This window comes from Phaseolus vulgaris, chromosome 11 (genome assembly GCF_051622355.1).
Source record: "Phaseolus vulgaris cultivar YP4 chromosome 11, ASM5162235v1, whole genome shotgun sequence".
Lineage (NCBI taxonomy): Eukaryota > Viridiplantae > Streptophyta > Magnoliopsida > Fabales > Fabaceae > Phaseolus > Phaseolus vulgaris.
The window spans coordinates 14,410,864-14,482,952 of NC_143508.1; the positions used below are offsets into that span (position 1 = coordinate 14,410,864).

Consider the following 72,089-nt stretch of genomic DNA (forward strand, 5'->3'; position numbering starts at 1 on the left):
TAGCTTTTAGCTTTAGTTCAAAAGACAAATCATTCACAAAAGGAACAGAAAATCTTGTCTAAGAAAAATCAATTCTTTATTTTTCACTTCAGTAACTAAAAGTAATGTGGCATGTCACATTATTTTTTTAATTAAAGAAAATTATGAAAAATCTTAATGTGTAGACTGACAAAATCCAATAGTTTAAAGTTAAAAAAATATGTTATTAAAATAATAATAATATTAATGTATATTTTGCAAATGTTAACAACCAAAAAAATGTCATTTGGATGAGCCGTACAAATATAAAAATTCACTTTTTAAGTACGAGGAGGGCTTGAATATAGTTTTTCGTTAGGTCGTGGAATAGGGAAGAGAAGTTATTTTAAAAGATTTTTATACACTCGTGTTAATGAGAGTTTACGATAATAACAGTAAATAAAATGTAAAGTGGAATATTGTTGATATTTTTAGGTTTTGAAAATATTTGAGATATATTATATGAATAAGGTTGTGATCTATTTTATTTATGCAATTTATATATTGAGTAAAATATACTAAAATATTAAATATTAAAATATATTTATTTTAACTTTTGAAAATTAAATGATAAATGAATATATTATTATTTTTTCATAAAAGACATTATAAAAAATTAAGTTTAAAAAAACATAATTTAAATAAAAAATATTAAAGCAAATATTCTTCATAGATATTTCTTTCTTAACATTGATATGTATATATAGAAATTTTGTCTCAATAATAATTAAACAATATAAAATATACTCAATTTATTGAGTAATACTTCATTATTAATTTTTATTTTTAGTTATTGGATAAATTTCGATAATTAAATTATTAAGTAATGAATAATTATATTTCATTTCAATATAACTATAATAATAAACTATGAATTTAGAAGTGGGTAGGTAGAAGCTCACTTACTCTAAATTTGATGATGTTGTTATTAGGAAAGAGATTGTCGACATTGGAAAAGAATTATTTCTTAGAGTCATTGTGGCTCTTTTTTCATAAAGGAAAATATGTATTTTATGAATTATAAATAAATATCATACTTAAAAAAATTATTCTTTATTTAAGAGACTTACTTACTTTAAGAGTCATGGTAGAAAGAGTTAAGAAAAAGTTCGGCAAAGGGATTTTGCAAAAAACTCTTAGTCCAAGAGATTAAAGAAATAGTTTTGTCAAGTTTTGTCAAGGACAACTTCGTTAGGGGCAGGTGAAAAGATAAGTTCCCCCTAATTCTTGATCCCGAATTCTCATGAGAACTTAGGAAGGTTGCATATTGTGTCTTTGTATATATGTAGAGAGATTATATTATTGAGGAGTTTTTAGGTTCTTTAACATGTGTAGTGATGATTATGTCAGGTTCATAATGGCCTAGACACGTTTTGATGATGATAGGGTGTATAGAAACTTCCGCTAAATGGTACCAACTTCATTTATGTGTAGGAGTACTTCTTTAAAGAACTTAATGTCTTTTTTTCCTTTTTCTAAGTTTGAGTGTTGGATGTTGACCACCATGAACGTGATCACTAGTCGACTTCACCAAAATAATTAGACTTTTTTTAAAGCATTCCAAATTATTTGTTAGTATCTTTCCATTATGCTAACTATAAATAAACTAATGTTCTTTTATAAACTAAAGTACAAATCTGAAGTTAGTTGAGTATCTTCAAGTGGTGTCCAATATGGTCCATTCTTCACCATATATACCTCGTACTTCAAGAAATTTAAACACAAATCTTTAAGATCAAATGTTTATTTGAGGATATATAAAAATCTTTGTTATTTTATTTTTGAAAACACTCCTTAGTTTCACTTCTACAAATTGAGACCAAATAAATTCAAATTTAGGGCTCAATACTTACACAATTTTGAGAAGTGGATAGATATTGAGATAATTAAAAGTCTTCCTTGTCCAATAAGCAACAAAGTTTTTAGTGTGCCCTATGTCAAGAATATTATAGCTTGATTTTTGGATAATATTTTTTTCTTCATGTTGAAGGATTTATGTTTATAATTTGTTATACCTTATCTTATTTTTTTGGTGTGCATATATCATAAGTAAAGGGTTTGATCATAAGCAATTACGCGTCAAGTTTGTGGCTCCTACCTTGAATGATAACTCTTTTTTATTTTAAAAGGGCTCTTAAAGGGGAATAAGGATGAGGCTTGCTCCTTCAACCCATTAATTGAAGCACATCTAAATTTCCTTAAGTCAAGATCGTTATTCCTAAATCTCTTTACTAGATAACTCAAGTTTTGACCTTAAATGCATCTCAGTCAATGACTAGGTCTTCTAAATCACTACCATATATTTTGACCATCTTTGCTTATTAGAAGCAAAGAAGGTCTCTCACTTAGGTGGTCCATGTATCTACTTCCGTACCCAATACAAACTCCTTGTGGCATGTAAATATGAAAGTCAGTATAGTTAAGGCTAAGGGAATTTTTTTGCCTTTTTTATGTCGACTTGTTGAAGACTGTGAACCTTACCAAATGCTTCAAATCTTGAAAGTTATGTTAGTAAGGTGTATGTCGATTACTTATTTTTGAAAAGTGAAAACTACCAAAAAAAGATCAACTATTGAGAAAAGTAAAGAGTTAGAGAAGGTTATTATTGATAATGACATTGGTGTATCACCCAAAACTAAAGAGAACAAGTTGTTAATAGAACAATCATCTTTAGAAAAAAAAAAGGATAGAAGAAGTGGAAACAAAAAATAAAGACCTCTTAGTCAAGATGGAGATGCTAAAAAATAGCTAAAGTAGGTAAGGAAAAGGTTAAGACAGATCAAGCTGAAGTATAAGGTAAGTGTAAGGTTTGAGAAGAGAGTGCAACAAAGTTTTAAGAGAAAGTTGAGGAATGCAAGGGTTGACTTGAAGGTTGAGATAGCCAAGTTGAATTTTGTGGACATGGAGAGTTATAAGGAAGATTTAAAAAAAAATTATGTGTCAAGTTGTGTTGTTTAGTGGATGTCTAGCGCTTCACTTACTTCCAAAATGTTTTCAATGACATGCTAGTTGATGAATAATTATGACTCTTGTAACTTGAAGAATATAAGAAGTAATGTTAATATAAATATTATTAACGAAATTTTCTATTTTTCTTATATTCATTACTTAATCCGACATTACTATTCACTGATAATATTTCTCTAACTTAAATTTGTTGAATTTTGTTAACTTTGCAATTATTTTAACTTAGAGCTGAAATTTTTTATTTTATAATAATCTCAACGAATAATTGTTATTTGTCTTTTAAGAGATTAAAATAAAATTTTAAGTTCATAATTACTAATAAGAGTTTCCTTTCAATTCTTAATTTCACAAATTTTATTTTCATACTGTAACAATAAATATTTTTTTCATCTTCAAATAAGCTTATTATTCAATTCCAATAAGTCTTTCCAAAACATAACAGTTATCCCCTATATATATAAACAGTCATCCCTTATATTATGCTTTTAATCTACTCTCATCTTATAAAAGTAAACATTCACACATTTTTAATGCTTTTAGATTAAATTTGTATATTACAATGTTTTTAGATTAAATTAATATTTAGTGATAAATTTTGAGTTTTCAATTCATTATTTTTTAATTAAAAAACTAAATTAAAATCCATTCGCATACCAAATCAATAAAAACTAAAGGGTAATTTATTCCTGCACCATATCATTTATGATATGCACCCAACATAAAATTTCAAATCCAATATTGTTTTTGATTTCATTTTTGCTTACGAATGCACAAATTCATAAGTGATTTTTATAAATTTTGAATTTTAAAATTTGAAAGGTCATTTTCATATTTTATTTAAACTTCCGGATGGTAATATTCATAAGGGAGTTATGAGTTCTGGATTTTTATATCTAGAATGGTGTGCTGCAAATGGTGTTGAAAATTGAGATCCATAACTCATTTATGTTTGTTTATGAATCTTGACATCCGGAAGATCATTTACATTGTCCAAATAAGCTTTCGGATGGTGAAATCCAGAAGTGACATATTAGTTCCGGATTTGTATATCCAGAACTTTTTGAGTTAACTTACATATATGAATATCTAGAAAACAAAAATTTTAAATCATTAAGGATAAAACGGACATTTCACATCAGTATGTTGGATAGTTTGAATTGATATGGTGTAGAAAGAATCAACCAAACTAAGATAATAATAATAAAATGTGAAGTTGAATATATATAACATATATATTATATATTATTGAGTGATAATAATGAAGTTTAATAATAGAACTTATATTAGGTTCTTAAATGATATTTTATTACCGGTTTTCAAACATCTATAATTTTAAATTATTGAGTAATAAATAACTGTAATTACTTTTAGAATTCGTAATATTCCAGTTTTTTTTCTACATCGTCATTTGTACAATTTGTCAAATTTAGTTATATAGTTCTTCTCTTAAAGCTTTCTTTTTTATCTTTCTTCGTGTATAATAAAATTTCTTTCAAAGTTTCTTACCTCGAAGTTGGTTTAGTAATTCATTTATCTGAACTTCCTTATAATAGTTCTTGTAAATATGCATGATGGACTACGTGACATATGTGGTTTAAAAAATAAATTATAAAATAATATATAATAAAAAAATAATGAAATAAAATATAATATTAGTTGGTTATAAAATTTTAAAAAAGTTAGTTTCTATATTTTAAGCACATTGATGGAATGTGCTGATTATTATTTTTAAGGGAGAGAAATTGGTCATTGAGATACACTTTCTTCTTTATTAGAAAGTCTCTAGAAGTGTTAAAAGGGTCAAGAAGGAGAAAACTAATGTTGTGATTGTCTATTATCAACATATTGAAGAACAAATCTATATGGATCAAGGTAACATATATCAATCTATGAGACTATGAAAATCATATAGTATTAAGAATGTATGATTTTTCATTATTTTTGTCAATTATTTTCACCAATTAATAACCCTACTTTTATTGATGAGAAAATTGATAATTTTATCAATTATATATTTACGCTGCTTAATGACTAAACCTTTAATGGTTTTGCTTTATGTCTCCTTTATTATTTTCGTCAAATTAATAAATTATTGCATTTGAAAAGTAAATTATTCTTCTTTATGATGATTCAAAGTTGATTTGATTGCATAGACATAAAAGTAATAAATTGTTAGTATAGTATGAACAAGTTATATATAATAGCACTAAATATTAAAGTACAATTATAAAAGTATAATATTATCAAAATTATGATAGTGGGAGGAAAGTAACACAAACAACTCCACAATAAGAAACATTGTCCTTGAAATGACATAAAGTAGTTTTGAGGGTTAAAATAAAAATTATAAAATAAGAAAAGTAAATCACAGTCCTTCAATAAAATTATGTACATTAAGAATAATTTGGTAGTCACCAAAGTGACCAAATTAGAATGTTTTGATAAATGTAAAATTTAATAAAATTCAATTACCCATGATTATGTGATGCTATTAATGAGATGATATAATGATTTATACATATCTATATTTTGTAATGGGTGAATTGAAGTTCATTGATTATAAGATGTTTAAGGATCACCCAAAGGTTGATTAATTGTTTATAATTATGAATATGATAATAATTAATTAATATATTTAGTATATCCAAAGATTGCAAACATGTCTAATTGGAGTATATCTAATTACCATTTACGTAAGAATATATATATATATATATATATATGTGTGTGTGTGTATTATGTTTATTAGCATCAATTATGTTTATTAAAATGCATTGTTGGATCACCCAGAGGAGAACTTGAATGAACATTTATTGTTTATATGAATGTTATTTGAATTTGTATTATATGTTTATATTCATAACTCAAAGCATTAAATTGTGAACATTATATGTTATATGCAGCATTTGGTTTTGTCTCTCTCTTCATTCGCAAGTTAATGGACTTAATTTTCCTAAATGGTCTGAACAAGTTTAGTTTCACTTAGGTGTCCTAGATCTTGATTTGTCACTCTTAACTAATAAGCCCGCTGGTATTATTGAGACTAGTAGTGCTAAACAAAGATATTTCCATAAGGTTTGGGAAAGATTAAATAGACTAAGTGATGGAAACCGTCTAGCATCACACAACCATACAATAAGGAGGATGAAGACTTAAAAGTTGTTTATTGATTTAATTGCAAATATGGATCTAAATTGAGCTTTTGTTTATTTTTGTAGGCCCAATCAAGAGGAAAACTCTAGGGTGAAGGAATGTACAAACATATTCAAAAAGTCATCCAAGTCATCAAAACATAAAGTAGAGTTTTGGTCAGAAGAACACAAGAAGACTGAGTTTCTACTGACTAGTCAACATTATTTTTGGGCCAAGCTTTAGCTTAAATAAATTGTATAAAGTTTTTTAGGATTTTATGGTCCATGTATTGGACCTAGTAGCATTAAATAATTGGACCAAATATTTGGGCCAAGTAGTATAGGTTTTTGGGCTTGTATTTGGGCCAATAGTAAAATATGACTAGTTAGAGTTAAAAGTGACTAGTTAGGGTAACAATTGGGCTTCTTTGAGCCCAATGTAACCCTAAAACGTCTAGGGCATATTGGAGAACGAAAATACCTTGGCATGGAGCACATGGATGTCCACATGGCAACATAGGAGTGGAGAGGATTTAACATGGAAGGTGTGAGCTAAACATGGAAAGCATGACTCCACATGACACCTCCTCAGTGGAGAGTTTTATTTTGAATTTTAAACTTTTGGCTCCAAAATGTTCAACACTCTCTCTTATAAATTGAGGTGCTTGACTCTCATTTTGTAAGATTAATCAATGAGTGAATTGCTGCCAAATTTGTGTCAATTACACTCTTGTCTCCTACCCTCCATAGGATAAACGTTTGATCTTCAATTTTCCACTAGACCAAGTCATTAGGCCTCACCTATCACTCTCCATACCTATCCTTCACCTTCAAGGAATCCACAAGCTCTAAGTGAGCTTCTAGTCCGCTACAATCCATGAAGCTTCCGTCAATCCACCAAAGAAATCTCAACGGATGAAGGCACTCTTCCATCATTTGGTATCATGAGTTATGGTTCTTCAAGAGCTAAGTGTGCCTTCTTCTTTTCATTTTAATTTTTGTGTTTGATTCTAGATTCTGTGTTGTTTGTAATCTCCATATTGTCTTGTTATTTTTTAATTTTTAATTTGATTTGGTGTGCTGTTTGGAAATTCCAATCGGTGCATTGTGCTTAATTGTTCTTGAGCAATCCTTGTGTAATTTTGTGTAGGATTCCATATAGTTTTATGTTGTTGTTTTAACTTTGCTTTATTTCAGACTTTCTTGCAATTTTAATTGGTTCATATTGTGTTGATTTGAGTCATTTTTGTTGAATCAAGTGTGTTCAAGCTTTGAAAAATCCAAATCCTTTGTGTTTGATGAAAGGCTAGATGAACTTATTGTTGCTGAGGTGTTTTAGAATAGGATCTGGGGTAGATTATTTGTGTAAATCCACTCTTGATTGAATCCAAAGCTTAAGTATTCTCAAACCTTTTTAATTAAAAGTGTTTTTCAAACTAAGTGAAAAACAACCTGTTGTTTTGTCGAAACAACCGATTGTTTTATACTTAGGTGTTTAGAGAAAGGTTGAAAACTGTTTTTGGTGGTTGACTTGCTGTCAAACCAAAACAACTGATTGATTCGAGCATTCAATCAATTGTTTGTTTTGGAACCATAACAGAAAACTGTTTTGTGCTTTGATTGAGCTTTAAATGATTTTATAACTGAATGCGCTCCAGTTTTAAATGCTTTGACTAGTCTTTGAAAGCAATAAATAGTTTGTTCAGATTATGTAACAAACAAGAACTGAGATTTAATCATAGAAAAATAGATTTGAGTTTTTCACTGATTTTGCTTTTCAAGAGTTGAAGATTGCTTTGAGATTGCTTTGATCAAGAGAGTGTGGAATAGGATTTTCATTTGTATTGATTTCAGATCATTCTGTAACAAGTGTAATCCTTCTGTACTTTGTGTAAACTCTGTGTGTGAAGCCGAGAAGTGTTGTGTGCTCTTGAGGTTGTCAAGATCAACATTCTTGGTGGTGTTTGTGCTGAGCCAAAGGGGTGTGTTTTGAGGGGATCAAGGTCACTTCTTTGGTGGTGTTGTAAGTAATCTAGGTTTGGTTACTTAGTGGATTCCCCAGTAGTTTCTAGGAAGACTGGATGTAGCTCTTGGTTTAAGAGTGAACCAGTATAAACCTGTGTGTGCAATCTCTCTATCCCTTAAACTCTTTAATTTCAATTTATATTTGTTAACTGGTATAAACAACCGATTGTTTCTGCGAAACAACCGATTGTTTTTCTGGTGTTGTGCTAAATTACTTTGTGTTTTAGCAAACTGAATTCTGAATCAAGTTTTTCTCGAAGGAATTTCATTCTAGACTAAAAAGATTGTGAAAATCCTCTTTAAACCATTCACCCCCCTCTAGTTTAAAGTCATACATTCTAACAATTGGTATCAAGAGCTTGGTACTTGAAAGATACTCAAGTTTGATCCGAAAAATCTTTTCCAATGGCTGGAAAACTATCTTTCGAGGAAGGTGCTTCAATCAACAAAACCTTTATTCTGTGGTTTGAACTATAAGTATTGGGAGGCTAGAATGAAAATCTTTGTTGAATCCATTGATCAAGGAATTTGGGATTCAATCGAAAATGGCCCTTTCATTCCAAAGCTTAAAAAGAATGGATCTTTTATTGCAAAACCTTGGTCCCAATGGACCAATGAAGAATGTAAGATGGTCAAGTTTGATTGTACTGCTCAAAACATAATAGCTTCTGCACTGGATACTAATGAGTTTTTCAGGATATCAAAATGCAAATATGCCAAAGAGATGTGAGACATACTCAAAGCTACTCATGGGAACATCAATGAATCAAAGGAAGTAAGGACAAGAAGTCAAGCACGAAGGAAAAGAAGGCAAAACAGAAAAAGCCTCAACCTCTGCTTCATGGCCAAAAAGGAAGATGATTCAAGCAGTGTAAGTTCCTCTAACTCTTCCAATTATGAAAATTACAGTCAATTGCTTCAAGCTTTTCAAGAAACACATGAAGAAGCTAACCGATTGGCCCTCTTGAACAACCGGTTAAAGGGAATGAATAGCTGGCTTGAAAACATAGTCAAAACACTGGAAGAGGAATTGGAAAATTCAAAAACAGATTTTGAAAACCTTGAAATAGTTTACAAAAATTCTTTTTGCAAGTGTGATACTCTTATTTGTGAAAATTGTGAAAATCTTGAAAAGAAAGTTCATTATCTTGTTAAAACTGTGGATAAGCTTTCAAAAGGTCAATCCAACTTTGAGAATGTCTTGGCATTTCAAAACTGTGTTTTTGGAAAAGCTGGACTGGGTTTTAACCCATAGAACAAGCAAGATAGATTTTCAAAGTCATTTTCGAAACTGCCAGAAAAACAACCGATTGATCTGTCGAAACAACCGGTTGTTACATGCTTCTATTGCATGGAAAGAGGCCATTCTGTCAAATTCCGTAAAATCAGAAAATATGTTGTTCCTAGGGGCTTTATGAAGTGGATTCCCAAATGTTGTAAAGGTTCAAATGATGAATGTAAACCAAATGGACCCACATTCATAAGAGGGGACCAAATCTTTTTACTTGAAAATCTTCTTTGTAGGAAATCTTGAAGGAGAGCATGCAGCAATGGTACCTGGACAGTGGGTGCTCAAGCACATAACTGGGACAAATCAAAGTTTCTAAGCATATCCTTTAAGTAAGAAGGGCACGTTACCTATGGGGACAACAACAAGGGGAGGATTCTTGGAAGAGGATCCATAGGAGACAAAGATATCTTGGTCATCCATGATGTTCTCTATGTAGAAGGTTTAAAGCACAATCTGCTGAGCATTAGTCAATTGTGTGACAAAGGATATCAAGTTATCTTCAAAACAAACTCCTGCGAAATCTGTCTTCCCAACACAAAAGAGGTAATGTTGATTGCTAAGAGAATCAATAATGTTTATCTTTTAGATATCTCTTATCCTTGTTCAATTGGTTGTCTTCTATCCAAGCATGATAAGTTTTGGCTTTGGCATAGAAGAATTGCTCACATTCACATCAATCACTTGAACAAGTTAATTTCTAAAGAGCTTGTGATTGGGCTGTCCAAACTCAAGTTTGAGAAGGACCATAATTGTGAAGTTTGCCAAAACGGAAAACAAGTGAAAAACTCTTTTAAAATAAAAAATGTTGTTTCTTCTTTAAAACCTCTTGAGCTACTTCACATGGATCTTTTTGGAGCTTCAAGAACCATGAGCCTTGGTGGCAACTATTATGCTATTGTTATTGTGGATGATTTTTCTAGGTTCACTTGGACTCTCTTATTGGAATAAAAAAAGTGATGCCTTCTCTACATTCAAGAAGCTTGCTAGAAGATTGCAAAATACAAAGAACAGCAACATAGGCTCAATAAGAAGTGATCATGGAGGTGAATTTCAAAATGAAAAGTTTAGCAAGTTCTGTGAAAAGATGGGAATTATGCATAATTTTTCAGCTCCAAGAACTCCACAACAGAATGGTGTAGTGGAAAGGAAGAACAAATCCCTTGAAGAATTAGCTAGAACAATGCTAAGTGAATCTTCTCTTTCCAAGTATTTTTGGGCTGATGCTGTTAGCACTTCATGTTATCTGATGAATAGGGTGCTAATAAGGCCAATTCTGAAGAAGACTCCCTATGAGTTCTTCAATGGAAGGAAACCAAACATCAACCATCTCAGAGTTTTCGATTGCAACTGCTTTGTCCTAAACAATGGAAAGGAAAACCTAGGAAAATTTGATGAAAAAACTGATCATGGTATCTTCATAGGCTATTCTCTAAATAGTCATGTTGTCTTTGATGAAGTGGATCACAAAAGCATTCAAATCTCAAAGAACAGTGCTGAAAAGGATGAAGAGAACATTGGAGAACAAATCTACACACTTATTTTCTTATATATTTATTAACAAATACATATATTAACATATGTACATTTATGAACAAACCTGTATGCACACCTATTTTCTTAATATATTTATTAACAAATATTTATAGTTATGTACAAATGTTGATATATAAATAATAAATTACTACACATAACTTTATAAATATATGGTCTTTGCGCATTATAAAAAAATAATTATACATAGTGATTTTTAAAAATAATACCTTCTTAACCTGTATGCACACCTACTTTCTTATATATTTATTAACAAATACATATATTAACCTATGTACATTTATGAACAAACCTGTATACACACCTATTTTCTTATATATTTATTAACAAATACATATATTAATCTATGTACATTTATTAACAAATATAGGTAAAGCTATCAATATTTAGTTAACATAACAAATAAAATTTTAATTACATATTAATTTTTGGTTATAATGCCCAACATCTTATATATGTATCTGTATTTTTTAATTTTTTATTAATCTATGTATCCACATTTTATACATATATATAAAAAATACATAACTTTATAATAAAATTAAAAAATATATTTAAACTAATATTTAAAAAATACAATTCACATAAAGTATTAATTATTTATTTGAATATTAATATTAAATATAAATATATATAATAAAAATAAAATATACAGATACAATAATACCTTTAGATATTAATAGTTATTATTCATAACTTTAGTTTTTAATAGATGATTGTTTAAGAAATTGGTGTACATTTGTTTGAGTTGAAAGTAAAAGAGTGGTACTAGACAGCAGAAAGCATAAGCTTCACTGCCATCTCCCATAGATCAAAATGGCAGCAAAGAAAGCATGGAGAATCGTTCCGAGACCCCTTCTAGAAACCATCCTCAACAACCATGCGCAGCACCACCGTGTCCCCCAACCCCTCCTCCTTCACGGCCCCAGAGGCGTCGGCAAAACCACCCTCATTCTTAAACGTATCTCTCTCTCTCTCTCTCATTTCTCTCCCTCTAAGAACCATTTCACGTTTCCCTCTTCTTCTTCGCAGGTTTACTCCCCGACTGGAATAGAGGCCCTCATCTCACGGGTTACGTTGACTTCGCCGACCCAATGAAAGACGACCCGGGCCGATCACACGGCCCGTGGGCTTCCTGCTCCACCTGCCCTCCGCCCCGCCTCTCGGACTGTCGCAAAATCCTCGAGCATTGCCTGGAGTCCATGACCGAGAAGGGTGTCCGTGCAGGGACCATCAGCTCCCAACAAATATTCACTACCCTAAACAAATGGCACGGTCTCTCCACCGCCCTCCGCCAGGTGCTGCAGAGCAAGTGGCGTGCTTCGGGCAGGGCTTCGCCTGCCGCGCTATGGGACCGGGCCGTATTGGCTATGTCCGGGCAATGCACGGCCGCGGAAGTTGGTCGGATTTTGGGATATGGAGAGAAGGAGAAAAATGATTTGTCCTTTGAGGAGGCTTCTTACATGAAGGAATCGGTTGTAGCACTGAAGCTCGCGAAGAAGGTAATCGAGTTTCAGCAAGGGTGGAGGGCCAATGCCATTTCACATATGAATCACACCGGTGTGTTCTCCAGGACTTTGACACATTCTTGTACTGATTGGCCTTGCTTGTTGTTAGAGTTGTTGTCACAAGCTGCTGAAATTGATCATTTTCAGGTACTTGATGTTTTGCAAAATACTCAATTTAATCAAGGTTTGAAATTGCACTCTTGAATGCCATTATCTTCACTTCTGGCAATTGTGGGCTGGTTTAGCCTCAATTGCTGTTGCTGTGACCTCCAAAACCATGATGTTGCAATTGCAGTTGTGGTTTTGGAACATAATTATAAACCTTGAATTAAATTGTTGAATATAATAAAGATGCATTTCGTACTTGTATACATCCAGAAACGATTTTTTTTTGTATGTTGTATGCTTATTTATCTATGCCATGATGTTCACGTTGGATTGTTTTTATTTTTTTATTTTTTTTGCATAGTGTGTTAGTGACATGAGATGTTCAAACTGATGATATATTCAAGTAACTGCAGCCAAAGCTGGTTATTAACAATATTGAAGTTCTAAAGCAAGCCACGGTAAACAACAAGTTATCAGTCAGTGGACCCCTATATCATGATAGTCTCATTTGGAGAATGATTGCTTTGGGTGCAAACGAGCGCTGTCTGCCTGTTATCCTGGTGACATCTGATAGGTGATTTTCTTATGTTAAACTTTGTTCCCTTTCTTCTCACATTTTGTCGCAGTTTACCATACAAAGTTCTTATAACATGCTGGATTTTGATTTTTTTTTTTGCTAATTTTGTTTATATTTTTTTACTTTGGAATCTTGTGGTTGTCAAATCACATAATTACTTTTTTCGAATTGAAGGCACTACAATCTTTTTAATAGATATATCAACTTTTGACTATGGGGAAACTATTTATATTTGTTGAAAGGATTAGTGACAAAACATGGTAATTGAATCGGGATACAAGTTCTGTATCAAAGAGCTTATATTTTGAATTGTGTCGTGAATTGTAAGATTCATGAACATTAAAAATGCAAGTATACAGTTAATAACAATCACACAGTCAAAAAGAGTGGTTGTATCTGTATGTATTTAATGTATTTATGCTGCACAATTTGAGCAATACAACCTCCAAAAATAACTGCTGTTGCTGCATAAAATTCCTATAACATGCAACTAAACAAATTTTGCATTATAGCCATTCAAAAAATAATTGTTGTTTCTGCTATGTGTAGGGTACAGACACAGGTATTCTTATTTATAATAAAGAAGAAATACAATAATAAGGAAAAAAATCATATATCTAACGTAATCACTCATATATGTAACAATATCAAATGATAAAGGCCACCGCTAGATGCCAACACTAGAATAACTAGAACCAATTCTAGTATTTTTTGTATCAGTTCATTACTTTTGTAGAAACCATATTTTGTGACGATTTCAAGTAGTCAATTATGATTGTGTTACTTTAGTAAGTCTAACATTGAACCGTATATTCAAGAACTAAATGTTTCATGTTGGGTCTAGGTTGATTTTCATGTTATACACATTCACGTATTCTGAATTCTTTGTTCTTATGTATTTGTGCTAATTTAATATTTGGTGTTGCCCTTTCTACATTTATTTTACCTTGGTATTCTTTCTACTAATTCTAATACCTTGTTATTTGCCCTAGTTACTACTCATATGAAGCTTTCTTGGAGTTTGGATATAAGGAGATATTTATCTCACGCGAGGTACTTGAACAACTGCTTTTTCCTCCTTTGCTCTTTCTTTCTACACACACCAATATACACAAATCATTATGAGAATTTGTCTATGACATTAAGTTAAGATACATGAACGAACATGCTCATTACTCCTTCAAATCAAGCATGTAAAAAAAAATATAAGATTAGTCTAGAACTGTATTTTATAGATGTCTACCTTCCTTTCCATGGAAAAATGTGATTGGTAACATGGTAAGATACACTATGCTACCTTTTGAGGTTAAGTTTCATAGGAAGAAAAGTTGACGATAAACACAAAATGAATCAATGTTATCTACAATGGCCAAAGTGGCTGCTATTGTGGTGGTGAGGCATGAAAAAATGTTTACGTGTTGCAATTTTGAATTGTGGTTGGAGCATTTGTGACTAGGGGTGTTGCAAGGCATAGTTGTGATTGCGTTCTTAGGGTGATTTAGGGTTTGTCATTGAGTTCTGCTTGAAATCTTGAAAGTACCATCACTTTTTAATTTTTTGTGATGGCATATTTTGGTTTCCACAATGTTTAAATGTTATTTAGCTTCTAAAAAAGCTTAATCCTACCATGACCCTAATAAAAAATCACAAGGATAGAAAAAGGCAAAGGCGTGTCTTTTTGTTGGTGTTTCTCAAATCATCTTGATAAGAATGATGACTTTTGTTAGAGTAGTTTATATTATCTTCTAAGCAAAAACTATTTTGTACTAGATCTAGCTGTGACCTAGAATCCTAGGGGCAAACTCATATTTTTTTCTTTCTCTTTTCTTAAGCTTCTATTGTAAGTGACTCATATATATATATATATATATATATGAATTTGAATAAGTAGAGAGATTGAAGTTAAGATCTTGAAGTGAAGATCACTCAAGCTATTTTCCTCATATAAAAGTTGGTATCAGAGTGGATTGATCTCGCTTTGCCCGTATTGTTCGGTGCCACAGCATTTGCGGTATGGGTGTTGGAATTTCCCATATTGCTTATCTCAATTTTTGCGGTGTTGTTATATTCTAGCTGGAAACTTTACTTAATGCTAATTGGTTTTGAGATAAAATCTAACAAGGAGTTACATAGTGAATGTATTAGAGAGAAAGTTATGCTAGCATCTATTGTAGAAAAGTTGGTAGAAGTCCTCTAGAAGCCCTAAAAAAGAGTGTAGATGGGAAGTATCTTATCAACTAGACATATTGTTGGAGATCCCACGTCAACTAGATATATGACCAAATAATAGTATATAAGTAGGTTAGGTTCAATTATGATGTGAGTTGATTTGGAAAATGCACACATTGAGTTTTTGGTTTTTCTTGGATTAGAGTTTTGATTGGTGAATACTTAGTGAGGATTGTCACTACTGGTCACAAATTTAACCAAGTGGTTAAGTAAATGTGAAGGTTCTCTTCAAAGAGTAAAAAGAAAAGACACCCAAGAAATGATAGAAAACGGAATTACACATTAAAATTGAGAGAGAATTGGCGAAAATGGAAGAGAATTGAAAGAAATAAGAGAAAATGGATCTTATGCGGTTGTAGCATCCATGATGGAGTGATGGAAGGAATCCCGCCACTTGGGGGAGGAAAGCTCCAAGATAAGACTCAGAGGAAATATTCACTCAAAAAATCACTCGAACAATGTTTCTTTACTCAAAATCTAGTGTGTTTTACAAGAGAGCAAGGCACTCTATTTATAGCCTAAGGTGTTGTGTGGATTAGCAATGGGAGGGAAATTCAAATTCAAACTAAGCCTAACAATGCCCCTAATTAGGCGCCATTAATTGTGGATCTAGAAGAGCACATGCTTCTCACATTTAAGCATGTGCTTAGTGTGAGAAGTGTGACTTTGGCGACACATGGGGAGATCTTTCTAGAAGTTAGGTAAGCCCAATTTATGCTATTTAAATCCTATTCTACCGAAATACAAACCAGGGAAAAAAGTTGGTGCTCAAGTCCAATAATTTGTGCTCTGCTCCTGGTAATCCTTTGAGGCATAATGGGCTCTGAGTCACTGGCTATGGACGAGTCTGACCTAGCCCTGTGTTCTGTGTCATGTTTTTGGTCATCCTTTGTTGGGAAAGAAAATAAGGACAATATATGGAGGGTGTATAATAGGAGGAAATTTAAAAATAAAGGATAAGGGGGTTAGTTAGTTACGGGAGGTCTTTAAATAAACACGAACCCGATAAGGGAGGGGGTAGCTGATTGTATGTGTAAAGTGGTGACAGGATAATACTTGTGTGAAAGGAACTGTTTTCCTTTGTAAGTGTTATGAGTGTTTTGTGACAGTGCTGGAATAAAAACAAAGTTATTCATTTTTTTAACTTTGTTCTTTGTGAGAATCTTTATCTTTCTTTCTGGGAACCTAACATTTTGGTCTGACTTGCCGGATACAAAAAAATAGAGGGAGGAAGAGAGGATGGAACAGAGGAAAACGACATTGGAGAAGTTGACCAGCGAACATGGAAGATGGATTTCGGAAATGAGAGCAAACATTATTGGGTTGAAGGAAAGCATGTTGGACCTGAAAGGAATAAAAGAAATGTTGCGGGACATCATGAAAGGGGACAAAATGTCTGAGGGGGGAGAGTTCGGTGAATGGCGATGAAAGGAAGGAAGAACGTTCAAGACAGGGTAACAAGTCTGATGCAGAGGATGCAGGGGAGCTGAAACTGTGGTCTTGGAGGGTGGACTTACCAATCTTTGAGGGTGTGGATCCAATGGGGTGGCTAGCCAGAGCAAAATAATTCTTTGAGGTGCAAAATGTCTCAGCCAACGAAAGATTAAAACTCTCACACCTTTCTTAAACATGTTTTTGATGGTAGCTTGTGTACTAAATACTCTCTTAATTATATTTCTAGGACTACGACTTTTGCCCAATGCTTCATTGCTTTTTTTTTTCTCACGAGCTTCTGCCATTTCCTCCTCCATATTAAGGCTTCATTTCTTGTTTAAATTTTGTTGCAAACCAAGAACAATTTCCCACATTTTCTTCTTCACTTGATTAGTAACATCCTTGCAAGCTCCAACATTATTTTGAGTACCAACTCAGTGATGTTTTCAACCAATAAACTCCCCCTGTTATTACCTTTTGATAGTATTTGCATTGAAGTTTCCTAGTATCCTTAACAACTGAGATACAATGCTTCCAAGCTATATCACTCCTATTTCCTGGAGCAATTTTTGGAGTCACGGATGTATAGGAGTTTGAAGTTGGATTTGAAGTCATTTTAACGATTGGGAGTGCAGATTGGGTGCAGTGGAAAAAATAGAAGGAGAAAAATGGATTGGACTGCACTTTGGATGTAGTGCAGTTTGGTTTACTATAAAGGACAAATAGAGTGGTGTGGTGTTGTGAAAAAAAGTAGAGGGAGAAAGTGTAATTGGACTGCACCTTGGTTTATTATAAACTGAAGAGCAGAGTGGTGCGGTGCGGTGGAAAAAAAAACGAAGGGAGAAAGATGGATTGGAATGAGAGTGAGTGGAGTTTGCAAGTGAAATTAAATAGCTGATGAAAGAGCGGAAATTTCTTTGTTTTGGGGAGGGTAAAGCGATGTTGAGAGCAGTAGTCGTTCGTGGCAGCATGGTGCCTAGTTTCTTGATTATTTTAGGAAGTGGCAATTTTTCACTTTTGGAAGAGAGGAGTCACAGTTTTTTTCCGTTATGCAATTGGGCTTTGGAAGCAAAATAACTGGGCTTTTGGGTTACAAATTGGGTCATGCATCCCAACCCAATAAAAACACTGGAAGCTTACCTAAGAGCTGCCACGAAGACGTGTCACATGCATGGTGCAGTGAGGAGTGTCGAGGTGCCATTGCTAGTAACATTGCCATCGTGAGAGGTGTTGCTGCGAGTAACATCGACGCTATGAGAAGCGCCGCTACGAGGTATGTTGAGTCTACGAAAGGCGTCGTTGCTGTGAAGAACATCGCTGCGAAGTGATGAGCTCGAGACAGACACTGCCACAAGAGGGTCTGCATTACGTGAGTCGCCACTCACACGAGTTGTGATGGCGCGAGATCGGAGAGGGAGAAGAAGATCGTAGACTCATTATCTTACAATTTGAATTGTGCTTTTGACTATCATGATTATATTGCTTCTTCCTACAATTTAGTTGTGAAGGTGATTTTGAGATATGCTGTCCTTATAGTTGTGTATAAGTTCTTTTTCATTTGTTATTTTGTATTGTTTAGTACATATTATTCATGAACAACTTTTGCCTGGCAGACCTTTGGATGGACGCCACAAGAAGCCAAAATGCACATGGTCACGGACTACTTTAGTCTTTCAGAAGTATGAATATTTCATAACAATTAAATAATTTTTATATTATTGCTTAAATTCTTATTTTAGTTCCAAGTAATCATTGCAAGCTTTAATTAATATTTCTTAAATTCAGTGGAAAGTGATTGCTGAGGTACTTGGACCAAATCCTCGACATCTATTTGAACTTTATGCACTTAAACAAAGCAATTATCCTCCGCTGTAAGCGTTTCTTTTTTAGTTATTTTATATACAGTTATAAAAAAACTATTATAAGCAATATTACTCTTTTGACCATTATCTGCAGGTGTTTTATATTAGCATAGGTTCTGTACCATTGTTACACATCAATGGAACTGTATGTCTTACTAGTTCATGCTTTTGCTTAACTGTAGACGAACAGAAGACAAGGCTAGTAGTACCTTCGAGGACATTGTAGATGCATATATAGCGTATTTGCAAGTAAGTTCAAAATTGGGCATGAAATATATCATCTTTCAAAATTGGTTTAATTGGAATGCCTACTTGGATATTTACCCATTGTATACATTCACAGAATAAAGCTCTTTTGATTATAACAACTTCAAATACATATCTGTGAAAAATGGAACCACTGCCTTTTATTTTTAATTTGCCAAACAAATGTGATATGATACATTCTTGGGATTATTCAAGAAAACCTCATAAAATGCAGGGTATATTTTGTAAATTGCATTAATTTTGCCACAATTACAGTAATGCAATAGCATAGGACATTTTCTCCTATGAAGAGATAAATTTCAGTTTCCATCATTTTTGACAAAAGTTGACAAGATGGGTGGATATATAAAATATTCTTTCCTTTCTGTCACTTTTTTCATGTATAAAAGCAGAATAGAAAGTGAATTTTAATTTTATAATCAAAAGGGTTTAAGTACCTAAGAGAAGATATAAAATGAATTGCCAAAAAGCAATGGGTTTTAGAACAAATAACTAACCAACCCTTTCTTTTTTATAAAACTCATGTTAGGCATCACTATGAATTTTGACATCTCATGGTTGACAACTCAAAATCCACCAATCAACTGCCATCACATGAAACATAACATAAAAGAGAAAAGAAAGGAGTATAAAACATGGGGGGACCAAACCAAAACACATATAAGAAAACAGAACACAACATAAATACAGAATAAAGGAAATTGGTATCTGTTATGGAAAAAATCCAAACTAACACAAGGAGGCATCACAAAGTACATCACTAGTGAAAGGCATGAGTGCATAAAAAATCAGCAATTAAGCGATCAAGCTTACTGAGATAGGTTTTTATATCACGGTCTTCCAGCTTTAGTGAAATATGGTTGTAGACAACATTATAAAGGCTATGATTGTCATTGAAGTAAACTCTCTCAGGTTTGTTCCAAACATCATAATAGGTCGTAAAAGCTTGGTATTGGGGTTGCAATTTGACATCATTGGAGAACCAGAGAATGCTACGCAAAGAGACATCAATTTGGTTCCCTCAAGCTTGATCAATGCTGGGAATGTCTTTGGTGTGTTTCGTCAAGTGGTTGTGACAAACTTGACCTTGGAACCACAACTGGACAACAGCAGCCCAAGAGCTGTAGTTACTTGTCCCAATTAGTTTTTCACATGGAATTAGCGGAACAGTAGTAAAAGTCATTCTAGAAGTGATATTTAAGTTCGAGCTGCCAAAAGCCATGGAAAATGAACCCAAAAGGGGCTCTTGGGTGTGATGAATGAAGCAGAGGGAGTGTTGTCAAGTAGGTTATGTTGTAAAAAGGGAAAAACTGCAATTTGTTACGGGCTTGTAAAACACATGTTAGGAAGAAATTGTGTGTGAGCACGTGAAGCGATAAAACAGAGCGACAAACAAAGGGTGGTAGTCGTCCAGAGAAGGTGGTTATGGTCACAACGACCACCAAAGGAAAAGAACACTCGGGGATGGAGGAAAAGGGCACTCAGGGGTTGGGGATATTCACCCGAGAGAAAAAAAGGAAAAGAAAAAAAGATAGGGGCCTTTTGTGGATTGAGAAACCTAAACTACCATATAAAGAAAATGTTAGCTGAATGTTGTGTGTGAAATGCAGACCACAATATGTATTTATAGCACTTTACATAATCAAATACAATAAGTTCTTACCTAATAATCAAGAATCAATGATCCTAATTTCCTAGAATCTGTAATAGCTAATGACTAATAAATCTATAATAGCTAATGACTAATAAATCTATAATAACTAATGAGTAATTACATTCTAACAGATAAAACAGAGAATGATCAGCATCACTTTGTATCATTCCAACTGCTGGATGAGAGTTCGAAAATGCCCAAGCCATGGACATTGAGGCCATATAAGGACCTATGTAGGTGAAATAGCATATTAGATGACTTCCCCTAGCAACAAATCCAAGAGGTTGTCATATAGAGCAAACAAGGGAGTTAAATGCTTAGAGAGCATGATAATTGTCGATGAGGAAAATGGTCATTGCATAGCAAGGCAATGCTAGTTGGGGTGGTTGTTGATTGTAAAAAATGTTAGTGGTGAACTGTAATGCTAACAACAAACAATAATTCCGACGATAAAGGATTACTACTACGGTGGACAATACTTTGATATTAAGAGATACACTTGTGAATGGTGATGGCAATGATGAACAGGGAATTAGAACGAAATATTTCAATGATATTTCCTAATGAAATCATATCATATCTCCTTATGTAATGTGATCAATTCATATCTCTAAAACTTTTTGTGAGCAAGAATGTTGTCTCTAGTTATGCTCGTTGTAACCTTCCTTGGGATTATTATTGTGCATTCTTGCTCTCTTTCCTCTTCATTCATGCACTTATCATTATTCATGCTCAAGTCCAAGTTCAACTATCTGATATGATCACCAAGCTGAACTTTTCTGCACTAAGAGACAAACTCAATGCTTGGTTTGTCTCAATTTCACCGTACTCTGAGCTTGAAGGGGAATAATAGAGTATACTTGTACATGTCAATGGCTGAGTCAGCTCTTACGCAGAGTTAGTTAGCGCTGTCATTTTGTTATGACAGCTGGATTTTGTTTGGTTAGCTAGTTGTCATTGTGTTATGATGACCATATTTAGTTGGCTTAGGTCTAGCCTGTTGCAAGGTTATTCTTCTGTATAAATAACTGAGCTCAATGGCTACTCCTCTGTGTGTAATCAATCCATTTTTACAGTTTAATAAAATTTCATGTTATCTTTTCACACATAAATTATTTACAAATAATAAAAAATTAAATTAGGAAAAATATGATGAATTAAAATAAAAAGACAGAATATTTGTAGTTTTTCCTGTTATTCTGGTGGAGGTTGAATTTGTGGACTGCAATTTTTTTGAAAATCTAAGGTGTGATGTGATATATTATTTTCTTTTTGTTTTTAATTAACTTCAATTACTTTGTTGGTCTTCTCTCTTCTGTATTCGTGATTAATGACATGTTATTATTCAACTTCATTCAGATTACTGTTGTGAATCCTGCTATGGATAGAGCTTTGGAGTTCTTGCAAAAGTTTGCAATTGATGTACACAATGGAAAGATTTCAGAAGACAGATTACGTTTTGGTGCAGCTTGGAGGCATCCCCCACAAATCGATGACCCTAAGTTGCACAAGCAATGGGCAAAGCTTCAATTAATAGATTTTGTTCAGTCTTTGGCTAATACAGAATTTGCAGTAAGCTTTCTTTTCTTTTATCAGTTTGTATAGTTTTTTTGAAAATGAAGACACTGGAGCAAAGTTATATAAAACATAAAAAATGCATACAAAAACACAATGCATGGAATGCAAAATTATGGGATAATGTCCCTATTTTTTCAGTTTTTGTTTGTTGAAGGTGAGTTTTAGGCTTTACTACGCTACTTGTTACATGTAACAAATGTTAAAAGTGGGTTCTTACATACCTAAAAGTTATTATAATTATTGTCATGTTTTATAATGGCTGTTGGCAGTACTCATGATGGACTATTAGAGTTTTTTTTTATATTTTTGTATATTAGAGTTTTAAGGAGTGTCAAAGTATTATTTTCCTTTGCTTAATATAGAAAAGGACTTTTTATGTTATCTATTTATTACTATGCAAAGATGTGATTGGAATATGTTATGTAATGTTGGTCATTGTCTTCGAGCAGGTCAATTACCGAAGTGATTATAGTGAAGAAATCTTTGATGATCCATCTACGATTGCTATGTTACAGGTATGTTATTCTAGAAAAAGCCATTGGCCTTTCAGAATCTTCCTTGTCAAATTTTATATTACTAGCTCATTCAATTCGAAGTTTTGAGATGTAGATGATCATTAGTAGTTATTTTTGAAAAATGTTTATTTCAATAATTTTATTTCTTGTTTTTGTGATAGGTTGTTTATTATGGTAAAAATTTAAGTTGAAAATTAAAACCATCAAATACAAGTGTTGGTGAATTATTGAACCTTTTAATACTGAACATCTACAATAACAAATTAACCTAAATTCTTTGAAATATATTGTCAAACTATAAGAAAAGGATAACCATTGAGTTGAAATCGTGTTTGTGGCAATATTGGTGATTTGTTTATATTGGTAAAAAGAGATCAATACAATAATTAAAAGCTATTTTATATCATATAATAAAAAAGATATGATCATAGAATAATATAGATATTGTTGAATGTAACGAGCTTAGCCCATAGTTTATATTATTCTGTTATTATGTTATTAATTCTGTTCTTATTTTCATCCATAAATAAAGATCCCTATGTGTGTATTTTACACAAGGGATATCAATCCTATATTTATTTTCTTCATTCTTAACAGATACGATCTTTGATATATTCATTTATAATGATATGATCCTAATATTGTAATTATAACACTTCCCCTCAAGCTAGAGCATATAAGTCATATGTACTCAACTTGCATACTACACTGCAAAATGTTAGGATGAGTCATAGCGAGATAGTTCAGGTTACCTACTAACTGTTTGTATCTCAGGATCTGAGTACGACTCTACTTTTATGTGGTACAAGTTTGATACTTGGGTTTACAAGTGTACATCCCTATTTCTTCTAAAATATCCAGAGCATATTTCCTTTGTGATATGATCAAACCACCAGTGGAGTTAGCAACTTTAATACCTAGGAAGTACCGTAGTTTACCAAGGTCTTCTATCAGGAACGGTTGAGTAAGATATCTTTTTAGAGATGATAAAGATGACACACCTTATCAGACATCCCCCTTTGAGCAACAAATCTAAGAGGTTGTTCTATGTATACTTCCTTATCAAGTTAACACAGTCGAGTGAGTAATGGCTGCCATGTAGAAAAGAAGGATGACAAATGTCATTGTAGCAATAGGAAAGGTTATTATAATCTTGTCTATAGATCTTTATAAAACTTATGGCAACTAGACCAACTTTATATCGATCAATGTTCCCATTAGATCCAATTTTAAGAGTATACAACCATTAACACCTAACAAATGTTTTTCTAGCTAGAACAAAAACCAACTCCCAAGTGCCACTACTTTCGAGAGCACATATCTCATCAATCATAGCTTGTTGCCACTATGGATGGATAAAACTTAACTGGGAGACTTATAAATCGAAATAGAAGAGAAAGAGGCCAAACAAGTATAATGTGTATTAAAGGAAAGAATAGGGTAAATCCCTTGTGTATATTGAACACATAGGGTTATGTTTATATAGGAAAAAGAAACATATGGGCTAAGCCCATTACATAAATATGAGATATCTAACAATATCTATAATATCTCATAATATCAAATAATATCTAATAATATCTAATTATATCTAATAATATCTAACACTCCCCCTCAAGCTGGTGCATATAGATCATATGTACCCAGCTTGTTACAAATGTAATCAATCCTAGGTCCTCGTAAGTTTAGTAAAAATATCTGCTAATTGATTATTTGAATTAACAAACTCAGTCTTGATATCTCCTGATATAATCTTTTCTCGAATGAAATGACAATCAATCTCAATATGTTTTGTCCTTTCATGAAAAACTGGATTTGAGCTAATATGAAGAACAGCCTGATTATCACATATCAGTGTCATTTGAGTAACCTCTCCAAATTGCAATTCTTTAAGTAACTGTTTAAGCCAAATAAGCTCACAAGTAGCCGAGGCCATAGCTCTATATTCTGCTTCTGCACTAGATCTTGCCACAACACTTTGTTTCTTGCTCTTCCAAGAGATCAAGTTATCACCAATGGAGACACAATAACCAGAAGTTGACCTTCTATCAGATGGAGATCCTGCCCAATCAGCATCTGAATAACAAACGACTTTAGTATGGTTATTATGACCATATAACAAACCTTTTCCAGGAGAGCCTTTAATGTACTTCACTATACGAATGACTGCATTCCAATGATCTTCACATGGAGAATTAAGAAATTGACTCACCACACTGACTGCAAAGGAAATATCAGGACGAGTAACAGTGAGATAGTTCTATCTTCCAACTAATCTCCTGTACTTCTCAGGATCTGAAAGAGGCTCCCCCTGATTGGGTAGAAGCTTGACGTTGGGATCCATGGGAGTATCAACAGATTTCGAATTCATCAACCCAATTTCCTCCAAAATATCTAATGCGTATTTTCTTTGAGAGATAACAATACCAGTATTGGATTGTGCTACCTCAATCCCCAAGAAATATCTGAGTTTGCCAAGATCTTTGGTCTGAAAGTGTTGACAAAGGTGTTGTTTTACTTGTGAGATGCCATGGTGATCACTGCCTGTAAGAACAATGTCATCAACATATACTACAAGATAGATACACCCAGCACTCGAGTGACGATAAAAAACTGAATGATCGCCTTCACTGCGAGTCATACCAAATTGTTGAACAACATTGCTAAATTTTCCAAACCAAGCCCTAGGAGACTGCTTGAGGCCATATAAGGATTTGCGAAGACGACATACCAATCCAGAAGACTCCCCCTGAGCAACAAAACCGGGAGGTTGCTCCATATAAATTTCTTCCTGCAAATCCCCATTAAGAAAAGCATTTTTAACATCCAGTTGATAAAGAGGCCATTGTTGAAGAGCAGCCATAGCTATGAATAAGCGAACAGAGGCCATCTTTGCTACTGGAGAAAAAGTATCACCATAGTCTAAACCAAAAATTTGGGTATAACCCTTAGCCACAAGACGAGCTTTGAGACGATCAATAGTACCATCAGGACCAACTTTGATAGCAAAAATCCACCTGCAACCAGCAACAGATTTCCTAGATGGTAAAGGAACAAGTTCCCAAGTTCCATTATTCTGAAGCGCATTCATTTCATCAAGCATGGCCTGACGCCAACCAGGATGGGCTAAGGCATCACCTACAGATTTTGGAATGGATACAGAAGAAATAGACGAAAGGCAGGTATAAAAGGGTTGAGATAGTCTATGGTAACACAAAGCAGTATAATGTGGAGAGGGATTACGAGTAGAACGTATACCTTTACGGATAGCAATAGGAAGATCAGGTTCAACAGTCGGAGGTTCAACTATAGGAGCCGGAGGGGGATGAGGTGTTGGCACCAGAATAGAGTCTGCTGATGGACGATGAGACGGTTGACGACGACTATACACCTGAAGAGTTGGCGGCGGTGGTGAATTGTTAGGTGCACTAGGCACAACAAGAGGAATATTAACTTGATTAGATGAAGAAATTGAAGGAGAAGGACAAGACTTAAAGTAAAGGGAAGATTCACTGAAGGTGACATCTGCTGAAATAAAATAACGGTTTAAAGACGGTGAGAAACATTTATATCCTTTTTGTGATCTAGTGAACCCTAAAAAGACACATTTGTGTGACTTAGGAGATAATTTATCAAGACCAGGACTAAAATTATGAACAAAACATGTGGACCCAAAAACTTTGGGAGGTAAAGAGTGGAGAGGGTCATGTGGAAATAAAATAGAATGAGGAATTTTATTATCTAAAACTGAAGATGGCATGCGATTAATGAGATAACATGCACTAAGAACAGCATCACCCCGAAAACGCTGAGGAACATCACCATGGATTAAAATAGTACGAGTTGTTTCAACAAGATGTCTATTCTTGCGCTCAGCTACCCCATTTTGTTGAGGTGTATAAGCACATGAAGTTTGATGAAGAATACCATGAGAAGCCATAAAATTTTTAAAAGAATGAGAAAGATACTCACGTCCATTATCACTGCGCAAAATTCGGATGGAAATTCCAAATTAATTTTTAATTTCATTGTAAAATATTTGAAATATAGAAAACAACTCAGAACGGTTTTTCATTAAAAATACCCAAGTACATCTTGAATAATCATCAATAAAAGTAACAAAATACTGAAATCCTAAATTAGACTTAATACGACTTGGTCCCCAAATGTTAGAGTGAACTAAGGCAAAAGGAGATGAAGCACGTTGTGAGACACTACGAGGAAAAGAACTACGAATGTGTTTCCCTAACTGACACGACTCACACGATAAAGTAGACACATTAGACAAACTTGGAACAAGCTGTTGCATCTTGGCAAGACTAGGATGACCCAACCGAGCATGAATGAGAGATGGAGAATCCATAATTGCGCCAACATGTGCAGAGATCTGTAGTTGATAAAGTCCATGAGACTCACATCCGGTGCCAATCATCCGTCCCGAACTCCGGTCCTGTAAAGTAACAGAATCTTTGGTAAAAGAAATAACACAGTCAAGGGAACGAGTGAGACGACTAATGGATAATAAGTTAAATGGAGACCCAGGGACATAAAGAACATTATCAATAGATAAAGATGAAAAAAGATTAATGGTACCAACACCATGTGATGGTACCCTATATCCATTGGCCATGGTAACTGAAGGTAAATAACCCGTAGTAGATAGGGAAGAGAAAAAAGATTTATTACCAGTAATGTGATCAGTGGCACCTGAATCTAGAACCCAAGGGCCATGGGAAGTGGAGTGAGTGAGGCCAACAAAAGATGTACCTGAATGTGCAACAGAAGCCGTGGAACTAGGGTTCTGACGATCCTCATACCATTTAAGAAATTCATTGAAAATAGCAGGCTGGCTTGGGGTATCAATTGAAGTTTGGTCCATGGTAGAAGGTTGCACAGGGGCAATTTGAGCAACCGCAACAGATCTAGGAGGACGACCATGTAAGGCATAACATCTGTCAATTTTGTGGCCAAGTTTGCCACAATGGTCACACTTGTGACGCCCTTTGCCCGGCTTGTGAGGGCGAGTACGATCATTATGCTGAGATACTAAAGCAGAAGAGTCATCAACATGAGACGTTATATCAGCGGTGTGTTTACCTGGCACGCGCAAAAGGGTAGAACAAGTGGAAGTAAAATTGGGCACAATAGGAGATCCCAAAATTTGATCACGAACGTGAGAATAATCATCAGGAAGACCATGTAAACCCAATAACATGAAGAACTTGGATCTTTGTTCTAGTTCTTGAGAAGGAGTAGAGGCAGGAGGTAATAACTCATTAAAATCATGAAGAAGAGCATGAAGTTTACCTAGATATTCTGCCATTGTACCATCAAGACGTTTGGGAGCAACAATTGTGAGAAGATTTTGACACACACCATAAAGACGTTGAGTATCATTGGTGTATAATAATTTTGCTTGTTCCCAAACTTCTGAACATGTTTCATAGGTACGAAAAATTTGTTTTAAAGATGAGTGAATGGTCGATTTGATAACAATGCATAATTGAGCATCAATTTTCGACCAACGAACAACCTCATTTTCAGGAAGAGTAGGATGAGTAAGATGATCAACATAACCTTGACTCTTAAGCCATAATTTAATATCTGATGCCCAAGTGTCATAATTGGTTCCATCCAATTTGTCAATGGAAAGATGAACATTGACGTAATTAGTATAAATAGATGAATCCGGCATAATGACCGAAGAAGAAGCCATAGTGGCAGCGGAAGCGGAAGAAGCCATAAAAGATAAGGACAAATCTAGTCACCGGTTAATTGGCGGGAGCAACAAAGATGAAGGCTCCGACAGCGATTCCAGCAGCGTCTCCGGCGAAGGTCCGGCGAAGTTCCGGCGAAGGTCCGGCGAAGGTCCGGCGAAGGTCCGCGAAGGTCCGGTGAAGGTCCGGTGAGACAGTGGGGGTGGTGGCTGGAAAATTCCAGTGAATAGTGGATTCACCAATAAAAATTGAACCCTAAACCCTAAACTCTAACCTTATGCTCTAGATACCATATTAAAGGAAAAGAAAGAATAGGGTAAATCCCTTGTGTATATTGAACACATAGGGTTATGTTTATATAGGAAAAAGAAACATATGGGCTAAGCCCATTACATAAATATGAGATATCTAACAATATCTATAATATCTCATAATATCAAATAATATCTAATTATATCTAATAATATCTAACAATGTGTGAAGCAAAGACGATGGTAACTTAGGTTAGTATAGTGGAGGGAAAAGTTACGGGTATACCCTTACGGAGGACAATGGGAAGATTGGGTTACACTTTCGGAGCTGGAAGGCACAAAGGATCTGATACTAGAAGAGAGTCATCCCGTGGAAGATGGGAAGGCAAACAATGACTGTAAACTTGAAGATTTGGTGGAGGATAAGGATTTGTAGGTACACTAAACATAACTAGAACTGGAATATGTACTGGTTTAGATGGAGACACGGGTGGAGAAGATAAAGAATTAAAATATAAAGAAGACTCAGTGAAGGTGACATTTGCATAAATGAAATAACAGTTCAGGGAGGGGCAAAACATTTATATCCTTTTTGAGATCTAGTAAAGCCTAAAATAACACATTTGTGTGACTTAGCTGATAATTTATCAAGACCAGGATTGCGAACAAAGCATGTAGATCCAAAAACTTTAGGTGGTAAGGGATGAAGAGGTTGATGAGGAAATAAAAGAGAATGAGTAATTTTATTCTCTAAAAAACTAAAGATAACATGCACTAAGAACAACATCACCCCAAAAACGTTGAGAAACATCACTATGAAGTAACATAGTGCAAATAGTTTTAACAAGGTGTTTATTCTTGTCAGATTGAACTAAGGCAAAAAGGGATGAAGCACGTTGAGACACTACTAGGAAAATAACTACGAATGTGTTTCCCTAACTGACACGATTCACACGATAAACTTGATAAATTAGAAAAATTTGGAACAAGCTATTGCAACTCATGTAAAATACACACATATGGGTGTGTATTTATAGATGAGAATAATAACAAAATCAATAACATAATAACAAAAACTATGGGCTAAATCCGTTTCATTTAACAATCTTAATATTTATGACATTTATGTTAAAATATAGTGTAAATATTTCACATTTACTGTACAATAAATATAGATTGATTGGATAATAAGTATAGATTTGTTTGTTAGAAATCCATAAAATTAAGAGATTGGGATTAGGAGTTTATTTGGTAGATTTGCTTCAGATTTATTTAGAGTCTTTATTTCTGGAGATTTATTTCCTTTTATTAGGATTTCGTTTTTCCTTTATATACCAATGTACTGTTTTTTGTTTTGTTTAATAACTTCATCTTATAAGTATATTCCACTGCCTTAGCCCCCCTCCCCTCTTTGTGGTTTTTTGAAGGTGGGACTGCTTTATGCTCAACGGGATCCGCCATTTATTCGTCCCATATCTAAGGGAATTCAGAGGTGTTTAGTGAGATGGTAAGTATTTTTTTAAAGTTTTAATGTGCTGATAATAAACTGGAATGAATTGAAATACTTATTTAAACTGATATTTGATTGCAGGCTTGTACAGCAGCGGATGCAGCTGAATTCCCACAATTTGATTCATTTTGTCTGGCATAGAATAATACGTGGACGTTATTATCGTCATTTGATGATACAAATTGGCTATAAATAGAGCATGGAAGTAGGTAAAATGTTTGATTAATCTCTTTCCAGTTTAATTATTTTAGAAATAGATGATAGGTAGTCATATGATCGAATCATTGTATGTCACAAGCACAAAAAGGAACATATTATACATAGAATGTACATTGCATTACATATGGATGGGTCTAGGCCAATATAGTAAAATATATATATAACAATTATTGTTCACCATGTTGATCCTTGATAAATGCTGAGATGTTACTTATTATGCACTTAGTGGAATGGTTTAGTTCATAATCGTGATTAGTGTCATGACATTTTTTGGAGCTTAGAAAGTGAGGAATATACAGGAAGTTCTTTTGGTGGGTTTTGGAAGCAGCTATACTATGTTTAACAATCTTTATGTGCTCTATTTTAATTTTTCCCTCTTCATTTTTGGGTTGAGGAGAATGATTTGAGAGAAAAATATTCAAATTTCTTATCTCTTGTAACATTTTCATGTTTTAACTTGAAAAATGACCTTCCATTGATTTCATGGAGTGATATGCGTGTTAAGATCAATTTACTGTATAAAGATTGAGTGCAATTATTACATATTTGTATCCTAACTTTAATGTAGAGTTTGGTTAAACTTTTTGTTAGGGTGAAATATAAAACTACCTGTATGATGTAAATAATTTTTTTTATACAATTTATTCGTAAGTAGTTTTTTTTTTCACTTCTTCCATACAAAAGCTGGAGTTTCTGTTCCATCTATCCAAGATGAAATGCATTTAAAAATCAGACATTGCATTTATGCTCAGTTTAACTTCCTGCACTTTATTATTCGGTCCCTTATAGTGGCAGAGCTTGGATTTTCCCCTGTACATTTTGTGAGTAAACCCACCCTCATTTTAATTCCCAACTTTACTGCAACTTCATTTTAGTTCTTGACCATTGGAGACTTGCATATGTAGCTGAGTACAAAAGCTGAGCTTCTGTTGTAATTTTGTACCTGTTAGTTTTTAGTTGTGCAAAGTGTACAATAACAATAGCAATCTCTCATTCAGTTAATTAGCATCTATAATAGTTTTCTAATGTAAAATAGAAGACCAGCAAAGGTTTATTCTCCATTGCTGCTGTAATAGTTTATTTCCCATTTCTCTTGTATTCTCTTTGGTTTTATAGCTTAGTATTCCTTACAATCCTAATAACTGAAGCTTTGAATGACTGAAACTGCTTGAGTTATGCACTCAGCAGCAGTATGGATATATGTAGTTTTTTTTAATACATAAAAGTCAACTTTTATAATGTTTTATATTAAGAAATAAACTTTAAGCTTAACTCAACCTTTTAAAACTGGTTTATAAAGTGAGGTTTGCACCCACTTACTTATATACTATGAAATGTTCTTATCTCTAGTCGAGAATCTCCAATACTTTTGTGGTTTATTCATTGGAGGATATCAACAAAAAGCTTGATAAGCTATACAGGGTCTTATTCCTAAGAAGCTTGCACTTGGATTTTGATCATGTACTTGACCAAATTTTAGCTGGTGATGAGATTCCTCCAATGGACAACTTAGTCCCTAGACTTCTTCGGGTGCCTACCTTGTTAAAAGATGAAAGTTCAGCTGATGTTATTCATTGCATGATTTTCCAGACAAAGCTTCTCATGTGTCTAAATCTGGAAATTAAGAATCTGAAAGTCATTCAATCTTGGTCAATCCTCTTCAATGCCCAGTGTACCAATTGCATGCAATCGAGGAGGACGTGGTGGCCAGAGTGGGCATCCTCAATGCTCATATTGTTAAGATAATAGGTCATACCCAAGAAAACTGTTATTCATTGCATGATTTTTCAGACAATGCTTCTCATGTGTCTAAATCTGGAAATTAAGAATCTAAAAGTCAATCAATCTTGGTCAATCCTCTTCAATCCCCAGTGTACCAATTGCATGCATTTCTTAATCTATGGAAGGTCATAGAACATAGGTTTTTGATTCAGGTGCCTCAGACCATATCTTTGGTAACATTTCTTCCCCCAAAAGTTACCCATCTTGTTGCTGTTGCCAATGGATCCAAAGTGGCATCTTAAGGAGTTGGCCAAGTTTCTTTATCCGCTTTAATAAATTTAAATTTTGTCTTGTTCATTCCTCATTGTCCTTACAATTTAATCTCTGAGTCAATTGACTTGTTTTGCGATATTTATTGCTAATTCTTTTGTTGTCTGATTGGAGAAGGTCGTGAGTCACGTGGTCTTTATTATAAGCAATGTTGTCAAACTTGTAACTCGGAGGCGGATCGGAGAGGGTATGAAAACTCGTAACTCGAGGATCGTAACTCGACTTGGAAGAGTTACTACTATACATACGATAATTAAAAATAGATTGTGAATCTTGTTAGTTAGGAAAGCATGTTAGATCTTTTTTTCCTCAGAAGTCTGAAACATGATGTAATTATGTTTTTTCTAATATTTATGCTGATATTTGGGGACCAAGTCGTGTCACTTCTTTTGGTTTAAATTATTTTGTAACCTTCATTGATGAATTCTCTCGATGCACTTGAGTTTTGTTGCATAATCAGGAGAATTATGCTATAATTAAGTGCAGATTCCATTATATATTTATTAGGACAGATTTAGTGATTTGATTTGTACAACTTTAAACACCCATTATTTATGGCTTCCATTACCTATTATTTCTTTCCTTAATTAGGTTGTAAAATAGTCTATAAATAGAGATTGTAATCACATTTGTAAAAAATCTCAGAAATATATTTCCATCTATTTCTTTCAACTTGGTATCAGATCTCCTGATCTGGGAGACTCTGCTTCTGCAATCCTTTTTAGCAGCCTTCATTGCTGCACAATTATTTTTCTGGACAACCTTCATTGCTGCTATTATTTTTCTACACAACTTCATTGCTGCAAATTGTTTGGGCAACCTTAATTGCTGCAACTTCTTTTTTCTTATCTTTTTTCCATTGACCACCACCTTGCACCATTGACCGTTGCTGCCACCACCATTGACCGCCGCCGCCGACCACTGCCTGTCGATCACCGGAAACTGTCACCGATCGTCACCGCCGCCTTATTTCCTGTTTTATTTAGAAAAGTGTCTGCTGAGTCTTTTCATTGTGATGTTTGTCAGTTTGCTAAACACCATCGGACAACTTTTCTTCCCAATGGTAATAAAAGTTCTAAACCTTTTGCTCTTATTCATGTAGATGTATGGAGACCTTCACCTATTCCTAATATCTCAAGTGCAAAATGGTTTGTTTCATTTATTGATGATTGTACTCGGGTTACCTGGATATTCCTCATGAAAGATAAGTCTGAAGTTTTTCACCTGTTTGTAAAGTTTATAGAATGATTCAAACACAATTTGAAATTCCAATTAAGAGATTGCGTTCTGATAATGGAAGAGAATATGTGAACCAAAACCTTTCCAAGTTCCTTCAGGAAAATGGAGTTGTTCATGAATTAATCTGTGCGGACACTCCTCAACAAAATGGGGTTGTTGAAAGGAAAAATCGTCATCTCCTTGAGGTTACTAGAGCTTTACTTTTCCAAACGTCTGTTCCTAGATCTTACTGGGGGAAGCAGTTCTAACTGTCACTTATTTGATTAATAGATTACCCTCTCAGCTTATGACCACATTCTATCCTTCTATTCCCATTTTGACTAGTCTTCAGAGTAGTGTCTTTGGTTGTCCAGCTTTTGTCCATGTTCATAGTCCGTATCGGGGTAAGTTAGATCCTTGCGCCATCAAATGTGTCTTCATCGGTTATGCCTCCAACAAAAAGGGGTACAAATGTTATCACCCTCAAAGTCATAAAGTTTATATTTCCAAAGATGTCACATTTCATGAAACAGAGTCTTTCTTTCCTAGTTCTCAGCTTCAGGGGGAGAGTATTCAAGAAGCTGAGGACCTTGAGTTGTCACCTTTTCCTTTGTTGCAGGATTTTGTTCTTAGGGAGAATGACAAAAACCCTACACCAACATCATTACTAGAGAAGAATAATGAGGACAGATACTTTGGGAAACAATATCAGCGAAGGCAACAAGAACCCGTCCTGGTCGAACAACAACTTCAATTGTTTGAATCGGAGGTAAGAACTCATACCTATGAGACTTTTGAGGACACCTTAAATGAAACTAACCTAGATGATTACCTATTTCCTTGAGAAAAGAAAAAAGATCTTGTGTCAAATATCCTATATCTCAATTTGTGTCTACAGAAAAACTTTCTATGCAACACCAAAGTTTTCTTTCAGCTATTGATTCTATCAGAATCCCTACATCAGTACAAGAAACCTTAAAGGATGAGAACTGGGTTCGAGCCATGAATGTTGAAATGAGGGCATTAGAAAAGAATGAGACTTGGGAGATTGTAGAGAGACCAAAGGATAAGAAGGCAGTGGGTTGTCGATGGATATACATAGTTATGTATCAATCTAATGGCACATTGGATCGATATAAGGCAAGGTTGGTTGCAAAAGGGTATACTCAAACCTATGGGATTGATTATGAGGAAACTTTTGCTCTGGTAGAAAAAATGAATACAGTCAGAATTATTCTCTTCTTGGCAGCGCACTTTGATTGGGAGATGCATCAATTTGATGTTAAGAATGTCTTCTTGCATGAAAGCTTGGAGGAAGAAATATACATGGAGATTCCACGTGGTTATGGTAATGTTAATGAAGAAAATAAGGTGTGCAGACTTAAGAAGACCCTGTATGGTCTTAAACAATCACCTCGTGCTTGGTTTGGAAGGTTTACTCAAGCTATGGTATCTTTGGGTACCGACAAAGCCAAGGTGACCATACTCTATTTATAAAACATTCTCAGAATGGTAAACTCACTCTACTTTTGGTTTATGTAGATGATATGATTATTACAGGTGATGATGAGACTGAAAAACAAAATTTGAGGGAAAGACTAGCTGCTCAATTTGAGATGAAAGATCTTGGAAAACTGAAGTACTTCCTTGGGATAGAGGTTGCCTACTCGAGACAGGGCATCTTTATTTCTCAAAGGAAGTACATCCTTGATCTTCTTAAAGAGATTGGTAAGTTGGGTTGTAAGAACACTGGAGTGCCAATAGAGCAAAATCACAGGATTGGGAATGATGAGGAAAACCCAAAAGTGGAGAAGGCACAATATCAAAGACTTGTGGGAAAACTCATTTATCTATCACACACTAGGCTAGACATAGCCTATGCAGTTAGTGTGGTTAGCCAATTTATGCATGATCAAAGAGAAAGACACTTGCACGCAGTAGATAGAATTATTCAGTACTTAAAAGCCTCTCCAGTAAAAGGATTGCTATTCAAAAAGGGGGGAAACTTATCCATGAAAGTATATACTGATGCTGACTATGCAGGATCGATTGTTGATAGGAGATCCACCACAGGCTATTGCATGTTCTTGGGTGGAAATCTGGTGACATGGAGGAGCAAGAAGCAAAATGTAATTGCAAGATCAAGTGCAGAGGCAGAATTTAGAGCCATGGCTCTAGGGGTGTGTGAACTATTATGGATGAAGATCATACTTGATGACCTAAAAATAAAATATGAAGCTCCTATGGGCTTGGCGTGTGATAATAACTCCGCTATTAGCATGGTTATCAAACTCGCGAGTCAACTCGTTGACTCGTCCGAGTTTACGTGCCCACTTTGCCTTACCGAGTTAACTCGGTAGTAAACTCGTTTTTGGGGTAAACTCGGTGGACTCGGCGCAAACTCGGTGAAATCGCAGTGGACTCGCGACTCTAGTCCGAGTTGGCGAGTCCAACTGGTTTTTTTTAAACCCAAAACGGTGTCGTTTGTGTTTGCGTGTGGACTGCGTCTTCGTCTTCTTTTGTGGAGTGCGGTGGTAGATCGAGCGGAGCGTGCGATGGTCGCGGGTTGCAGGTGGTGGCGTCACGGTGGTCGCGGGTTGCAGGTGGTGGCGTCACGGTGGTCGCGGGTTGCAGGTGGTGGCCTCGCGGTGGTTGCGGGTTGCAGGTGGTGGCGTCGCAGTGGTCGCAGGTTGCTGCTTGAGATGGGTGGTGTGAAATTAGGGTAGGGAAGGGATTAGGATTCTTTTTTTTTTATTGGGCTGCTGCAGAATGAAGTGGGCTTGCTGCACATTAGTTTTTTTTGGGCAGAAGTTGAATTTGGAGGAGCAGTATATTTTTTAAGGAAGGTCTGGGAGGGTGTGGATAAAATTCAAGTGAGTTCAATAGAACTGCATCTTCAATTAGAAGTAAAAATCTCTAAAAAACTATTAATTTTTTTTAATAGGAAAGTAGACTCTTACAAGTTTACGAGTCGAGTCTGCGAGTCGAGTCTACGGAGCTCCCACGAGTCTACGTAGACTCGCGAGTTTGACATCCTTGGCTATTAGTATTGCACACAATCCGGTTCAACATTTAGCACGTAGAGATAGACCGACATTTTTATTAAGGAGAAGTTGGATGATGGTCTTATAGCCACTGAGTACATCCCTTCAAGACTCCAATTGGCAGATGTATTTACTAAGGGACTTCCCACAAAACAATTCGAAGATCTTACTTGCAAGTTGGGAATGATAGATATACACTCACCAACTTGAGGGGGAGTGTTGCATAATCAGGAGAATTATGCTATAATTAAGTGCAAATTCCATTCTATATTTATTAGGACAGATTTGTTAGTGATTTGATTTGTACAGATTTAAACATCCATTATTTCTGGCTTTCATTACCTATTATTTCTTTCCTTAATTAGGTTCTAAAACAGTCTATAACTAGAGACTGTAATCACATTTGTAAAAAATCTCAGAAATTTATTTCCATTTATTTCTTTCAACTAGTTTATTTAATGAAAGACAAATCCAAACTTTTATCCATATTTATGTCTTTCTTCATTGAAATTAAGGACCAATTTGGGAAGATAATTAAAATTCTCAAAAGTTTTAATGCTAAGGAATATTTTTCTGTGGCGTTTTTCTCCAGGTCTTGATAAGCTTTATGCAAAGGTATTACATGTGTCTTTTTGGGATTTTCTCTTCTCTAGAAAGGGTATAAAGGTTATTCTCCCTCAACCAAAAGGTATATTATATGTCTGCTGATGTTACTTTTTTTTTATGATTCACCTTTTTCTGTTCCCTGTGCAACATTGTTCATCGGTTCAGTTGGTCCTTCTTGTACAATCCTGTGATCCATTGATTATTCCTATTTCCTCTCAAACTTCAATCAAACTGCAGATGACATTGTTCTACCACCTCTCTTCACATACCAACGCTGGACACAAATAACTCCTTCATCCTTGCCTGAATATCCTCGTGACTTAGATCCTCTGGGTGGAAACTAGGTAATTTGGAGAAGTAAAAAACAAAATGTTGTAGCAAGATCTAGTATATGTGTAGAGGCTTAATTTCAAGCTATAATACAGGGTGTGTTTGAATTATTTTGAATGATTGATGACTCTCTATTGTCATAATAAATCAGCTATTAGTATTCCTTGCAATCTAATTCAACATGAAAGGACGAAACACATAGGAATAAACTGACACTTCATTAAAGAAAATCCTAATAGTGGCTTTGTATGTTACCATGTGTTTCAATTAGTAGATATGTTTACAAAGGGTCTTCCTAGAAAATAATTTGATAATCTCACATGCAAGCTGGAAATGATAGAAATATATTTACCAACTTGAAAGGGGAGTGTTAAGTTAGGACAAAATATTTTTTGTTAAGTGACAAGAAAATATTGTAATCATTAAAGTGTAGTGCACTAAGATACTAGAGATATTTTGTAATAATTAGTTTAGGGGTAGAATTCTCTCTCTCTCTTTCTATATATATATATATATATAAAAGATTTAAGCATATATATATGCTAATATTTTGTTTCAAATGATTCAATTCAATAAAAATCTTTTCTAGTATCATAATTTGATTGTTCAATATATGCTTGAAGTTTATTAAGCTTATTCTCAGCTTCATCAACTTTTCTAATGTACATTGTCAAAGACTTGTTTGTTCCAAAGTTAGTTTAGCTTTGATTTCCTGATTGTTGCATAATCAGGAGAATAATGTTATAATTAAGTGCAGATTCCATTTTATATTTATTAGGACAGATTTGTTAGTGATTTGATTTTATTTGATTTGTATAGCTTTAAACACTCATTATTTCTGGCTTTCATTGCCTATTATTTCTTTCCTTAATTAGGTTGTAAAAGAGTCTATAAATAGAGACTGTAATCACATTTGTAAGATATCTCAGAAATATATTTCATCTATTTCTTTCCACTTGGTATCAGAGCTCCTGATCTAGGAGACTCTGCTTCCGCAATTTTTTTTTAGCCTTCATTGCTGTAATCATTTTCCTTGACAGCCTTCATTGCTGCAATTATTATTTTTTTTTTGGATAGCCTTCATTGCTGCAACTTTCTATTTTCCTTATCCTTTCTCCATTGACCACCACCACCACCTTGCACCATTGACCGTTACTGCCACCGCCGACCACCACCACCGACCATCACTGCCGTCGCTCGCCGGAACTGCCACTGCTCGCCGGAAACCGCCACCGGAAAATTTTTCCGGCGGATTTTTTTTTTGTGTGTGAACATGATCAAATTTTGCCAATCTGAAAAACTCAGTTGGTTTTGAACTCTCATGGACTCCCTTAGTAAGCCATCTAGCTATTGTTCCTTTACTATGAGTGGTAAGAGTTTTAGTTTTTTATCCTTTAATGCTTCTAGTACTGAAAATATCTGGATTATAGACTCTGGTGCTACTGATCATATGACACCTCATTCCTCTTCTTTTTCATCCTACACTACTTTATCCGGTAAGCCATATATTACTGTTGCTAATGGTTCCACTACCCCCATTAATGGTCGTGGTAACATTCACCTTCAACCTTCATTTCCTTTAAAAAATGTGCTTCATGTTCCCAAACTATCCAATAACCTCTTGTCTATTCAAAAGATTACCCAAGATTTAAATTGTGCAGTGGTATTTTTCCCTTCCCATTGTGTTTTTCAGGATCTTGCCACGGGGAATACTATTGGAATTGCTAAAGAGCAGGGCGGGTTATATTATTTACAGCATGAAGAAAGTAAAAAGGGTGCTAGACTACAGGCACACACTTCTAATCTTCAGCAAGGTCGTGAATCTTGGTCATCCTCTCAGATATGGCTTCAACACAGACGTCTTGTTCATCCTCCATTTAGTACCCTAAAGTCCTTATTTCCTGTTTTATTTACAAAAGTGTCTACTGAGTCATTTCATTGTGATGTTTGTCAGTTTGCTAAACACCATCGGACAACTTTTCCTCCCAATGGTAATAAAAGTTCTAAACCTTTTGATCTTATTCATTCAGATGTATGGAGCCCTTTACCTATTCCTAATATCTCGGGTGCAAAATGGTTTGTTTCATTTATTGATGATTGTACTCGGGTTACTTGGATATTCCTCATGAAAGATAAGTCTGAAGTTTTTCACTTGTTTGTAAAGTTTTACAGAATGATTCAAACACAATTTGAAAGTCCAATTAAGAGATTGCGTTCTGATAATGGAAGAGAATATGTGAACCAAAACCTTTCCAAGTTCCTTGAGGAAAATGGAGTTGTTCATGAATTAACCTGTGTGGACACTCCTCAACAAAATGGGGTTGCTGAAAGGAAAAATCGTCATCTCCTTGAGGTTACTCGACCTTTACTTTTCCAAACATCTGTTCCTAGATCTTACTGGGGGAAGCAGTCCTAACTGCCACTTATTTGATTAATAGATTACCTTCTCGGGTTCTAGAGGGTGTTACTCCTATTCAGGTTATGACCACATTCTATCCTTCTATTCCCATGTTGAATAGTCTTCAAAATCGTGTCTTTGGTTGTCCTGCTTTTGTCCATGTTCATAGTCCTTATCGGGGTAAGTTAGATCCTCGTGCCATCAAATGTGTCTTCATCGGTTATGCCCCCAACAAAAAGGGGTACAAATGTTATCATCCTCAAAGTCGTAAAGTTTATATTTCCAAAGATGTCACCTTCCATGAAACAGAGTCTTTCTTTCCTAGTTCTCAGCTTCAGGGGGAGAGTATTCAAGAAGCTGAGGACCTTGAGTTGCCACCTTTTCCTTTGTTGCAGGATTTCGTTCTTAGGGAGGATGACAAAGACCCTGCACCAACATCATTACTAGAGAAGAATAATGAAGACAAATATTTTGGAAAACAATATCAGCGAAGGCAACAAGAACCCGTCCTAGTCGAACAACAACTTCAATTGTCTGAACCGGAGGTAAGAACTCATACCAGTGAGACTTTTGAGGACACCTTAAATACTGCTTTTGAACCTAACCTAAATGATTTACCTATTGTCTTGAGAAAAGAAAAAAGATCTTGTGCCAAATATCCTATATCCCAATTTGTGTCTACAGAAAAACTTTCTATGCAGCACCAGAGTTTTCTTTCAGCTATTGATTCTATCAAAATCCCTACATCGGTACAAGAAGCCTTAAAAGATGAGAACTGGATTCGAGCCATGAATGAAGAAATGAGCGCGTTAGAAAGGGATGAGACTTGGGAGATTGTAGAGAGACCAAAAGATAAGAAAGCAGTGGGTTGTAGGTGGATATACACAGTTAAGTATAAGTCTGATGGCACACTGGATCGGTATAAAGCAAGGTTGGTTGCAAAAGGGTACACTCAAACCTATGGGATCAATTATGAGGAGACTTTTGCTCCAGTGACAAAAATGAATACCGTCAGGATTATTCTCTCCCTGGCAGCACACTTTGGTTGGGCAATGCATCAATTTGATGTTAAAAATGCCTTCTTGCATGGAAGCTTGGAGGAAGAAGTATACATGGAGATTCCACCTGGTTATGGTATTGTTAATGAAGGGAATAAGGCGTGCAGACTTAAGAAGGCCCTATATGGTCTTAAACAATCACCTCGTGCTTGGTTTGGAAGGTTTACTATCTTTGGGGTACCGACAAAGCCAAGGTGACCATACTCTGTTTATAAAACATTCTCAGAATGGTAAACTCACTTTACTTTTGGTCAATGTAGATGATATGATTATTACAGGTGATGATGAGATTGAAAAACAAAATTTGAGGGAGAGACTAGCTGCTCAATTTGAAATGAAGGATCTTGGGAAGCTAAAGTACTTCCTTGGGATAGAGGTTGCTTACTCGAGACAGGGCATCTTTATTTCTCAAAGGAAATACATCCTTGATCTTCTCAAAGAGATTGGTAAGTTGGGTTGTAAGCCCACTGGAGTGCCAATAGAGCAAAATCATAGGATTGGGAATGATGAGGAAAACCCAAAAGTGGAGAAGACACAATATCAAAGACTTGTGGGAAAACTCATTTATCTTTCACACACTAGGCCAGATATAGCCTATGCAGTTATTGTGGTTAGTCAATTTATGCATGATCCAAGAGAAAGACACTTGCAGGCAGTAGATAAAATTATTCAGTACTTAAAAGCCTCTCCAGGAAAAGGATTGCTATTCAAAAAGGGGGAAAACTTATCCATGAAAGTATATACTGATGCTGACTATGCAGGATCGATTGTTGATAGGAGATCCACCACAGGCTACTGCATGTTCTTGGGTGGAAATCTGGTGACATGGAGGAGCAAGAAGCAAAATGTAGTTGCAAGATCAAGTGCAGAGGCAGAATTTAGAGCCATGGCTCAAGGGGTGTGTGAACTCTTATGGATGAAGATCATACTTGATGACCTAAAAATAAAATATGAAGCTCCTATGGGTTTGGCATGTGATAATAAGTCCGCTATCAGTATTGCACACAATCCAGTTCAACATGATCGAACAAAGCACGTAGAGATAGATCGACACTTTATTAAAGAGAAGTTGGATGATGGTCTTATAGCCACTGAGTACATCCCTTCAAGACTCCAATTGGCAGATATGTTTACTAAGGGACTTCCCACAAAACAATTCGAAGATCTTACTTGCAAGTTGGGAATGATAGATATACATTCACCAACTTGAGGGGGAGTGTTGCATAATCAGGAGAATTATGTTATAATTAAGTGCAGATTCCATTTTATATTTATTAGGACAGATTTGTTAGTGATTTTATTTTATTTGATTTGTACAGCTTTAAACACTCATTATTTTTGGCTTTCATTGCCTATTATTTCTTTCCTTAATTAAGTTGTAAAACAGTCTATAAATAGAGACTGTAATCACATTTGTAAGATATCTCAGAAATATATTTCATCTATTTCTTTCCACTCTGATGTTTCTGGTTAAGAGTGAACATAAGACATCCTGACTAGCTTTTTGACCAACCTTCCATAATAACTTTCATGCAGTTTGGATATTTTGTCCACATAGAAGAAACTTAAAAGAAGAGAAATAAGAATTATCTTTATGTAAAAATTTGAAGAGGATACGATGATGATATGAACATGTTATGGTAAGGGCAAAACATGTAACATCTTACCCAAGAACAAATCATTTTGCATTACAAACAACTATGTCAAGTCTCTCATACTTTGTGTCGACCTTTTTTTGTTGTTGGTCTAAGTAAATTGTGCACTAGAAGTGGGTATAGTAGTGACAAAGTCATACCATCTATCCATTCATTAAATTTAGTCATAGATCTGTTATATGGACCCATTCCTTTATAATCCGGTAAACTAGTAATGATTTTTTTTTGTGCTAGAATTTTTATAAATTTATTATAGTTGATACAGCCTTTATTGCATAATTGGTTGAATAGGAACATTCTAGTTGAGTTTAAAATGCAAAGACTTAAATAAATGAACTTTAATGAAAATCATTGTTGATTTATGAATTTTACTTCATTTTGACCTATTGTCTTCTACAGGGAATATTTGGATCTACAGAAATCATGTTGAAACAATTTGTGTCCTTCAAAAATATAAGATCTATATTTTCATGTCTCGTGAGTTGAACTAATTCACATGGGTTGAAGGGCAAAGGTGGCCAAGAAGTTGATGACGTCTAGGTGCAATATTTTGATGATACGCTGACACAAAGTCAGTGTCCAAATTTGAAGAACAAAATTGTTTACAACTTCCATGAAAACACCCAGAAGATTCGTTTAACTGAAGTCTCAAGTAAAATGAAGACATAAATGACAGTTTTATCTTTTCAGGATTTTTTTTTTGCCTTGACCCACCATTAGGGTATGATACGATCTTGTTCTCATCATTACGATGAATAGTTTATCTTTTTACTAGAATTTGCAGTCATTCAGATTTGTTTAGGCTTTAATTGTGAGTTCTTCTATGAATAGGAAGTTATGTATTTGGAAGGACACCATTGAATTGAATAAAAAGTTTATGTTCGTTTTTTTTCTCCATTTCAATTCTCTCGTCTCGTTGTACTTTTGTGTGAAACCTTGATTCAGGGATATACTTTTTGTAAGGATTTTGTTGGGATCTTAATGTTTGATTTTAATTTTTTTTCTTTATTTTTTTATATCATTCGCTCTTTCTTTTTAAATATTTGATTGTGATTTGTCATATTATAATATAATCCAAATTAATCAAACTATCAATGTTTAAATCATGGTTAGAAATCGATTATAAATATAATTAGTAAAAAAAAACTAGTGGGTAATTGAATATTCTATCTACTTATGACTTGCTCTTGAACCGACTCGCTTACCCTAATTTTTAGTTTTTAATCGTTCTTGATTTGTTGGTAATGATTAGATATCTTACATTGATAAAAAAAATCAAATTTAAACTTAATTCATTAAATAAAAACTAAATAAAAGATACAACTGTAATCTTATATTTTATCCTTTTTATCTTTTAGGAAGAAAAAACTAGGAACATAAATATCTTGTTTATCCTTAATTCTTTTAGTATAATATCAAATAATTAAAGTGGACAATAGTTTAAGAAATAATAGTTTGCATTTGATGTAATATATTTTGGAAGTGCTCTGATGAAGACAAATTTCAGATATGATATTTGAAAATAACTCATTTTGTAAAACACGCATAAATGTACCCAAGTCCTAGAACACGTGAAAGTAAAGTAAGTTGAAAAACCCGAGCATAATTTTCCCTTTCACTCCATGGAGGTGCAGAAAGATGAAAATGTCCTTGGGGAAAAATATTAGAGCTAACCTACTTTTTCTGGGCAATTTCTTTCTGCACCTTCAAAAAAATTTCAATTCCAAAATTATCCCCAAGAAAAAGGTGTAGAAGTTTTTTTCATTTCCAAATTATATAATTCGTAAACCTTCTAAATTCTATAATTTAGAATATAAAATTGTTTTACAAAAATTGTAGATTCTTTCACATTGGCTACAATCTTATCTTGTTTGAGCCTTTTGTTTTCAACAAGCAAACCTTTAAACTTTTACTTTAGTTTCAAAGATTGCTTAGATATGAAATTGGAGTTGTTAAGAAGATCCTCATAGGAAGTGATCGTATCTGTCTTGGGCATGCTTTAGAGATCATCTGATGAGATTATAATGCACTGTGCAGTTGAGCTTTCTTTTCTTTGTGCCTTTGGGTTTGTCCAACTAGTAATGCGTTTAGAGATTATTAGACAAGATCTTTTGATGTATCAATAAGTAATATTGTTTGACAAGACCTTCTAGAGAGAACGTTTGATCCAGTCTTATGAGACCATTTGGCATGTCTCTTGGGCATCGTTATTCATATTAAATGTTCTCTTCATATCATATAAGCACTTAGAGGTTTGTCCAATGCTAAGACGCAGATTAAATTGTTTAATGTATCTATACTAGAGTCTTTAGCAGATCTTTTCACTATAAGATCGTCTAATGAGTCTTGCTAATCTTCCTTATTAAGATCTTTTGATGGGATCTTCCAAGTGTTGTAGGATGGAAGATTCTCGAAATGGAAGAGAATATTTTTATATTTTTTGTATGAAGTAAATCAAGAGTTCAAGTATGAGCTTTCTCTAAGTTCATTCCCAAGAAAGTGAGGTGAGTCACAATGGACTGCTTAAGTGCCAAGATTTTTCTAGCCAGAGCTTACCTCAGATAGTTCTAAAAACAAGTTCCCTCAAAGAATTTCAAAACAATTTTCCCTATATGTGTCTTTGCAAGACTTTCTAAGGATCAAAAGAAGATCAACTACAAATGGAGAACAAAACCTAAGTATCAGGGAGACTTAAAAAGAGTAAAAGAAAGCAAGAAATTAACAAGAAGAAAGTAAAGTAAAGCAAAAAAATATAAACGAAAATCTTAGGTGAAAATGCAAGTGACACTTTGAGTCCCTTACACATTTTCACAAGACTAAGCGCTTTATTATTACAATGTTCTTAATGGGATTGCTTTGAAAGCATTTTCCCAAACAAAGCAAAAGTAAGCAAGAAATTAAACTTTTAACACAGGTTCTTTGATAATATGAAAAACAAAACAAAAATTGTTTGATCTTTGGAGCTTGGCAAATCTTCCTCTCAAGTGTTTATCATTGTTCCTTTTGAACTTCCACTTGTTTGTTCTCTAGAGAGTGATAATCTTTAGCTTGATCTTTTTCTTCTCCAAGATGCTACCTAGCAATGTTAGTAAACCTTTTCCAAAGATCACACTAAGTAATAATTTTCATCTCAAGAGGTCAAAAATATTCAAAATCAAGAAAAACTCAAAATATAGAAATGAGACAAACTCAATTATGTCGGTGAATCTAAGTGAGGTTAGACCAACACTTAGTTTCTAGAGTGAGGTTAAGCGACCACTATTAGGATTGTTGAACCAAGTGGTGTTCATGTTTTGAAGAATCCAAATCCTTTGAAGGATATTGAAGCCTCTGCTATGCTTGATGTTGTTGTGCTGGTTTAAGATTTGTTCTGGGGTAGTTTATATGTTGTAATCCATCCTGTGATTAAATCTAAAGCATTAGCATTCTCAATCTTTGTGAAAGTAAAATGTTTTCAAACTAAGTTAAAACAACCGATTGTTTTGTCGAAACAACCGATTGTTTATCTTAGGTGTTTTGAGAAAAAGATTGAAAACTGTTTTGAATGGTTGAACTGTTAAAGTACCAAAACAACCGATTGATTCGAGGAAACAACCGATTGTTTGTTTTGGGACCATAACAGAAAAAATGTTTTCTCTTTGACTGAGCTTTAAATGTTTTAACTGCTTACGCTCCAGTCATTAAATGCTTTGACCAATCTTTTAATGCAATTTAAGAGTTTGTTAAGATTTGATAACAAACTACATCTTTGAATAAATTCAGAAAAATAGATTTGACAATTAAGAATCTTTGACAAAGTTTTTCCAAAGAGTTTTTTCAAAGTGTTGAGATTGCTAAGAGTTTGTGATTGATCAAAGTGTTGGAATAGGATTCTGCTTGTATTGATTTCAGATTATCTTCTGTAACAAGTGTAATCCTTGTACTCTGTTGAACAATTCGTTTCTGTGTTTGCTGAGATTGGCTGTGTTCTTGAGGTGTTCAAGATCAGCAATTTTAGTGTTGGCCAAGGAGAGTGTGTTTCTTGAGGTGTTCAAGGTCATTCTCTTGGTTGTGGTGTAAGTGATCAAGTGGTGATTGCTTAGTGGATTTCCTCAGGGTTCTGAGAAGACTGGATGTAGCTCTGGATTTGGAGTGAACCAGTATAAACAACTGTGTACAATTTCTCTATCCCTATCTCTTTAAATTCAGTTTTGTCAATTAATAATTGGTATAAACAACCGATTGTTTCGGTAAAACAACCGATTGTTTTTCCAGTATTGTGCTTTTGCTTTATGTTTTGAAAAACTGAATTCTTAATCAAGGTTTTCTTGAAGTATTTTTCATTCTAAGCTTAAAAGTTTACTAAAATCTTTCTTAAACAATTCACCCCCCCTCTCGTTTAAGGCCATAAATTCTAACAAGGATGAGTCTAGAAAATTGTCTAGCAAAAAGACAACTCTAGAGAAAACTTTGAACACGTAAAAGTGTTTCAATTGGACAACATTTCATTACTCAAATCAAAGTTAAAAATCATATACAAGACATTCTTATTTATAGGAGAAAGTCTCTCAAACCCTCTCAAATGAGAACTTACATTTAAATCATTATAAGAAAAAAGTTCAACTTAAAAAAACAAGAAAATAATAATTTGAAATGGACAATCAATTGAAAGATTATATATGACAAAATTCAAAGGAATTTCAAAGAAAAGACAAAAAAATTAAAGCAAATTTAAGAAAAGAGACTTAAATGTAACCTAATGAATATGTCTAGATTATTAGTGTTAAAAAAAATAAAAAAAAATCATTAACATTAGACAAAATACAGCTATAGTTTCAATTGGAAAGAAAAAAGAAAATTCACTCAAAGATGCTACACACATAATTCAAGTCATGTAATCAACTAAAAAAAAAAAAAAGCATATGCATCTAAGAGTGTGAAAATATGTATGAATTGTCCTATTATTTTTCTTTTGGCTTATATATGGTTCGGCTTATGTTCTACACTTTTTTTCTCAATTTTTTCTTGCTATTTTCATATCAAAAGGACAAACATTTCATTTTTCTATACCCAATTTTTCAAACAATTCACAACTTAGACTTAAATTATACTCCAAATCAACTAGCAATTGTGAATGTCATGTTCAAGAAAAAGATTCAAATCAAATATTGAAGGAAATAGCATAAGAAGCTCTCAACCTACTGCAGTAAAGAAAAAAACTAGGAAAAACACATGCAATATAAATTTCTAGTACATGACATTGATTCAAGGCAATTGGAACTAGAAAATTGAATCAATTGTGAAAGAAATTAGTCACGGCTTAAAGAAATAAACTAACCTAAATACAAAGAAATTATAACAAGACTTAAAAGTAACACAAAGAAAGAAAAAGGAAGATGTATCTCATGTACACACCTCCAAGCCCGACTCTTATCCCAAAATGATGGTAGCATCTTTAAGAAACAAAAGAAAAATTCTTAAAACTCTCTAAGTTCCAAAAGAAACTCATAATTTTTCTGTTCTTGTCGGTTGACTTGCTTGCCGGTTGACTCTGATGACAAGTTCTAACTTCGTCTGTCTCTTCACAAATTCGTCCTATCTCTTGCTGCTCTTAAACGTAGCTCTGTTGAAATAGAGGGGGCCTTACCTGTTGATTGCACTCTGACGATCAAGTAAGTACAGGGCTTATAAGAGTTTAAGAAATAGTAAGTTTCAGTCTTAGAAATAGCGTACATTAACCTAGGGTCTCAAGCCCCTTTTATAGCTTGCCTCTTGTAACAACTTTCTATCACGAGAATCTAATCTCAACTGAAAGCATACTCAACAAGAAACTATTATGTTCAGGGGCACACTCTCAAGGTGCTGCAACAGAACAAAATCTTTCCTCCAGGGAGTGCATAAAATAATAACAGAATAACCATCAGGGTACCCACTCATGTACCAACATCAGGGGTCCATTTTGCTTACGTAGGCACCCTACTCATGGTGCTACATTATCTTTCATTACACATGCAACGTAACCTCTACGTGCCCTAAAACACATGGGCTTAGGTTTAAAAAGAAAACACTTACTTGAACTAGACTCTATGCGCACTAAGCGCACCCCTAGGTCCACAATTACCCTCGCTAGCCGCCTAGGCCTTACGTATGAAGGATTACCTTAATTATACGAAAATGGACTTATACATACAACTAGGGCCTAATTACATGGCTCGCCATTCTGGCCCAAGAGCCGAGCTGACTTGTTTGTGCCATGTACCGAGGTCCGACCACCAAGTGCTGAGTTCTGAGTGCTCTGGTTCAGTACACAAGACCCCCGGTCTCGAGTTGAGCTTGCTTCAACAAAGAGACTACTTGCGCGCTATTGGTGGCTTACGTGTCTTTCTCGTAGTGGCGGGTGAGGCGCAATGCACGAAGAATCTCTTAGATGAAATCTCACCATACTCCATCGCGAGCGTACACGTGGCCATTCATCTACGGTTTGAAGGTATTGTCGCTTGCCTTTCCCACTATCGTTTTGCTTAACGTTCGAAAATTCTCAATGCTTCTTACTGTTTCATTTCTTTAACCTTTACGAAGCTTTCGTGCCTCTCTCATACTCTTTGCACCTCCTTCCCTAACCTGGGAAACCTCCTCGCCTCCAATTGCTCCCCGGACCCAAGTATTTTTTCTTACTTGAACCATTACCTTGTTGTTCGCATGATAACTTGCTTGGAATACCTGTTGCGATCTTACTGCCTGGGCTGGGTTTGTTTTGGATTTATCTTTCTCTGTTTATCTCGTCGTTATCTTTGCTAATAGTTTTGCTTGAATCTGAATGCAACTTTGAGTGTGGTTTTCTTTGCCTGGATGTATGCATGAATGTGTGTTTGCATTTGCTTGTTGTTTTCTGTCCTAGATACTCTGTATGATGGATTAGTGAGCTATGTACCCCTGGGCACCTGAGAACCGTTTAGAGGAAACCTCCATATATACTTCTCATGAACAAATAATGACTTATATGAAAAGTGAACGCCCCAAAAAAGTGTATCTTTGGTAGGGAGCACGATAGAGCCCTTAAGTTAGTTCCATGTGTTAGAATATATGGCTTTAAACAAGAGGGGGGTGAATTGTTTATAAGAGATTTTCGCAAACTTTGAAGGTATAATGAAATTCAATATCGAATTACAGAGAAAAGAATTAAGGAAACAAATACCCAAAACTGTTTTAAGATGTTTTCAGAAAAACAATTGGTTGTTTTGTAGAAATAATCAGTTGTTTTTATCAGCAGTTAATAAAAATAACTTAAAATAGATATATGTGAGATCAGGGAAAGAGAGAATCACACAAACAAATTTATACTGGTTCACTCTTATACCAAGAGCTACATCCAGTCCCCAGAAATCACTGGTAATCCACTATGCAATCAAAACCAGATTACAAACATCACACACCAAAGTAGTGACCTTGAACCCCTCAAGAAACACACTACCTTTGGCAAACCACACCAAGAATGTTGATCTTGAACACCTCAAGAACACACAAAACTCCTTGGCAACACAACTACAAAAATACAGTAATCAAGGAAGAAGGGAATAGAATACACCTGGGTATTACAAAGCTTAAAGTTCAAAATTACAACCCAATTCTATTCCACACACTTAAGAATGATCCAAAGCTCTTCCAAATCTTGGAAAATCTGTTTTGATAAACTCTTTCTCTTACTCCAAGATTAGGAGCGTAAAACCACCTTTATATAGACCAACCAAGTGGTCAAAAACATTTAATAAAAGAGCCAAGTTAGTTAGCATCATTTAAAACATATTAAAACCGCTTAACAGAATTTTGTTAAGGTTTTCAGAAAAACAATCGATTGTTTTGTCGAAACAATCGGTTCAATTGACTTGACAGCAAAGTCAAGTTTTTCAAAAACTACTAAGGTAAAAGAACCTGTTGTTTCGAAAAAACAACCTGTTGAATTTTTAACAGCATTTTAGAAAACTCATCTTTTCAAAAGGTTAAAGATTCAAATGAACTTGGATCATCGTAAGGAGTGAATTAACAAGTTTCAAACATGTACACAACACACACACACACCCAACAACAAGGTCTTCAAGCTTTCCTCTTGGATTTGGAGACATCAAAGCATCTTGTTCAACAATTTCCTCATATTTGATGAAGACAAATCCCTAGTTTGTTTGTGTTGTTGTTTTTGAACTTGAAATGTCCTGCAAAACAAAATTTGTGCATATATAAAGCAAGTATACCAGCAGGATACCAAGGCACACAAAACTAGTTTTCTGCATAAGCCTTGAAGCAGAAAAACCAGCCAAATAACCATAAAAACCAGTACCAAAAATAGACTTGTGTGCAACAAAACTATGGTGAATAAGAGCATGGCAACAACAAAATTTAAACCATGATAAAACCAGATAACACCAAAGTGTAGCAGCAACATTACAACACATAAAACCACACCATTCTCCCCCTATTTGTCTTCTCAAATAGAATGACAAAAGGGATGCAAACAATAAAATTTCCAGCATTGGAAACCAGCATATAGCAGCAACATAATAAACCAGAAAACCAGTGTGTGTAGCAGCACCATTGCAGCAACAAATATTTGATACCATATCAGAAATTGCAGCAGAAATCTAAGGGTATCAGAGCTTATGACAGCAACTGAATTTACACAAAATTTAAAGCACCATAGAGTCCAAGAAACCACAATTTCTCCCCCTTTCTTTTCTTCACCCAGCATTTTTCCAAATGAAAGAAAAATGTCACTTTCTTGCACAAGACAAAGAGATTTGAACTAGTGTAATCTTCACATAAGAAGGCTATACATTTAAAGTCAATGTTTTCTTCAATCCTCTCACCCTTCAAGATAGCATTTAATATCTCTGCCCTTTCCCTTTGATCCGAAACATAAATTCCAAATGCTCGAGGGAGACATCAAAGTATTGCTTTCACCAAGTTTTGAAAGACGATTAGTAGCAGTAAGGACCAAAACTTGAGCATTCTAAGCAGCAGTAAAACCATCTCATAGAGCTATGAATTCAGATTTAATGCTTATCATCAATCCAGGAATCTTCTACCCTGTTGCAGAATTTCAATCGGTTGTTTCGCAGAAACAATTGGTTGTTTTTCTGGACAGGATTCCAGCTTTTACAAAATGATGTTCTAGCCATCTTCTTCCGTATAATTCTCTGTAGAACCCTGATCTATATGATTGATTTCATTAAACACCACATGATCAGACTCCTCCACAGTCATGAGTCTCTTGTTGTAGACTCTATATGCATGGCTAGTTGAAGAATAACCAATGAAGATGCCATTCATTCAAAACATTTAACTTCCAAGAAAACAACAGACATATACCCTTATGACCAGATTCTGAGGCATACATATTGCATATTTGATCAACAACTGACTTTGAAAAGCAGAAACAGATTTAACCATTCATAAGCAATTATAGCAGCTTCATTCAAAGGTGTCAAAGGAAAACAACTAGTTGTTTTGTACTTTCAACTGGTTGTTTTCTGTGACAACAAAGAGAATATTTTCCAAAACCAAGTAATCACCTTTTAAAGCGATGAAAAGTGCAGTATGCAATCTGTTCATACTTTAGCAAAGAGAACCTTAAAAGATTCACTCTTTTTATTCTTGAAGATTCTCTTTTTGAGCAACCATTGTGCATGTGTCTAGGATGACTCTTGACTTTCAAAGACCTTTGCAAGACATATGCAAATGAAAAGTGTAGATACAAAGATTGACTATGCTCTTGATGTTCTTCCTTTTAGCAGACATTCTTCAAGTCCTTGTTTTGATCCTCTTTGATGTTGTGGGATCCATGAAGGAAAAAAGAAAAACCAGAAAACAGAATGAGACTTTTGGCAGATTTGAAAACCAGCATGAGTTTATGTATTCACAGAATACATAAACAATAAAGAAGAAGCAATATTCTTCTTTTGTCATATTCAAAGCATCTTGTTCAACACCATGTAGAGAGGACGAGCTAGTTTGTTGTGATGAGTCCTCGGACCCTGATGGTCCTTTTTGTTATTTTTATGCCATAGTCTTCAAAAGGATCCTTCTTCATTTACTTTTGTTTAACTTCAAAAAAGAGCTTCGTACCGAAATCAATGTCGCCTCAGCCTAGTTTCATTCAAATAGCTGGGCATTTGTTCGAAGTTTCTCCATTCTTTGTACACATTTTGGCCTTTTGCCATATGTGGAGGTTTTCTTGTATTTATTTGAGACCAAGCGTTTAGGCTGCCAATTGTGGGTTTCATTCAATGGAGTGGCTGGGAGAGCATTTTTGTTGCTCTTCCAGCAATCTTATCATGGTTTCAAAGGTAAGTTTCTTAAGGTACGCTACAACAACAGGGACCCAACTCTTCTAGATGGGTTTCCTTTATACTGGACCAAGAAACCAACCTTCCAGGGTACTCGGTGCCTGGTGCCACAGTGGGACCAAAAAGTGTGCCATTTCTTCTCCAGCCTAAAGGTGGTCTTTGATACAACCACCCTCATAAGCCAAGAGTTCTTCCTAGGGGGACTAAAAGCATACATTGGTATATTTCTTTCTTTTACTCTTACTGGTGCTGACTTGCTTATTGTTGCTGAACTTCCTTTGTCTTTCTTGCAAACAATATGTTGGTCCAGATCTACAAGAAGGATCTGGCAAAAAGGGCCAAGAAGATGAAGGCGACTGCCCAAGTGCTCCCCACTCAGGACCTTAAGCTTAAAGTCGTTGTCGACGCAGCCCCCACCCCTACTGACGACGAGGAGACATACTCTGGACCGGGGCGAAAGACCACCACTGAACCATCCGAGTTCTCTGTCTTAGATGGGCGTGCTCCCTCGTAGCAGGTTCCTCCACCAAGCCCATCCCTACCTTGTGACATGGTTGTGGCGCAGGAAGGTGAGGGCACAAGTGTCCAAGAAGAGGAACTGTGGGATCCTAACTTGGACACTCCTTCCTTCCTTCCTCCAAAAGGTCATTCAGCCCACCAAGACCAAGGAGAAGCTGATCGGCATCGAAGGGGATCTCTAAGTGGGGCAGGCCATGAGGCAGCTGGGGCAGGCACTAGCAACAAGTTGCCTAGCCATCTCCAAACTGATAGAGTGGAAGGGGTCGGTTGAGAAGAGGTCCCACAAATTCATTGAGCTCCTGCATCAAGTTGGAAGCCTCAAGCAAGAAATGACGAAGCTTTATGAGGAATTCCAACAATCACAACAAGAAGCTAAGGCTCTCCTGACTGAGAAGTCTAAGGAAGCCTTAGAATTATCTAAAAAGAATGCGAGGCTCCAGGCTGAGGTGGAGAGGCATAAAAAGGAGCTGGCTCAGAAGGATGAAGAGTTGGTTAAGGAGAGGGAATCCCTCTCCGACGACGCTGCTATATCGTACCTGGCGGGCTTTGAAGACGTCGTTGCCTGGACCTCAAGAATCCATCCTTGGGTGGACTTCTCTCAACTTGACTTAGGCAAGACGGTGGTGGACGAGCAACTCGTGGATGAGTAACGTCCCTTTGTAACATGTCACCCTTCGTGGCACTTTGAACAATTTTAAACTTTTTAATGACTCGTATGTATTGGCATGTTGATTTACTTATTTGACTCTTTTGGCTTTGGCAAACTTTGACTAGTATGTTAACAATGCATATCTCATTACTTGTCTTGATGAAACTGAACTCGTATAGGCTTACCATCGAGCAACATTATAACCAACTGTTGAAATAACAATAAGCGCCATGCACCAACTTGGTATGGGAAATCACAATGCTCTGGTAAAGCTAACCTATGGAGGAATCATACCCCCTAGCCGTAAAGAACATTTTAGCTCGCTTGAGTGTTAACTAATCACTTGAGCAAGGATCAGGTCTCTCGATCTCGTTGAATAGGACCTGCATGCTTGGAAGGACCACCCACTTTTCGAGCACGATCTTCCCTAACATTAAGGATGACTTGAGTATCTAACTTGGGTGTTAACCTCCACATCAAGTCTACTTTTCATTGATTTTCCTTTCCTTGGAGTATTTGACTTGAGTGTTGGCTTACACACCAAATCAACTCTTGAACAATTACCTTTGTTTAAAGCATATAACTCTGGTGTTGGCTTACACACCAAGTCAACTCTTAAACTAACACCTTCGCGGTGCATTACTACCCCACAGGGTTAATCTCTTCTTTCAACTGCAAAAGGCCAAAATGTGTACAAAGAATGGAGAAACTTCGAACAAATGCCCAGCTATTTGAATGAAACTAGGCTGAGGCGACATTGATTTCGGTACGAAGCTCTTTTTTGAAGTTAAACAAAAGTAAATGAAGAAGGATCCTTTTGAAGACTATGGCATAAAAATAACAAAAAGGACCATCAGGGTCCGAGGACTCATCACAACAAACTAGCTCGTCCTCTCTACATGGTGTTGAACAAGATGCTTTGAATATGACAAAAGAAGAATATTGCTTCTCAAAAACACATTTTTGAGAAGCAAGACCAGTTTCAAGATTGGATTGGCCTTTGGAAAACTTGTCCATGGATTTTAAAAGATAGTGAACCTTCTTTTGAAGAGATTCACAATTTTCACAAGAACTTGAATCAACACACTTACAAGAATAGTTTTGGTAAATCATTTCCAAATTTTCAAAATCAGTTTTTGAATTGTTCAACTCTTCTTCCAAGATCTTGACTCTATTTTCCAACGAGTTGTTTAAACCTTTCAACCGTTTATTTAAAAGGGCCAACCTATTAGCTTCTTTATGAGTTTCATTAAAGGCATCAAGAAGTTGACTATAATTCTCAAAATTAATAAAAGTGCTTGAACTTACACTGCTTGTGTCACTTTCTTGTCTTGTCATTAGACATAAATTTGCTTCTTCTTCATCACTTGAAGAGGAGCTTGATGAGTCATCATTATAAGCTCTTCTTGATTTTCGTTTCTTCTCATGCTTCTTGAATTTTTTCCTCTCTTTGTTGGGACATTTAGTTTTAATATGACCCTGTTCACCACATCCAAAGCATGTATATTTGTTAGTGTTAAACTCAGTAGGTTTCTTGTTATCATACCTGTTGAATGAGTCACTTTTGTTGTTTCTCTTCTTTAGGAACTTGCTGAATTTCTTAAACAACAACCTAAATGTTTCCTCTTCACTCTCATCACTTGAGTATTGACAGATTTTGTTCCTAACAGCTTGACTTGATCCATATTCTTCTTTTGTCATAAGAGAAACCTTCTTTCTGGATTCTGAAGAGAAAGATTCAGCAGAAGATTCTTCTTTGTCCATCAAGGCACTCCTTGGATTCTTGTGATACTCTTCAAGGGTATTCCACATTTCTTTGGCAGAACTACATTCCGAAACCTTGAGCAATTCATTAGAATCAAGTGCAGATGCAATGATGTTCATAGCTACATAATCAAAATCTTCTCTTTCGGAAAAAACATTTTCAGATATAGGCATGAGATAGCTATTTGTAATAACATTCCAGATTTTTCTATCTATAGATTCAACAAAGAATTTCATTCTTATGCACCACAGTTCATAGTTCATACCAAAAAACAAAGGTGGTTTGTTTAAACAGACACCTTCCCCAAAAGAAAACTTTTCAGCCATTTAAAAAATATTTTTAGGATCAAACTTGAATATCTTTCAAGAACCAAGCTCTTGATGTCAATTGTTAGAATATATGGCTTTAAACAGGGGGGGGGAGGGGTGAATTGTTTATAAGAGATTTTCGCAAACTTTGAAGGTATAATGAAATTCAATGCCAAATTACAGAGAAAAGAATGAAGGAAACAAATAAAATTGTTTTAAGATGTTATCAGAAAAACAATCGGTTGTTTTGTCGAAACAATCAGTTGTTTTTATCAGCAGTTAATAAAAACAACTTAAAATAGATATATGTGAGATCAGGGAAAGAGAGAATCACACAACAAATTTATACTGGTTCACTCTTACACCAAGAGCTACATCAAGTCCCCAGAAACCACTGGGTAATCTACTATGCAATCAAAACCAGATTACAAACATCACACATCAAAGTAGTGACCTTGAACCCCTAAAGAAACACACGACCTTTGGCAAACCACACCAAGAATGTTGATCTTGAACACCTCAAGAACACACAAAACTCCTTGGCAACACAACTACAAAAATACAGTAATCAAGGAAGAAGGGAATATAATACACCTGGGTATTACAAAGCTTAAAGTTCAAAATTACAACCCAATTCTATTCCACACACTTAAGAATGATCCAAAGCTCTTTCAAATCTTGGAAAAACTGTTTTGATAAACTCTTTCTCTTACTCCAAGATTAGGAGCGTAAAACCACCTTTATATAGACCAACCAAGTGGTCAAAAACATTTAATAAAAGAGCCAAGTTAGTTAGCATCATTTAAAACATATTAAAACCGCTTAACAGAATTTTGTTAAGGTTTTCAGAAAAACAATCGATTGTTTTGTCGAAACAATCGGTTCAATTGACTTGACAACAAAGTCAAGTTTTTCAAAAACTACTAAGGTAAAAGAACCTGCTGTTTCGAAAAAACAACCTGTTGAATTTTTAACAGCATTTTAGAAAACTCATCTTTTCAAAAGGTTAAAGATTCAAATGAACTTGGATCATCGTAAGGAGTGAATTAACAAGTTTCAAACATGTACACAACACACACACACACCCAACAACAAGGTCTTCAAGCTTTCCTCTTGGATTTGGAGACATCAAATACCCCACAGGGTTAATCTCTTCTTTCAACTGCAAAGCGCCTGATCTTGGATGGTTTCACCAACGCCAAGGTGGGTCGTATTACCTACCTATAGATGAACAATTTTTCTGCGTAATGTCAACTCAGGTATTCTGAGGTCGTCTTATCTGTCTTTAGCCAAACAATCTTAGTTACAGCTAAACGTGATTCAGGGCACCCGAAATAAAAAATCTTACTGAGAAAGAATCGTCCCCTCGGAATCACCGTGAACTTCAAGACACCTAGACTTGGAATCTTACCAAGAAAAGATTGTCCTATCTGAAAACAATATGCACAGAACGCCTGCTCGAGTATTCCACCAAGATAGGTCACTTTACCTGGCTTCAAACAATCACAACTACAGAGTCCCTAAAATCGGAATCTTACCAAGTCAACTTTTTCAGTTAGAGTATCTGACTTGGGTGTTGGTTTACACACCAAGTCTACTCTTCGATGCTGAGGTAGGTCGACTAACCTGCCTTTAGCCACCAAACAGTCTCAAGCCAATTCTGGGTGCCTGGACTCAGAATCTTTCTGAGAAGAGGTTGCCCCATCTGAATTATGCAGGCTTCGAGACGTTTAAACTTGGAATCTTACCAAGGAAGTAATTTCTTTCACCTTAAAGTATATGACTAAGGTGTTGGCTTACACATCGAGTCAACTCTTCGATACTGAAGTAGGTCAGCTTACCTGCCCTCAGCCGCCAAACAACCTTAAACCAATTCAGGGTACCCGAACTCAGAATCTTACCGAGAAGAAGTTTCCCCATCTGAATTGTACGAGCTTCGAGACACCTGAGCTTGGAATCTTACCAGGGAGATAGGTTGCCTCGTTTAATAATTTCGTGACTAATTATATACGCATGGCGCTTACTTGGATAATTCACCGACCAAGTCGCCTTATCGTGTGCCAACAAATAACTTTGATGACTCATCTTTCAAGAACGGTTTTTCATTGGACGACCTCATTAAAAAACCCTCGTGAGGAAAAAATAGTGTCCCCTTAATTATTCAAATTGTTCATAAAACATTGACAAAATATTTCAACTAAAATAAAACTTGAGGTTCGCCCCATTCCACGTCTGAGGTATAGCTCCACCCTCCAGAGTTTCAAGCCTGTAAACTTGAGGTTCGCCCCAAACACACACTTCTCTGGGTTCAATTTCATATTATACTTAGTTATTGTGGTGAATAGCTCTTCCAAGTCAGCAACGTGTTGATCCTTTTCTGCCGAGGTGACGACCATGTCGTTTACGTATGCTTGTACGTTTCGCCCGATCATGGGGGCGAGAATCCTATCCACCGACATTCTTCAGCCCAAAAGGCATGACCTTATAATAGTAATTGGAGAGCTCTGCCATGAAGGCGATCTTGCACTCATCACGGGGGTGCATGCTGATCTGATTGTACCCCGAGAACGCATCTAGAAAACTCAACAGTCGGCAACCTGAAGCGTTGTCCACCAAGGAATCTATGCTGGGCAGCGAATACGAATCCTTTGGACATGTCTTATTCAGGTTTGTAAAGTCGGTGCACATCTTCCACTTTCCGTTTGCCTTTTTCACCAATACCATGTTTGCTAGCCACTTAGGGTATTGGATTTCCCTTATATGGCTAGCTTTCAAGAGCTTCTATGTTTCCTCTTTGATGACTAGACGTCTCTCTTCATTGAACTTCCTTCTTCTCTGTATTACTGGTTTGACCTTCTCGTCCATAGAGAGTCTATGACACAAAAGGTCAGGATCTATTTCAGGCATGTCTGCAGAAGACCAGGAAAAAGCACTCATGTGCCTCGCTATTACGTTAACCATCTTATCTTACAACTCTTGGCCTAACGATGTTCCGAGTTTGAACTTCTTTCCCTCGATCACTTTCTCTTGAACCTCATTAGCAGGCTCAAGTCGCCTCTCATTGGTGACCACAGCATGGGTGATCACCTCTGGCTCTCGCACCTGGACGGTGACCGTACACACTCCCCTTCTGCTATTCAGGCTATTCTCGTAGCACTTTCTCGCCACCTTTTGGTCATACTTGATGATGATCACCCTTCCCTCGAGGGAGGGCAACTTCATCTTCATGTGCCTCGTCGAGTCCACCGCGTCTAGCCTGTTAAAGGAGGGTCTTCCTAAAAGTAATTTATAGGTCGAAACAACTGTACCGACCAGTCCTCGGGCGTAGTTGACTGCTAGTGGACGTGGGGCCACGTAAGCTGGGTCCGACGAGCAGCAGGGGCCGGCGCCTTGCAGACGGTACGCCAAGGGCGTCGAGGAGAGGCCAAGCCTCATGTTGTGTAAGGTGGGTCCCACAAGCGGTATGCCCGGAGTGTCTCGCAGACAATACGCCTAGAGGATTGAGGAGTGGTCAGACATCGGTCATCAAGATATGCTAACCTCGGACCTCGGTAAGTCAAACAGCAGAGTTGGGCCACGAGAGGTGGATCCCAGACCACTCACCAGTTATCATTTAGGGAGAAGCCTATGTCACGAGGGTCCATGCGTGTGGTGTGGATGTCGCGTTCAGGCATAACACAAGCAAAGAGCCACTAGAAAAGATACGACATGTGAGGAACACGTTCCAGGGGTGAAACTGCATGCATGGCACGTGAACAGCTAGGGCACTTCTAGGACGGATGGCCCTAGAGATTAGGTTCACAAGTTGGTACCCAGGTGGTCATCCCGTCAAAGGTGCACTCCAGTCAAGGAACCTTACGCGCTAGATTGCCCTAAGAATGGGTGATAGCGGTGCTAAGGTACACCCTCAGTAACCCAAATTGTAATTAGCGAAAACAGCGGAAACCCTAGAGTATATAAGGGGTAGAGTTAAACCTAATAAGGTACGCATCTTTTATGCAAATACACACACAGATACAGATAGATCTTTTTACAGCTTGCATTTGGTGTTTCCTAGCCCTACACTGACTTGAGTGTCGGAGTGCAAACAGCTTCTAGGGCGCCCTTTGTCTTTGCATTTTCAGGTGTTTGATCGAAGGAAGGCATGAACGAAAGAAGAGATACTTGGTCGTGTGATCGTTGTAGGCGCGCGAAGGAAATCGAGTCAACCCGTAGGAACATTTTGCGCCCACCGTTGGGCACGATCTAAAACGTTGTCCCATCCGCAAGAACAAGAAAGATCAAGAAAGATGAGAAACACAAGGCAAGGATTCGTTGCACCGAATGGAGGCGAAAGCCTCACTCTGCAACAGATCATGGAAACGATGCAGGCCCTCCAAGAAACGGTGGTTGCATCAAGAGTAGATCAAGAACGCATCCAAATTGATCTGGCTGCGTCGTTGGCAAGGAATGAAGATTTGCATAGAGCCAATGAGGAATTGTGTAGGGGGTTGCGAAATCAAGGGGGGGACGTGAGATGGAAGATCAAGAAGTTACGACACCACATAGAGAATTCCCAATACCATTTTTGCAGGCGATCATGGACGCCGTGATACAAGCCACGTTCGTGGGGCCTAAAGCAACCTTCATGAGTGCAGAGGACCCAGAGGCTCACCTCACGACCTTCCATACGCAGATGATGTTGGTTAGGGGTTCTGACACGGTGAGATGCAAGTTGTTCGTGAGCACTCTGGTAGGTACGGCGATGGATTGGTTCATCAACCTCCTTGATGGCCACAAAACGTCGTTCGCGCAGCTGTCCAAGTTGTTCAGGGAGCAGTACATCGCCAATCGGGCTCCCCCACCTATCTCTTACGATCTCTTTGATGTAAGACAATATCAGGGAAAGTCCCTGAAAAGAGTTCCTCAACCGTTTTGGAGTACAGGTGGTGAGGCTAAACACCAAGGACGAAACGATGATGGTGCACGCGTTCAGAAAGGGCATTGTGCCACGGCCTTTCAGCGAGTCACTCATCAGAAACCGCCCCAAAACTTTCGGCGACATAAGGCGCCGAGCGGTGGCTCACATTGTTGTAGAGGGAGAAGTTATTGAAAAGCGCACATACGTTGTTCCCACGCGCCCACGAGCACCAGGCCGACCTCAACCCATGAGGGTGCATGAAGCAACAACAGAGAAGAGGGCTCCAGCGAAGCAACAACCTTACGAGCCCAGGAAGCCCCAAACTAGGGGACATGCAAGGGAGAATGTGCCACCAAGGCACAACTTCGTAGTAGAACTGAAGGACCTGATTGCCGTCCCTAACATAGCAGAGAGATTGAAGATACCCGCTAAGACTGCCAAAAAGCTAGGGCCCAACAAGAACGCTTGGTGGGAGTTCCACCAAGCGTTTGGCCACCCCATACGCAACTGCTTGGCATTGGGACACCAATTAGATGAGCCGGTGAAGAGTGGTATCCTGAATGACTACTTTGCGGAGTCACAGGGAGCCCCGAACTCGACAGTATCAGGGGAGGATCAGGGGCACGAGATACCCGTGCATGGCAAGGTTCATACTATCGCGGGGGCTTTTTCAGGAGGAGGGTGCACCGCTTCTCAACGGAAGAAGTATGCACGTGCAGTGATGTCAGTAGAAGCGCAAGAGGCAGACGACGCCCTTGACGTCAACCTTGTCTTCACCAGGGCTGACCTCCGAGATGTCGTCCCCCACAACAATGATCCAGTGGTGATCTCATTAGTAACCGCTGGGAGGAAGATACACCATGTACTAGTGGATCAAGAAAGCTCGACAGACGTGATGTTTTGGACGACTTTCAAAAAACTGTAGTTATCCCCTGACCTGCTAAGGCCTTATACTGGTTGTCTGTACGATTTCGACCAGGTAGAGGTGCGTGGGCATTTAGAGCTGAGGATCACCTTCACAGATGGCGCTGTGTCCCGCACAGAGAACATCAGGTACCTCGTCGTCAATGCCCCCTCCACTTATAGCATACTACTGGGTAGACCTACGTTGAACAGGCTGAGGGCGGTGACGTCGACGAGGCACATGAAGATGAAGCTGCCCGACTTGGGAGGAAAGGTGATTACCATCAAGTCGGATCAAAAGAAGGCTAAGAGGTGTTATGAGAACAACCTCAAGACGAAGAGAGGGGTGTTCATGGTTACCACCAGGGCACCAATTGAAGAAGGGGTCGCCCCATCAGAGATAGCTCGATCAGAGATCCCCCGGGAGAGACGACCCGAACCAGCAGGGGAAGTACTTGAGAGGAAGATTGGAGGTAAGACGTTCAAGCTTGGCAAGTCGCTAGGCAGAGCAGCATAGGACCAGATCGCCGAGGTCATAGAACGACATCTGGATGCCTTCGCATGGTCCGCCTCGGACATGCCAGGCATAGACCCAGACTTCCTGTGCCACCGCCTCACCATGGACCCCAAGGTCAGGCTCGTCCTCCAGAAAAGAAGGAAGTTCAACGAAGAGAAGTGGCAGGTCATAAAAGAAGAGACAAAGAAGTTGTTGGGCGCCGACCACATAAGGGAGATCCAGTACCCTGAGTGGTTGGCCAACATGGTCTTGGTGAAGAAGGCCAACAGGAAGTGGAGGATGTGTGTCGATTTCACCAACCTCAACAAAGCATGCCCGAAAGACTCTTATCCGCAAGGTCCTGCAAAAACTGGATGTGGCGGGAAGGATGGTACAATGGGCAGTGGAACTCTCAGAGTTTGATGTCCAGTACGAGCCCCGAGGTCCTATCAAAAGCCAAGTTTATGCAGATTTCGTGGTAGAGCTCTCCTCGACAGATGCACACCAAGAGGAAGCCAACTTCCGGTGGGTGCTCTCTGTAGACGGGTCCTCTAACCAACAAGACAGTGGGGCAGGTGTCATCTTGGAGGGACCAAACGGGCTTTTAATCGAACAGGCCCTATGGTTCACCTTCAAGGCCAGCAACAATCAGGCGGAGTACGAAGCCCTCATCGCTGACATGCTTCTAGCCAAGGAATTGGGTGCGCAAAATTTGTTGGCGAAGAGTGACTCCCTTTTAGTCACAGGTTAGGTGATTGGAGAATACCAGGCCAAGGACCCTCAGATGGCTGCATACCTAGGGTATGTCCAGGTCCTGAAGGGGTCATTCGTAGTGTTCGAGTTGGTGCACGTCCCAAGAGAGCAGAATGCCCGAGCTAACTTGCTAGCTAAGCTCGCCAGTTCAGGCAAGGGAGGCAGACAAAGGACGGTCATACAGGAAACCCTGAAGACACCTCGAATTTTCACCGCAGATAACTGGGTGGGGGTGCACCAGGTCAGTACGACAAGAGGAGGGGCGATGAGTCATCGGTCACTGACTCAGGAGACGCTGCAGACTCCCAAGGTAAGCCTATATCCAACCTTGGGGGAGGAGTCAATGCAGGTGTGCCTGGCTGAAGGAGGAGATACCTGGATGATGCCCTACAAATGCTACCTGGATGATGGGATACTCCCGTTGGAACCCACAGAATGCAGGAAAATCAAGAAAAATTCTGCCAAGTACACTCTCATTGATGGAGAGCTGTTCAGACATGGGTTCATGACGTGAATGTAACTACAAGAACACATGATTCTTGACATTCTTAGGAACAACTTGAGCTGGATTTGAAAGGCACTTTACTTTAGAATTGGATCAATGTTCTAAATTCAAGAACTCACCAAAACTAAGCACCAACCAAGACTCATATGGAAGTCCATGTATTGTCAAATTGAATCAAAACAAAAGGAAAGAAGAACAAGAATTAAAACTGGACAGAATTTAAAAGCTAGCTACTGAACCAAAACAGAATTAAGAACACAATGCTGGAAACACAAAATTAAACGGTAGAAAAAGGAGTAAACTCTAGGAATCAAAACTACCGAATGGAAAATTGAAGAAAAGGGAAGAAGAACACTTATAGAAGAAGATGCTTGCTGGATTTTGAGAATTGGAAGAAGCCATTCACGCCACTTGGAACCTTGAACCAAGATAAGTGATGGAGTGCCACCACTTGAAGCTCACCATAGCTCACAAGATAAGGCAAAGAAGAGGAAGACTCAAAACTCACAAATTCTCTCCAAAATTGAGTATAGTCTCTCTACTATAAAATTCCAATCTGAATTGTGAAGGACCTAAGCCCTCCTTTTATAGGAGTAAGGGCTGGTCATTTACATAGCTTATTCCCTAAGCTACCCAAAAAACTCCTAAGATCACACCCCCTTACTAAGCTCACTCCCCAAGCTTCTAGAATTTGCTAAGCTAAAGCTTAAAGATGCTTTTACAAAAGAGGTGTCTCATGTTTCCCTCTAAGCACCTTTCTAAACATTATTCTATATTATTTACAATTTAAAAGAAACTATAAAGAGAGATATTTAATATGAAGCCTATTATTTGAGAGTTTGTAGACTTCTTTATCTTTAGGCTTGATCTTCTCTTTGACTTCTTTTAATTTGTGAGAAGACTAGAAGGAAGAACTTCAAATGTGTAGGTGAAAATCCTCTTCCTTCATTAATAAAATCCTCTCCTAGTGGATATCCATCATACTCCCCGAGTTGGAGAGAATTCGTCCACGAATTCAGTACTCCTGCATAAAACAAAGTCAGTTTGCTATTATATAAGAGAAGACAAGAAGAAATGGGCAAACATGACTTATCACTTTGAAATGTTGGGAGTTCAGAAAAAGATGGTCTATACACAGACCATGTTGGAAAAGATTGTTTAGGAATGATATTATTTGGTAAAATAGGAAATATGAAAAAATCATCCTTAACATTCTTTATCCAATATGGTGTGGAAGTAGGAACCTTAGGTAATGAAAATGACAAAGAAGAAGAAGACCTTGTAGGCGTAGCACGAGTCAACAAAAGTGATTGAGTTGAGAAGGTATTAAGACTCGGTTTATCATGTACTTCAATTTCCTTTTCATTTTCTTTTTGAGTTTCTTTGGGATTGGTCCTATATGCTAAACGATGTGGTAAAGAAACCCTGGGCATTAAGTCTATTTGGTGTTCAATCCCTCTTAAAGGTGGTAAGCCTTTAGGAGGATCTTGAATCACATCTTCACAGTCCTTTACCAAATTGTCCAAACATGTGGGACTATCCTTAGCCGACTCACAGTCAATAGTCCTAGGAATAGCTAAAAAAATAGGCTTTTGAGTAACTATTACCCTTTTAACTTGTTGTGTGGACATGAGAAGGCTTCTCTTGGAATTTTTTATATCATTTTCTTTCTCTCTTTTTTCTCTCATTTTAACTTGGTCCTCATGTACTTCCTTTGGAGAGAGAGACTTAAGAGTGACTTTGTGTCCATGGAAGTGAAAAGACATTTTGTTGGTAAAGCCATCATGAAAAACTTTTCTATCAAATTGCCATGGCCTACCTAAAAGAATATGTGTGGCTTCCATTGGGACAACATCACACAAGACCTCATCTTTATATTTACCAATAGAAAATGTAATGAGGACTTGCTTGTTAACAACTATCTCACCCACCTCACTCAACCATTGTAACTTGTAGGGCTTGGCATGAGAGATGGTAGGCAATCCAAGTTTGTCTACCACTCTTGTGCTTGCCACATTCGCACAACTCCCCCCATCCACAATCAAAGAGCATACTCTATCACTAATAAGACACCTTGAATGAAAAATATTTTCTCTTTGAGTTTCATCAAAAGGTTTTAAAACTTGTCCAAGCATGCGTCTTATTACTAATAGGTCACCCTCATGTGGGCTTTCACTTTCACTCTCACTTGGGGATCTAGAAGGTGAGGAATGTCTAGAAGATTCGGACCCATGCTCACTACTATCTACCCCATCATGCATATACATAGCTCGTTTAGAAGGGCAATTAGAAGCAATATGTCCATAGCTTAAGCATTTAAAACACTTCTTACTAGACGATTTAGGTGGTGATTTAGGCCTAGAATTGGAAGTGGAAGGCTTAGACTCTCTAGGTTTGAAAGTAGAGTCCTTAGAAGGGATATTTGAAAAAGAGTTATTTTTATTTTTCCAAGAAGAGTGGTAGTAGTTATCCTTAGAAGAATTTTTGAAAGCATTTTTCCTTGCAAGTTGATTTTCAATTTTGCTAGCAAGGTGCACCACATTTTCCAAAGAAGAATATTCTTGTAACTCTACCACGTCTTGAATGTCCCTTCGAAGGCCACTCACAAACCTAGCTATCTTAGCTTCCTCACTCTCATCCATATTAAGTCGAATTAAAAGCGTGTCTAGTTGTTTAAAGTAATCATCCACACTTAGCGTGCCTTGATGAAACCGTTGGAGTTTCAACATTAGGTCTTTCCTAAAGTGTGGGGGTACGAATCTAGCGCGTAAACATGCTTTCAAATCGTTCCAAGAGACCACGGGCGGCCTCTTGTGTAGGTCAATGTCCATGAGGTATTGATGCCACCATTGCATGGCATAGTCCAAAAATTCTAAAGAAGCTAACTTAACCCTATGCTCATCCCTAACCCCATTTACATCAAAAATTTGGTCAACCTTAGCCTCCCATCCTAAGTATACATTGGGATCACTATCACCACTAAAACTAGGAAGTTTTACATTTGGAGAACAAGGGCCAGCCACATGTTGGCGCCTCTCTTCATGGTGATGATGTCTTGGCCTTGGATTATCTTCATAATAACCATGGGAGTGCCTTGAAGAATGCCGACTAGGAGGAGGAGTTCTTCTCTCACGGTTTTGATGCATTTCTTCTCGGTTTAACTCCAAACTTTGGAGTCGTGCTTCCATCTTCCTTATCACCTCAAGATAGTGAGCATTGGATTGCTTGGCATTCTTTAAGTCTTCATAAAGGGCTGCCTTTTGTGGTGAGCACGGTTTGGAGGACTCTCCACTAGAGAAATGAGCCATGAGCAGAAAATACACAAAAACAGCAAACAAAAACAGTGAAAGAAACTTGTTAAACAATTAAAAACAGTGAGATATAGGTTGCTGGAAAATGCCCAAGAAAGCACTCAAACCACTCCAAGAAAATATTTTGTCCTCAACCAAGCCTTGCTTGTGAAATGGAGTAGCTTCAAGTGAAATATGTTACAGCAAACCAACTTACTTAAGAACAAGTCTCCACACAACTTTAAGAAGAACAAAAAGACAAGCAAGAAAAAGGTGTAAACAATAAAAGCTAAACCAAAAACAGAGAGTAATGTATGACAAACTAGAAAGAATATGAATGAAAGACAATCAAGAAAAATAAGGAACTCAATGAATAAAGAAGGCACACAAAAAGAGTCCTAAAGAAAAGTGCTAGAGTAGATTAAAGAAAACAGAAAACAGCTACTGGAATTTTTTTTTTTTTAAAAGCAAACTGTGCTATGTTTACAGATTTAACTGTACCGATTGAAAGCGAACTGGAATGTGAAAAATTAACCACAGAAACTTCAATGTCTTAACTCAAAAATGGCACTGGAATGAGGTAAAAACAGTAAGCCAATTGAGAGAAATAAATTTTTCAAAATTGCTGCCCAATTACCGTATTCTTTTCGGCAGTATTGTACACTTTTCGTATTTTATTTATCATTTTTTGTGTACTTGGAATTTTTGAGTGATTCTTTTTTCTATGCTTTTGTAACACTTTGAAGTATGTAAATCCAAATTTTCAGAAATTTCCTATGAGCCAATTAATTGCAGTAAATTGAAAACAGTAGCACGTTTGTAAGAAAACAGAGGAGCCTATTTAGGAATGAAAAACAGTATGATGAACTAGCAAAGACATAATGGAAATTGTGTAAAGGAACTTGTATAGAATGAAAATACAAGCATGAACTCAAATCTAAAAAGGAAAATGCACAAAGGATCAAGCAATAAACTCAAAAAACAGAAAGTAAACCAAAGCAAGAAACAATTAAAGCAATAAAAGTACTACTAGAAGTAATGACAATTATGGAATAACATGACTAAGACAAAACTTGACATGATTACAAAATTAAAAGACATATAACAAGATATAACCACAAGTGAAAGGAAGCTTAAGGTCAGCTCTAGGAAGGAGAATGCCATTCCAAAAGAGCAGCCATACTCATATGAACAATGAGTGCTAAAGTCCTTTTCACAAACACATGGTGTAACAAAAGAAAACAGCAAGAAAACTCAAAATAAATCCTAAAACAGAATGGTAAACAACTTGAATTAAAGAGCTCTTGAAAGTGAAGTGCAATACAACTCAAGAATTAAGCAAAAACAAGCCTAGACTCTAGATACCACATGATGTGAATGTAACTACAAGAACACATGATTCTTGACATTCTTAGGAACAACTTGAGCTGGATTTGAAAGGCACTTTACTTTAGAATTGGATCAATGTTCTAAATTCAAGAACTCACCAAAACTAAGCACCAACCAAGACTCATATGGAAGTCCATGTATTGTCAAATTGAATCAAAACAAAAGGAAAGAAGAACAAGAATTAAAACTGGACAGAATTTAAAAGCTAGCTACTGAACCAAAACAGAATTAAGAACACAATGCTGGAAACACAAAATTAAACGGTAGAAAAAGGAGTAAACTCTAGGAATCAAAACTACCGAATGGAAAATTGAAGAAAAGGGAAGAAGAACACTTATAGAAGAAGATGCTTGCTGGATTTTGAGAATTGGAAGAAGCCATTCACGCCACTTGGAACCTTGAACCAAGATAAGTGATGGAGTGCCACCACTTGAAGCTCACCATAGCTCACAAGATAAGGCAAAGAAGAGGAAGACTCAAAACTCACAAATTCTCTCCAAAATTGAGTATAGTCTCTCTACTATAAAATTCCAATCTGAATTGTGAAGGACCTAAGCCCTCCTTTTATAGGAGTAAGGGCTGGTCATTTACATAGCTTATTCCCTAAGCTACCCAAAAAACTCCTAAGATCACACCCCCCTTACTAAGCTCACTCCCCAAGCTTCTAGAATTTGCTAAGCTAAAGCCTAAAGATGCTTTTACAAAAGAGGTGTCTCATGTTTCCCTCTAAGCACCTTTCTAAACATTATTCTATATTATTTACAATTTAAAAGAAACTATAAAGAGAGATATTTAATATGAAGCCTATTATTTGAGAGTTTGTAGACTTCTTTATCTTTAGGCTTGATCTTCTCTTTGACTTCTTTTAATTTGTGAGAAGACTAGAAGGAAGAACTTCAAATGTGTAGGTGAAAATCCTCTTCCTTCATTAATAAAATCCTCTCCTAGTGGATATCCATCAGTTCACCCATCCGATCTTGGTATGTGTAAGCAGAGACCAATGCGTACGAATAATGGCAGAGCTCCACGAAGGAATATGTGGGAGTCACATCGGTGGATGATCCCTAGCATCAAAGGCCATTCGTGCGGGATACTATTGGCCAACCATGAGGGAAGACTGCACGAGGTACGCACAATAGTGCAAGTAGTGTCAGCAACATGCTGACTGGCACAAGGCGCCGTCAGAGGAGCTCAGGTCGATTTACAGCCCTTGGCCATTTCATACGTGGGGAATTCACATTCTGGGACCTTTTCCTCTTGCGACAAGGCAGATGAAGTACCTCGTGGTCGCCATAGAGTACTTCACGAAGTGGATCGAGGCTGAGCCAGTGGCACAGATCACGACTCACAAGATCACGCACTTCGTGTGGAAGAATATAGTGTGTTGTTTCGGGGTGTCGAAGTGCTTGTTGTCTGACAACGGCACACAGTTTGCAATTCAACAGTTGGGTAAGTTATGCTCAGAAGTTGGAATAAAGGAGGTGTTCGCACCAGTCGAGCACCCCCAGGCAAATGGGCAGGTCAAGTCTTCCAACAGAGTCCTGCTCAGAGGTCTGAAGAGAAGACTTAAGAAGGCCAAAGGAACCTGGGCAGAAGAGGTCCCTAGAATTGTGTGGGCCTACCACACCACTCCCCAGTCCACTACCAAAGAGACACCCTTCAGCTTGGTGTATGGGTCAAATGCGATGATTCCAGTGGAGATCCAGGAGAGCTCACCACGCTTCCAGAACTTCGTGGCTAAAGAGTCCAACGAAGAGAGAAAGGTGAATCTGGACCTGCTGGATGAGGTCAGGGAGGAGGCAATAACTAAAGCTGAAGCATTGAAGAGAAGGGTGGAGTAGAAATATAGCTCAAAGCTGAAGCCTCGCCAGTTCCAGGTCGCCGACCATGTGATGCAGAAGGCCCACTGATAGCTGTCGTTTTGCTGTCAAATTAATATGATTCTAGCGTAGACTTGTCTAACACTAGAGAGATGATAGTATAATTGTGGACAAATGTCCCCAAGTCGTCTCCCAACGAATCCAATAGTAAAATCAGTTGATCAGGGTTTAAAATCTATCTGCAAGCAATAAAAGTTAGCAATAACAATAAAGATGAAAAGGGGGTTTGAGATAGTTGTGCAAAAAATATAAAAGAGATTAAAATAGCAAATAAAAAGCGGTTGATCCCAAGTTCTTCCACCATTGAATTCTTCACAGGTTCTCTAAAGATTAATCTTTTCTCAATCCTCCAACAGAGTTAAACCAGATTGAACATGCGCCAATCTAATTCAACTGAAACTCACCAGTAAAACATGCGTCTACTAGTTTAATCAATACCCATTTTGTTCCATGCGTATACTCCATGGGAATGCTTACCTCCTCTCCCTTGAATCATGTGCCCAAGAAATTAATTAGAACAATGCGAACTAACTAAGAAACCAAAGTTTAAGATAAGGAAGACTCTCAATCATGCGTTCAAGTACAACCTCTCACAAAAACTAGTTTTCCAGGAGATTAGACAATAAAAACAACTGCTATAGAGAATTAAAAATCGAAACTTTTATTGAACAAAACCTCAGAACTCAATGGGGAATTACAAAAGAATCAACCAAAAAGGTTTAGCCTTCCATGCGGAGGCAAAACAAAAGAATTACTAAGAAGAAAATAAACTAAGAAAACCCTATGAACCTCTCTCTTCTCTCCTTGATGCTTGTGTCCTTTTATAGGCTTTTCTGCTCCAAGGATCTTGGGAAAATATTGCAGTTTAGATTTTGTAAACAGTTTCCACTTTCCATAATTCTTTTTATTTTGCAGCAGATTTGCTTCCAATTCTGTTTCTGGAATCTTGTAGCTTTTATTTTCTCTTTCTTCTCCTCAGAATATTTTTTCTGTTTTGGTTCAAGAAGCAACTTGGACTTTTGCATATTTGGCCCATTCACAAAGGTAGATGCTTCCTCCGGATAATTTACTCTAAAAACACAAAATTAACAATAATAATAGTTAAGACCCAAATAAACCCAATTATAAGAATATTAATTAAAATAATGGATTTATTTATTATTATAGTCCAATAATATATGATTAAGGCTATTGTGTGTGAATAAATATATGCTCATTAAATACCCCCACACTTATCCTTTTGCACTCTCGAGCAAAACATTCGAAGGTTTAAAAAAAAGTAAAAGCAGTGCAAATAACAAATAGCAATTTCTAAGAATGCATAATGACAAACATGATATAATTTCAAGAAATCAAGGAATCAAGAAAAATGTGAATGGAAATTCATATATTTTAATATACAAGCAGGTAATTGAAATTGAAGGTTGAATCAAAGTTGACAAAACTTCACTGGACACTCTCAAACTCTCAAGTGTTTAGGGTTTGTATTTACACTCAGCACCCATGCAGACAAACACTACCATATGCTTAGCAAGACTCTAATATTCACAACAATTGAAAAAACATGCAATCAAAGATCAAGAGGTCTTCATAAGGGATGTAATGAGGCTAAGGTAAAGGTAGGTAAAAAGGGGGAAAGTAGG

General features: G+C 36.4%; 3 protein-coding genes across 15 annotated transcripts in view; 2 read left to right on the top strand and 1 right to left on the bottom strand.

The window, feature by feature from the left end:
• The window catches only part of LOC137820896 (external alternative NAD(P)H-ubiquinone oxidoreductase B1, mitochondrial), an 8,956-nt gene extending 8,886 nt beyond the window's left edge, over positions 1–70 (bottom strand). The window contains exon 1 of one of the 2 annotated variants that reach the window (XM_068625239.2): positions 1–70. This exon is cut by the window's left edge and continues 264 nt beyond it. The gene's annotated coding sequence lies outside the window, so the exon portion shown is untranslated. The other variant, XM_068625231.2, reaches the window with a different exon arrangement.
• Positions 71–11,705: 11,635 nt separating this feature from the next.
• On the top strand, positions 11,706–43,786 carry LOC137818591 (uncharacterized). Of its 12 annotated transcripts, none has more exons than XR_011082103.2 (14): positions 11,712–11,944; positions 12,016–12,638; positions 13,013–13,173; positions 14,169–14,229; positions 18,453–18,518; positions 18,625–18,710; positions 18,884–18,950; positions 21,982–22,194; positions 22,650–22,715; positions 30,111–30,190; positions 30,275–30,402; positions 37,319–37,414; positions 37,570–37,676; positions 43,173–43,786. XR_011082103.2 is itself a non-coding variant. In XM_068622152.2 (12 exons), the coding sequence occupies exons 1-11, from the start codon at positions 11,800–11,802 to the stop codon at positions 30,387–30,389; spliced, it is 1,683 nt and encodes a 560-aa protein (XP_068478253.1). In that variant the 5' UTR covers positions 11,706–11,799; the 3' UTR covers positions 30,390–30,398; positions 43,173–43,670. The 12 variants fall into 12 exon arrangements, 4 of the variants coding, with proteins under 4 accessions (XP_068478253.1, XP_090153378.1, XP_068478226.1 ...); XR_011082106.2 differs by having other exon boundaries at positions 30,275–30,398; XR_011082096.2 differs by having other exon boundaries at positions 11,737–11,944; positions 30,081–30,190.
• A 17,499-nt stretch (positions 43,787–61,285) lies between these two features.
• On the top strand, positions 61,286–62,650 carry LOC137835031 (uncharacterized). The gene is made up of 2 exons (XM_068643329.2): positions 61,286–62,092; positions 62,210–62,650. The coding sequence occupies exons 1-2, from the start codon at positions 61,286–61,288 to the stop codon at positions 62,648–62,650; spliced, it is 1,248 nt and encodes a 415-aa protein (XP_068499430.2).
• Positions 62,651–72,089: the final 9,439 nt, after the last annotated feature.

Excerpts from the sequence above, each read along its gene's own strand:
- LOC137835031 (XM_068643329.2), top strand. The coding sequence starts at position 61,286 with ATGATGGTGCACGCGTTCAGAAAGGGCATTGTGCCACGGCCTTTCAGC. Across the intron at positions 62,093-62,209 it reads CTGGGAGGAAGATACACCAT|GTAGAGGTGCGTGGGCATTT; the intron begins GTACTAGTGGAT and ends GATTTCGACCAG.
- LOC137818591 (XM_068622125.2), top strand. The coding sequence starts at position 11,800 with ATGGCAGCAAAGAAAGCATGGAGAATCGTTCCGAGACCCCTTCTAGAA. Across the intron at positions 22,195-22,649 it reads TGGCTAATACAGAATTTGCA|GTCAATTACCGAAGTGATTA; the intron begins GTAAGCTTTCTT and ends GTCTTCGAGCAG. Across the intron at positions 22,716-30,080 it reads CTACGATTGCTATGTTACAG|CCCCCCTCCCCTCTTTGTGG; the intron begins GTATGTTATTCT and ends CCACTGCCTTAG.